Here is a 72,089-nt window from a genome sequence, read left to right as displayed (position 1 = left end):
GAAGCTCCCCATTGTTAGCAGCCGTGATTAGAAATCCACAATTCCATCTACGTGTAGACCTAGCCGTCGCCATCTTAGTGGAATCTAATATAAAAAGCTGAATATAAAAATGAAAGTAGAGGGGAAACACCTCTCAAGCTATAAATAAACATGAACTCACATATATCATGGTTATATGGTTGTTCGACACGAGCACAACATTATATTGATGCATCGCGTGTGAGGGATGTCAAGTCTTCAATTTAGTACTTAACCCAAAAATAATTGTGTAACAGTACATTAAATATGAGTTATAAGTCAGCTGCTGTTATACCTTGACTGTAGACAACTGCCTTGGCTGCTGAAATTGGCTAAAAGTTAAATATAAACCGCGACAGGATAACTGTTGGTCACCCACTGACTGACCAAAAAGACTGGTCAGAATTATCTGGTCAAAAGAAAAAACCTGGTCACACAACCCCTAAACATAATTGTTTGGGTCACTTGTATCTGTCACAATTTTTTTTCCAACACAAAAGTATTTCTGCATGAGGATGTACTCATATATACCACACCGACCAAGTTATTTCTTGTCAGGCCGACCTAGTTATTTGTGGTCAGTTCGACAAAAATATTTTTGGTCGAACACACCATAAATTAAAGTTAATCGATTTGAAAAGCTGCGGATGGTCGTTGGTTCCCCTTGGGACCTGTTCGATTTTTACCCTAAATAATGATGGCTGTCACTATTATAAGTATTTATGAGTATTACGTAAAACAATAACCAAATAAATAAAATGAACAGCAAGACAACGGATTGTGTAGTATTTGAATGTAACGAAGTAAGATTCTGTACATATGCATGTCACATAGGTCATTAGGTGTGTGTACATTGTGCCTTCTTGTTTTTCACTTTGCTCCCTTCACTGTGAGGTGAATTTGGTTACTGTGGCCAAAATAAATTTTCGTCGCTCACTGACTGGCCAAGAAAAGTTTGGTAAAAATCATATGCTCAAAAACGAAAAAGCTGGTCACTCAACCGTTGACCATAATTGTTTTGGTCACTAGTATTTGCGATCAAATATAATATAACCTCAAAATTCACCCTGTGAAACTTAATTATAATGGAATTAATTAATTATTATTAATTATAATAAATACAGTAAATTCAATATATATTTCTTTCCGTAATTTAGCGCGAAAAAAACCAAAATCGAAAAGTAAACCCTGGTGTGATAATGACTGTCGCAAAACCATAAAGGCCGAGCTCAGATTTAATCATTGTCCTACTGATAATAACTTAAATCAGGTTCGTGCATTTAGAGCTAAGGCTCGGCGATTACTCAAGTCCAAGAGATGATCTTGTTGGCGGACCTTTGTTTCGGGCATTACGTCAAAAACACCTATGCGTAAGGTCTGGAACATGGTTTAGAAACTTAAAGGCAAAAATAATAAAGCAAAAGTCCAGAATTCAAAAGATGGAGATAATATATTAACCTCTCCATCCGATATAGCCAATAAATTAGCTGAGACAATTTCCAAAAAAATCTTCTTCTGGGAACTATACTAAAGAATTCCAACATATTAAAAACCAGAAGGAGAAAATGAAATTGCCCTTTTCTTCTAAGAATTTAGAAGATTATAATCGTCCTTTTAATATCGAGGAACTTACAACTGCATTAAAAAAGGCCCACGATACTGCTTGTGGTCCTGATAACGTATATTAGAAGTTTCTGAACCATTTACCACCTGAGCCACTGGAGACTCCCTTGGACTTGCTTAATGATATTTAGATAATTGGTAATTTTCCACTATCATGGAGGAAGGCGTGTATTATCCCGGTCCCCAAACCGGGTAAGGATCATACTGATCCAAATAATTACCGTCCCATAGCTTTTACCAGCTGTGTTTGTAAGACTATGGAACGGATGATCAAAGATAGACTTGTTTGGTTTCTCGAAACCAACAAGCTTTTATCTAATATTCAGTGTGGTTTTTGTCAAGGCCCATCTACTTTAGATCACCTTGTTCGATTTGAAGCTTTTATTCGTGATGCTTTTGTTAATAAAAAACATATGGTGTCGATATTTTTCGACCTTGAAAAGGCCTTCGACATCACATGGAAATATGGTATTTTAAAAGACTTCGCGGATATGGATTTAAAAGGTTGCTTACCTTTATTTACATCTCAATTTTTATCTAATCGTCAGTTCAAGGTACGGGTTGGGTCCACTCCTTCTGACTCTTGGGAGCGGGAAATGGAACATCGAACGTCAGTTCCGGCTTTGTCTGATTAAATCGAGAAATGGGCAGCTGAAAACGGTTTTATATTTTCAACGTCTAAAACCGTCGGTATGCATTTTTGTAATAAACGGAAACTTCATCTTGATCCCGAGCTTAATTTTTGTGGTGAACAGGTTAAAACTGTTGGAGAAACAAAATTTTTAGGTATAATATTTGATAGTAAGCTATCTTTTATACATCATATTAAAATGCATAAACCTAAATGTACAAAGGCTCTCGATACACTTATGGTCGTGTCTAGCACCGATTGGGGTGCTGACCGATCAGTTTTACTTAATTGATATCGTTCTCTGGTGAGGTATACATTGGACTATGGGTCCATTATTAACGGTTCCGCTAGGAAGTCGTATATTAAAATGTTGGATCCTGTTCGTCACCAACGTTTGAGGCTCAGCCTTGGTGCTTTTGGAACCTCATCAGAAGAGAGTTTATACGTGGAGGCTGATGAGCCTTCTTTACATCAGAGACGTATCAAACTGAGCCTTCATTATGCTGCAAACCTTAAAGCGCATCCAACAAACCCTGCCTACGACTGTGTTTTCAATCCATTATACGTAGACAGATATAATAAATGTCCTTACAAGATCCCTTCGTTCCGGGTTCGTGTTATATTGTGGAAGCCAACATTAAACTTGGGAACATAGCTTCGGTGTCTTTTCCAGAGTCTCCTCCATGGCTTCTTCCACAAACTAAACTAATATTTGATCTACGAAAACATAATAAATCACATACAAATCCTCTTATAATTCAGGAAAGTTTTGCGGAAATCAAGGCTAATTATCCGGATTGCAAATTTATATATACTGATGGGTCATAGGATGGTGATAGGGCTGCGGCTGCGGCTGTCTTAGAGCAGCTGGTCACTTCCCTTCGTCTGCCACTTTCATCTTCTATCTTTTCTGCAGAGGCCAGGGCTATACCCCTGGCCGTATCATATGTTTCCTCTGGGCGTGCCCAGAGGGCAGTGATATGCAGCGACTCGCTGTCTTGTCTTTTGGCAATTGAGAATAATAAATTTAAAAATCCTTTAATTCTTGAGATTATAGCCTTGCATAGAAAACTGGTTAAAAGAGGTAAAGATATCATATTCTGTTGGATACCAAGTCATATTGATATTCGTGGAAACAAAGTCGTAGACAGGGAATCGAAGGCTGCCTTAAATAAACCTTTAAGTCCTGTGTTCTGACTTTCGCCCAAATATTATTAAATATATTTGTCGCCTTTGGCAGGGTGAATGGGACTTGCAGATCCATAACAAACTGTATGCCATTCATCCTGTCATTGGCAACAATTCTTATACTTGTGGAATAACTTGTGGGTTTCAACTCTTATTTTTCTTTTATATGATCTTAAACATGTCTGTACTTTTTGTTTTACTCTTGATGTTCACACTATCATACCAAAAACCTTAACCGTCTAGTGTTGTCACTTTGTTCTCGCCAAGATATGGCTGAAATATTGCCGATGTGGCGTTAAGCCATAATCATTCATTCTAGTCCTATGTGTTACTTTGAATCATAGTTGTGTTGTATATATATATATATATATATATATATATATATATATATATATATATATATATATAAGCCAATAAGTGGATGATAATAATATATGTGCACATTTATCCTTCCATATAACAGATGTGTAATGACGTGTACGTTACCATAACTGTAGCAATTCGTGAGGAATTGAACTTGAATTTTGAGTTTGCAGCTAGTTCGTTGTGATTGTTTGAGACGCATTAGCTGAAAATAAATAGCATTTATTTTATTTCATGATTCCTTGTGCTTTGCTCATTTGACAGTTTTGCAGGTTGTATTTGTTCAGTTTGTTTGAATATAAATCACTTGGCAGCATGAAGATCAACTGCAATGCATAATTAATTGAGTTAATTTGTTTTCATCTGACTTAAAACGTTGTCAAGAAAAATGCATTTCTGGATAATGTCTGCCGTGTTTCTACAAAACCAAAACGAACGATGGCAGAATTTAAATAAGCAAAGTCACCCAGTCATATGAAAATTTTTTTATTTCACCATTAGCAGCCTTTGCTGTAACCTATGTATCTTACATACGCAGAATGTCCTGCGGATTGATCACTCTGGAGCAGAATACAGGCAGTTCGCATTGCAACAGTTTTAAATCAACAAATACGTAAAATCGAAAGGCAATCCCCATATCACGTACATTGCAGCAGAACTATGGCGAAATATTTCGTTAATTTTGACTCTGATTGCTAATAATGTTGGTAAAAATTGTATGCTATAATTATTCTAGAAACAATTCCAGTGTCATTGTTAGCTGAAAACCACCGGATTTTGTCGTGTTACAATTTATCACGTTCGGCAAAATATTTTAAGATATATAATATTAAGCTCTCAGAGCTCACAGATGGGAATCACGTTGCTGTACGAGGGCATCTGGCAGTTTGCGGTATTTTTAACTTTTCTATTTTTTTGGCCATTTTACGACTTAGCATTTTAGCTTGATACAACTGACTGTCGAGTCATGAATTCTTGTCACAACTTAAAATCTAATTTTGAGCACTGAGCTGTCATAACCTATATTCAACACGTGTGTTAATCGGCATTTTGTGCTGATAACCAAATATTAGTGTATATGTTTAAAACATTTATTAGATGACAAAAACAGATTATTTAACACAATATACAACATTCATCGGGATGTGAGGTCAGGCTCCCTGGGGCTTGCGGCTACACTAACATGTAATGTTCTGTCGCTATTGTTCAGAAGCCTCGACGTTGAGGCTTTTGAAGCCAGACCGCAAATGGGTGGTACCTCTGAACTGTCACCTACGCTATCTACAATGTCGAGGGGCTGCAAGGGGCAAGCAACTGTTGTCCGAGAGTGAGAGCAGATAGGTGATGTCTCCAAGCTGTTACATAATTCGTCACTTGATTTTGGGGGGGAAGGAGAAACATATAAATATTTTTCCCCATAAGCGAAATCCCGTGGAGCTGACCCTCATAGTCTGAAACCACTTCGTGGGCTGATTGGAGCGATGGCTGTACGTGCTGTCTGGTATACCCACCTGCTGGGGCCGTTTCCATCACTGATGACTCAAGCACATGGGTGACACATGTGGCACGTTGAAACATTGATGGAGTATCCTTGACAAACTAGTTTTTGAACTAGCAACTTGTGACGCAGATTAAAATCATCACAATTAACGCAAGATCTGACAAATGCTTCAAGGCAAGATATGTATACGCCATATGCAGGACCCTTTGGTATATTGCTATCTAAATTGAAATTATCCCTTTTGTCGTAAAGGCGGCGTGAAAGGAGAACTTGTTCGTCTTTGTACAGATATAGATCCAAATAAGACGTACCATCAGGACTATCTGTTGTCTCCTTTAAATCCAATGAAGGCGGATAGATTTCCTTCACCGCTTCAGCAATATGGGGATTATTTAACACTAGTAGATCATCAATATACCGCTTGGTAAATGAAAAGGATCGAGCTTTAAAGATATTACTTTTAAGTAATTTCTGCATATAGTCGTATTCATATGAAAACAGGTATAGGTCTGTAAAAAAAAAGGGGGCGCACAACTGGTACCCATTGGAATACCTATGCACTGTTGGTAAATGGTATCTCCGAATTTCACATAGATGTTATTAATGAGAAATTCAAGTAATTCAATAAATAATGTAACATCCCATGAGTGGTAACCTTTATAAAGAGTAGAACTAAAGAAAACCTTATTGCTTCTGACGTTAATGTAACGGTGACCTGTTTTAGTAAAACCAAGGCGATTAACGACGATATTCTTTCAATAAGATCTTTGTGAGGAATCGTAGTATAGAGAGTAGGGAAATCCCATGTGGATACGTCTTTGTACGGTACATGCATATGAGCATCGAATTCTTCTGTAAGACGTTTGGAGTTGTTAAGAATCCACATGCAGTTGACACCTGAATTTTTTGTTATGGCACAACAATACTTATTCCAAAATGACTTTACTTCTTGTAACGCTCTCGTAAGTAGGGTTGACAAGAGTTTGGTGGTACAGCTTCTTTAACCTTCAATAAATCGAGCCTTGTATGGGGATTTATGCATTTTAGGAATCCAGTAAAGTTGTGGTATTTCTGTCTGACGGGTAGGTATATTTATGCGCCTTTCTTTAAGAAAGGTTTTGTGTTTGTTAAATAGTTCCTCCAGAGTACATGTAGTAGCAGAATACGTGGATGTCGTTGTAGATGCACATAGCTCTTGAACAAGAATTTGATAATAATAATTCTTGCAAATAAAGATGACATTATTAGGAGCCTTGTCTGCTACAGTGATGACAAATTTACTATGAATGTCAGCGAGTGTTTCTTTCACAGTGGGATCCTTCAGAACCTGTTTAACTTTAGGTAGACCATCAATGTCTAGACGGTGTATAGTTAAACTAACTTTCTTTTTGACAAGCTCATGTAAAATACATAGCCCTGACCTTGGAAATCAGTTATATGGAGATGCATATTATTTAATCGGAATTGAAAATACAACCATTTATGGTGATATTAGCTTCAGTATCCAGCTTATTATGAATTACCTCCTTTTCACCCTATTATGAACCGGAAGATTACAGAAGCTTACCCTGCCTACCTGGTACCTGGAAGATGATAGTAGCACCCAAGGGATACTTTAACTTTTCGTGAATCGTTTATTCCACTCGCGTGAACTCTTTGTTAATTTTATTGTGATAAAATGTTCATCTATAACTGCATTCCTAATCTCTGTTTTCTATGAGTCTGTTACTTCTTTAGATCATTATGTTGTCTTATATTTATAATAGCACCCAGGATCCCTATAGGTTATTAGAGTACCTAAAACTCTTATGTCAGTTCTTCCTCTGGGATCTTATGTTTGGAGATTTATTAGAGAATTTCCAACAATAACAATTATCCCGGGTGTAGGGCGCGACAATACTTCTGAGTGAGGACCCACACGCTTTGGTCCGCATGTCGGCCGGAGAGAGCCAGGGAACTGAGCATGTCCTTTTCCTTAGTCAACGCCTTCGGGGCGCTACAGTCATCAACGATGTACAGCATGGGTTCCCCTTAGAAAACCTTGTACAGCGCCCTCAAGTAGTCGTGAAGCCGTTCACCCGGGTTGAAACAGTAGACCTCCGTGTCCGACATACTACCCATCACCGCCGCTAATACGTCTTGTTAAATTGAAGCATGGAGCAGACGATCACAATGTGCTCGAAATAACCGCAGTAGGGGCCTTCCAGCAGATCGACGATGAAGACAGTTTTACCGCATTCCGCCTGCCCACAGATGACTGCACTGTGGGCCTCTTTGCGGCAATCATTACCGCGCGCTGACGAACCTGTCATTTCGATGTAAAGCTGAGTGCTCATGATCACATACAGATACACATCCAATACGACCGCCGTCTCGGCCTCTTTTGTGATCCCTTCGCCGCCGTCCTCCACGCGCCTCCCATTGCCATGCAGCTGGTCGTCATCGGTTGTCATCAAGTCAAGCCAGAAATCGTACTTTGACTCTAAGAAGTCATCCAGAGACACATATGTTAGGCTGTTACGACCCTAACCACCTCTGGGTCCCGTTTCTTAATGATTGAGCTGGCAAAGAACTTCCGGGCCTCTTTCCATTGCTGGTATTCCCGCAATGGACAGCTGTACAGCTGATTGGAGACACCCCCTATCGTAAGATACACTTTGGTGATCTTTGGTGATTCAGACCTCCTGTCCCTGCATGCTCATGCTGCTGGAGGTTCAAAACAGCATCAAGACACCCTTAAGCGATCTGGCTGGCACATTCAAGTTTATGTTCCATATCCCGTCGGACTTGTCTGCCGCCACTTTTCGGTGTCGGAGAACGCGATCATATAGTAGGGAGATGCGCCCGGCAAACTGTTTGCCGATCTGCCTGGCCAGCTCCGGTTCGGTGACCGTATCGAACTCCAGACTGATATTATCGACGGTGTGAGCGGCAGATTAAGCATCTGTCGTCTTCAGGACCCGACCGTTATCGTTATATACCAGTGCGTACTCAAGTCGGTCGGCCAAGACACTCTGATCGAAGGGCATATGGCTCTCGAGGAGTTCGAAATCCAGTGGGATGTGGAACATCGTTATAGAGCTAGTTTTAGGCGCGGCGGCAGATTGCACCGTCTTCGTGTTTCCCGGATTAGATGGCCGACAGAACACAATTATAAGGGCGTCTGTATAATCGTGAAAACTCCGCCGCAGGGAGAACCAGTCGTTGAGAACTCTCTGGAAAAAGTCAGAATCATCGCAGCTAACCCCACGGATGTCGGAACGATCTATCTCCAAAATTCTATCAGACAGCGGCGTTTGAGGGTAGCCGAGTATAAAGGTGATTTAAACATAATCGACGCCACTATGTAATGTGCACTATGGGCCTGTACCCAAGGGTTGTGGATGAGAACTCATTGACACCGACAGCTCCGAGAGAGAGTGTGGTTGCATCTTCGGCGCATGGTGGCAACGGCCATTGCCTGCAGTATATTAGATAGATCCAACTATCATAGCGTCGAAAGCGTCCGCGACATTCACACCGCGGCGGTACTTCTTATATAAAACCCGCCTGGCGTCTATCTGTCTCCAACTGCTTTTATATAAGAAGTACCGCCGCGGTGTGAATGTCGCGGACGCTTTCGACGCTATGATAGTTGGATCTTTTGGTCTGGGAGTGGCGGGCGTGGGTGTACTCTCTAGGGTGGTCGCGGCCCCTGTTGTCTTGGCAATGGAGGCGACCGACCTCGAATGCGGTTTGTGTAGCGCCGCTGTAAAATACGCTAGCCGTCGACACACAGAGAAGGCGAATAAGCATAACGTGATCCGGATATTGACAGATGCTAAACTGAATAGCATTCACGTGCATGTGTCCGCAGCAATAGTTGACGGTTCAGTTTCGGACACCGAGTACAAACAGATCGCTCCTGAGATGACCAACTATTGTAACCTCAAACAGGCGTTACACCGGCGCAGTAAGAAATCGTCCAACTCCGTACATTCTGCCTCAGCCATGTGCTACGAGTCACTTCACTTACGATGAAACCACACACTCTGAAATGGGTCATGCTGTCATCTGTAAACTTTATGGTCAGCTTGTAAACAAGCTGACAGAAGTTGGTGTCAAGGTCAGCTGAAGCAATATTCTGTAAGGGTTTGTTGTTTGGGGCGGTGGGGCGGGCCCTAGGCGGGAGTGGCCCAGATGACCACTCCCCGACGTTCATGCACAATTCCCCCAAAAACTTGTGTAGACAAACGCCCTGCATGAGTAAAAACAGTCAACTGCTTCTTTTTTCTGCCGGGGCGTGCGTGTGTTCGGGGAAGCCTGATAAACAATCATTGTAATTCATACAGCACAGCACTTTGAGTATCTCTAGACCAGTGGTCTCTAATAAATCGCAATTATCATCACTGCATTTTTCCCCAAGTCTGCTTAAGCTATGGTGCTGGTGGGCTTGTAAATTGCTACCATTTATATATTTACATTTAGTAGCTACTACACTGTAGTCGATACTCTCGTTTTACACTCTATGCTGTACGTCTTAAATTATATTTCATTATAAATTACATACACCTCATAATAGCGCAGGCAAAGTACATTTAAAAACAGTATTAATCACTTAAAAAAGTACATTACCTGGAGCTGAGGTCACGGGAATTAATTCCCTTATTTATTTGAATGGCGTTTAATGTCGAACTCTAGCATTCATCCCTCATGTGGTAGTCAGCTTAGTGGATAGAGGAAACTGTACTGCCTAGAATAACCCAACCAAGTTTAAAGTTTAATGCAAGATGGCGACAGGGCGACAGGAGTTGACAGGGAAATTTGGCTCCGATCAACCCCGGGTTTGTGATGATTTAACGTTACATATGATTTGACATGGCAAACTGGGCATATAGATAAGATATCACTTAGGTCTCCTGATCATTTAGTAATCTCCTTTTGCAAATGTAAATGGTCGATGTGGAGATTCTGTATTATCCGTATTGTGAAGCCATGGGACTAGGCATGTTTACACTATGGTAACAGCTACAGTATATAGCATATAGAGCCCGAGCAATAGCCAGTATATGTACACTGAAGCGTGAGTCCGGGGTCAGTATAACCCAGTCAAACCAGTTTCTCTGCGGCAAGTCCGCTTGCATGCGCACGGACTTTTAGTGTTCAACCACTGTGCCAGGTGCCTCTAAACAACACGTCTGTCACTCCTTAGTCAGATCCTGACTGAACACAACGTTGTGTCTGGACTGTTATATCCGAGTGAGTGGATTTATTACATCAAATGCCATCCTGTGGAAATCGTCAAAAAAAGAGACGTGCGATGTCTTCTCAAAGCAGCATGGATGAGTCCTCTACTACACCCCAGCCGACCAATGAAGTGGTAACTCGTCAGCTTGAAATAATGGATCAGCTACAGGTTATCATGGACAGGCTTGGTAAGATAGATTCTATGGTGACAAGTCAAACACTGGAAGAAAAACTACAAAATACTGAAGCAAAAATAGTTACAAAGTTGACAAACCTAATTGAGCAGCAGGTAACCAGAATCTTTACTTTAGAAAAAGAATATGACAACCTTCGAGCAGACATGCTTGAATTAAGCTTACAACACGAACAAGATCAAGAAGAACTGGCCACGGTAAACAGAGATATGCGAAATTTAGAAGACAGGCAGAACGATTTGGAACAAGACTCCCGTAAACAAAGTATACGGATTTACGGCGTAGATGGGGATACTGTCACAGAAACAACTGACGAATGTTCCGAGAAAGTCGTTGACATCTTAACATCCAAACTAAAGCCGTCACCAATAACCAACTCACCAGCCCCTACCAGCTAGATAACGATGACTGTAATGTAAAGGAAAAACTCTTAGAATTAATAGGACATTTTAAGTTAAAGAAATACACAGCTTTAATGTGTCGAAAAAGAAATGGTATACTATTCTGCACAATAATATCGGTGATAAATATGATGGGTGCGATCGACCATAGGATCTGTGAAAACCTATCAGCTTTCCTAATATGTATTTTATTCGCCTGAATCCACCTTGCCTTTATATTCCATTCTCGTGTATGATCTTCTATACTCATAAGCTATTCCCAAATCACAACAGAACACTATATTTAGGAATTATTCCATGTCAGCTACAATATGTAACACAAGTAAAGCAATGTATATACATATACAAGATCCACCAAAATGATGAGACTATACTTAAACATACCTTATTCCACTGTTCTTGGAATGGCATGTGTATCCTGAAAGAGAGGTTGAGTAGATGTGTACGCGTGTCTGTTTTGATAAAAGAAAGGTAATGTTGATTACCAAAGGCTATGAGTTTTTCCATATTGGCCAAGATACTGTGAAAACTAAAAAAGCTAAATCGAGTAATACACAGAAGCTTTTTCGCCCTTTTCCCGACTTTAACAGATTACAAACCAATCTATGACTGACACAGTGAATATAGCCTCGATGAACTGTCGAGGATTAGCAGACGTCAAAAAAAGAAGGGCTGTATTCCATTATTTCAAAAAAAAAAAGAATTTTTCAATTATATGTTTACAGGACACCCATAGGGATTCAAATTATGGCGACATTCTAAAAGGGGATGGGAATAGGATGCCTGGTTAAGCCCTCACAGCTCTCAATCAAGAAGTGTAATTATATTGTTCAATCGAAATTTTGACTACAAGATCAAAGACGTAGATATTGACCCAAATGGTAACTATATTCTAATGAACCTAGATATACATGACATACCTGTAAATCTCTGCAGTTTGTACAGACCAAATACTGACAAACCTTCTTTCTATAATCATATTAATAATAAAACAAAGCAAATTGGAAACCTGTCTGTTATAATCTGTGGGGACTGGAATTTAGTTATTGACCCTCAAAAAGACATATACAATTACCAGCATCTAAATAACCCTACGGCAAAAGCTAAAGTCTTGAATTTGATAAATGAGAATAAGTATATAGATGTTTGGAGGACAATGCATGAAAATGACAGACGATATACATGGAGACGCAAGAACCCCAAAAAACAAGCTAGACTAGATTTTTTCTTAATATCTAATGACATTTTTAATATATCTACACAAGCAGAAATTATTCCAGGATACAGGAGCGATCACTCCGCAATAACATTGAAATGTAAGTTCTTAAATTGTGAACGTGGAAAAGGCTACTGGAAATTAAACTGTTCACTGTTGAAGGACTCAGCATGTATCGATTTAGTCAAAAATATTATTGATGAAACATAAGATGAATACAGTCATATAATATACAACAGAGACAATTTAAAAAATATTCCTAAAGATCGAATACAGCTTTGTATCAGTGATCAATTATTTTTAGAATTATTTCTAATGAAAATAAGAGGAGAAACAATTAAATATTCGTCTAGAAAACGGAAAGAAGAAAAGATAAGAGAAACACAACTGGGAAACCTAATTGAAGAAATAGATAGGGAAATTCAAACAAATTTTATCAATGTAACAGATTCGAAGCTAGATGAACTCAATAACTTTAAAAGAGAATATCAAAAGCTGAGAGAAAAAGAAATGGATGGATTGCTTATTAGGTCGAAAGCAAGAAAGATCGAACAAGGAGAAAAACCGACAAAATATTTTTAGCTATGGAAAAAAGAAATTACACAAACAAACTTATCTCAAAACTAACACTTGACGATGGGAAAGAAATATACCAAACGGCAGATATTCTGGAGGCACAGATAAATTATTATTCCAGTCTGTATACAAAAACGGTAAGAGAAGAAAAAAACTTTAGGGAACGTCTTCTGGACATAAAACTAGATAGACTTAGATGGTGATGCAGTTAAATTAGCGGGGTTATTGACTTTGGAAGAGTTAACAAACTGTTTGAGAAATATGAAAAATGATAAAACTCCAGGAATAGACGGTTTCCCTGTAGAATTCTATAAGATGTTCTGGAAAGATGTAGGATATTTTGTTTTCAGGGCAGGAAATGAAAGTTTTTTAAAAGGCGAATTGCCACGATCTCAAAAGCAAGGGATTATAACATGTTTACCCAAACCGAATAAACCTGGAAATATTTTTAAAAAACTGGAAACCCATCACCTTATTAAATGTAAATAGGTTTTATTTCCGGAAGATGCATTGCAGAGAATGTACGTCTAATTTACGACATAATGTTTGAAACAAAGGAGAGACAAATACCCGGGTTACTGCTGTCAATAGATTTTGGAAAGGCATTCGACTCTATCTCTTGGGAATTCATAAAAGAAATACTGGAAACCTTTAATTTTGGACAAGATATAAGATCCTGGATAAAATTGTTTCAAACTGATATTTCTACGTGTATCCTCCAAAACGGCATTATATCCCCTCTGTTTAATATTAGTAGAGGATGTAGACAAGGAGATCCAATTTCTTCTTATATTTTTCTGTTATGTGCAGAAATTTTAGGTTCAATGATACGAAATAACCCAGTTATAAAGGGAATAAATATAAACGAAACAGAACATAAAATAAGCCAATATGCTGATGATACACAGTCAATCTTAGATGGGTCCGAAAAGTCTCTCTCTCAGAAGCACTGTCGTGTTTAGATATATATTACAAATATTCAGGATTAAAAATCAGTATAGAAAAAACAAAGGCAGCATGGATAGGTTCTCTACCCGGATCCAATCCAAAACTATGTCAGCAAGTGAAATTAGATTGGGTGGAAAAACTTAACATATTGGGCATAAATTTCTCAACGGTGGAATTTAATAACAAATGGAAAATAAATTATTTGGCTAGAATAGAGGAATTGAAAGCTGATCTTCAAAGATGGAAAATTAGGAACTTATCATTGTTAGGAAAAATAACAGTTATAAAATCTCTAGCTCTATCAAAACTAATTCATTTGTTCCTTTCCCTCCCAAACCCACCAGATACTACTATGAAAGAAATAAATGTATTACTTTAAAAATTCATATGGAATGATGGTCCAGATAGGATACAAAGATCCATTATCATAAAGGACTACTCAAAAGGTGGATTACGGATGGTAAACTTAATACCATTTCTGCAATCGTTAAAAATATCTTGGATGAGAAAATTGCTATTAGCGAAATATAAATGGCAAAATGTATGTATATGTCAAAATGATACAAAAAGTTTATGCACACTAGGGGGTAAGTATATACGGCTAATACTAAAAAGAGTAAACAACCCTTTCTGGGTAGATACTCTAAGGGCGTGGCAGGAAATAACACACAAAAAATATCAGACAAATATTGAGTATATTCTTGATGAACATTTATGGTATAACCCAAGAACCAATTTTTTTTATTAGCCACTGGTATCAAAATAATGTAAGGTTTATAAGGGATTTAAAGAATTCAGAAGGAAATGTGTTGACATTTAAATATTTCAAGCAAAAATTTAAAGGAAAAGGTACTTTCGCAGATTATAATAGGTTAATTCGAAATGTTCCAACCGAGTGGCCCACGATAAATGAGAAGCATGATGTCTATTGCTCCTCCTTTCCATCGAACATACGATTACTGACTAAACAAAAACGGGGAACAAAACGCTTTTACGATTTATTAAATAATGAGTTACAGCAAAATATAAAAATCCACGAAAAATGGAAGGATACTGTTAGGTTAGATAAAGAAACTGATTGGGAAAAGGTATTCGAATCTATTTATCAATGCACTCAATACACCAAGCTACGAGACTTTCAATACAAAATCTTACATAGGATAAACGCCAACAAAATCTTATCCGTTTAAAATAGGACAGATACACGACGATATTTGTAATTACTGCAGACTCGGTAAGGACACTATAGAACACTCTTTCAATGAATGTCCGGAAACACGTAAACTGTGGACAGAATACGAAAAGTGGCTATCACAAAAGTGGAAAACTGATATTAAAATAACTCCCAAAGTTATGGGATGGAGCGAGAAACACAATTCTTCACCTTTAAATTTACTGACAATTTTAGCAAAAAAGTACATCTTTGACATGAGACGAAATGACGCCAAATTAAACATAATTGCAGAAATTAACTTGCTGAAAACGGTAACTGACCATGATAAAATCGAAAAATATTACGGTGGAAAAATATTAATAGTTGAAAATAGTTAAAACAAAATTATGAATGTATGAGTACTTAGAGATGCATGAGATTGACTGATTACAGCATGAATGGAAAACAGAATCTGATTGGTGTAAGAAAAAAAAAATAACCCAACCATGGCCAGGTGCCTGAAAAATCCCCTGACGTGAAGCAGCAGTTGAAACAACAATTGTTGCATTCAAAGGGCCCTGAGCCTGATAGTCGCAACCAGTCAGCGCTTTAACCGTGTGAGGCATTGCGCTCTCCGAGCACAATAAAATCAAGTTTGTCATATTTTAACCAGAAATACAGGTTTATATAGGGCAGCTTCCATGTCTACGACTGTATTGTCATATTGCTTTCCAACAGAATACAATATCTTTACCTCTTTTAATTACTTTTCTGTGTTTGGCTATTCTCGAGAATAAATGGGTTTTTAAATTTATTATTCTCAATTGCCAGCGAGACAACGAGTCGCTGCATATCACTGCCTATCACATACGATAAGGCCTGGAGCATAGCCTTGGCCTCTACAGAAAAGATAGAAGATGAAGATGGAAGACGAAGAGAAGTGACCTGCAGTCCTAAGACAGCCGCAGCCGCAACTCTGTCTATATCCTTTTACCCAAGGGTATATATAAATTTGTAATCCGTATAATTAGCCTTGATTTCAGCAAAACTTTGCTGAATTATAACAGGATTTGTATCTGATGTTTGTATGTTTTGGTTGATCAAATATTAATTTGGGTTGTGGAAGAAGTCATGGAGGAGATTACGGAATACAGACCGGAGCTACTGCCTCTAGGTTGGTGTTGCCTTCCACATTGTGGTCCCGTATACAAAGACCGAACGAAGGGATCTTATTGGGACTTTTATTAAATTTATCTACATATGATGGATTGAAAACATTGTCATGGGCAGGGTTTGTTGAAAGAGCTTTAAACTTTGTAGCATACTGAAGGCTCAGTTTTATACGTCGATTACATAAATAAGGCTCATTTACCTCAACATATAATCGCTCTACTGGTCAGATTCTAAAAGCACCAAGGCTGAGCCCAAAACCTTGATGATGGACAGGATCCAATATATTAATATACGACTTCTTAGGTGAACCGTAAATGATAGACCCATAATCCAATTTAGACCTCACCAGAGAACGATATAGATTCAATAAAATAGATCGATCAGCACCCCATTCGGTGCTAGACACGACCTTGATTATATCAAGAGCCTTATATCGAGGGGATAGGGGCCGTAAAGGCAGCAATGCTCATTACATCTGCATGATGCCTTTATGAACAGTTGCAATCAAAGCGCGACTGAGATACCTTGTTTAATTGTTATTTGACGTGGAACTCATTCATAGACTACGAATTTGAACTGTGATTTGGAATTCATGCCTGGAACATCCACTGCCTGCCCGCCATCATTGAAAACTGATGACCGCTTCTCTCTTTTGTGTTACCGGCTTTATTTCCTATTTGTATAATTTTTTACCTTTGTCTTTGGGAGCTAGTGTTAAACGCTGTTTTGGGAATGGATCTTGCGATTATCAATTTTAATTTGTACAGTTAGCTTTAAGCATTTTTATATGGGATATAAAAGATAATTTATAATCAAATATGACACCGAAAAATTTGGCAGTTGTTCTTTTAAACTATGTAGTTAGAAAGCTGACAAAGAAATGTTCGGAGGAATGTACACTGAACATAATGTGATTGTTTAAGACAATGAAACACAGGCAGCCACAGCCTGAAGCTCTGTATCCAGAGAGACTGGACTGTGAATAATATTGTTATTGATGAAGATAGAAGAGCCGCCTACAGCTCGCCTTTGAACATTGAATAAGTACTATATCATGAACAATTTTTAAGAGTTATTTTGTCTTTGTCTGATGTCTTCAGGTGAGTTTCCTGAAGACACAGGGCAACAGGATTTAATGATTAAACTAGCTGGGTTATTTCAGACATTATGCAGCGAGGCGTATAGGAGATTAATCTTTATGTTTGGACCCAGAACGACTCTTCCTTGGAGATCGGCTGGAAGATCCCTGGTGCGGGTGATATATCCGTCACATCCGCATCTGATGTGGAAGGACCAACGTCCTCCAACGATCGAAACTGATTAAAAGTTTGGATAGGATCCCTAGTGGCCTTAGATGGACGCTCTGTGGGGCCTCTAGGTTTATTATTATTATTTTGAGATTTACTTTTGGACTTATTTTAGCATTATTGTGGGTAAAGGCCTTGGGTTCAGTTTGTTCAGTCCTATTTACTGGTTTTGTTTGTAGTACTGACGCAGTCTGGGTTGAGCAGGTATTTAACGCAGGTTGAGACGAAAGTTGCACAAAAGTAGAGCTAGGTTTGTCGTTTCCAATGGGCCGAGTCAGTGAAGATTGTGTAGCAGCAGATGCTACTCGCTTGACCACATTGGCAAACGATGGTTGCAGAGAAGTATTAGAAGGTGAGACAAATTTGCGGTCTTCCGGGAGCGAAATATTGTTTTTAACTTTATTATTGATTATTTGGTTTTTTGGTGTTTTTTTAACGAAAAGCGAACATTCCCTAGAGGAGGCCATGTAATCTCCACAACAATTGCCACACTTAACTGTACTGCTACTGTCGAATCCATCATGACCCTCACTGTCGCACCGGAAACAAACCTGTTTATTTTTACATTAGCCTAAACTTTTGAAAGTTGAAACAACGTGTCGGATTAGGAATATACTAACCCTATACGGGTCAATGTAGATATACAAAGGAGGAGATTTACTATTGAAGGTCAGAAGATATTATTTAGTTTAATGATGTTACCAGGTTTCTTCGTAGCGAAGCGTTTGGTAACCCCCTTTGATTGCAGTTCTGTGCAGATTTCGTCTTTTGATAATTCAATGATATCCTGATCCCTGTCACGTATAATTCCCTGACAGCTGTTCAGGGAATTATGAGGGGATGTATACACAGGAATATCAAGTATTTTGTCCAAAGGTAATACATTTTTGTTGTTTCCGGAAACATTCAATGAGAATGTCTCCGGATCGTAATTTTTTGACGTTTTTTAATGTACCTGCTGCACCCTGCAAGGCCCTTTTTTAGTACAAATGGGTGGATTTTCGAGGCCGGCTTCTCTTCACACATTAGTGAGAGAATGAAAGCTGGCCAACTGTCCTGTCCGAGTCAGCCAAAACCTTTAAATTCCTCTTATTATCAGCACTAGAAATCGGCTGAGACCTGGTAGTTATACTGGAGACATTAAATGAAAGTTTTGAGGAAGACATGGCATATAGATAATAAAAGCTCACCCCATGTGTTCCCCAGACTCCACGTAGTGCCAACAAGGGCGATGTCTAAACCTGGGAATACCCAGCAGGAAAGAGACCAAGGGCTCCTCATGAGATATACTCGAACAGATGGCTTTAATGAGCAAACCCCATCACGAGCTCCCACAAAAAGATAGAGCGTCGTGTAATGAAAAGATCTTCCCGCCTGAGTTTATTTATTTGATTCGTGTTTTACGGTGTTAAGAATATTTGGCTTATAAGATGGTGACAAATGTTGCGGGGGAAAGAAACCGGACAGAGGCTTTTAAAACTCACGAGCATCTGCAGGTTGCTGGCAAAACTTACCACGTATGAAGAGGAAGCTAGCATGAGCCGAACTTGAATTCACGGCCATGGTAATCTTCAGAGGGATTATGCTGTGTAAGCACACTACCACTCGGCCGCAAGACTCCTTTTTCCCATAAAGAAGTTCGAATCTAAGGTTTGTAGTCCATTGTTCATTCATACTTTGCGATGGAATTTAGGCAAACTGGTAAAATGTTATTCATACATGACAAGAAAAGTATGGTGCATTCAGCTTGGACCCTTAGGCCTATCTCCATTCCATGCGAAAAGGTAATCATCCCATACGTTGTCCAGCTTGTGGTGAAAGGTGCAACGAAGGTAGCAGGTCTCTTTTAGATAATATATCAATAGTAAGTTAGGATTTACAATATTCATGTATCTACATGTCTCTCACAAAAATATATGTTTGCTAGATCAGATGACATAACACAACTTTGATACCGTGAAACAATGAAAAATACTTTCATCGCAGATTTCAAGCGATAGAATTACAGAGGGGAAATACTCTTATATATTGTTTGCCTGTGTCTTAGAGCTGTGTCTCAGGTCGGTGGTTCCTAAGTCATTCCAGAAGCCCCTTTACAGACAATTCCAGGTTTTGAGGAACAATTTAGCAGGACATCATTGGACTATGTAGGGCCGTTGCCTAAGAATTATTCAGGAACTCACTATAACATGTGTAGCTACTCGTTTTCCAGAGGCTATTCCATTCAGGACTATCACTACTAAGTATGTTGTAAAAGCACTGGTAAAGTTCTTCACATTATTTTGCCGCTTTGGGAGTTGTAGATCTAGGGTCAATCCTGGATCGAGTCACACCTAAGGCCTTAAGAGAGGAAGTTGTAGCTACGCCACATGGCGTTCAGCATTAAAAAGATGGTGCAACAAATGGTTGAGCCGAATCAGTATAATGCCGCGGGTGGGCCGGCTTACTTGCCTTGAGTAAGTCGTCTTAGTAAAGCAGCCCTGGATGAAAGAACGGTGGAAATCCTTCCTGCAACAAGAAGGTACATTCTTGTACACTAAGCACTCACTAACTCATCAAATTTGATTTGTGTGGATATGTAAGCATCTCTCATGGGTAAAATCCAACTGATACCAAGGGTTAAAGTATCCATTCAGTGCCTGTTTCTGTGATTATTGGACCATGGGGTGCTCGTCCTTCACTACGTCTCTCGGGGGTGAAAATAATTGGACCTCAGCCCTCTAAGCAAGCCTGTCGTAAAAGGCGATCATGACTAACCTAGAGCTCTCCAATGTGGGCCTTGTGAATATAATAGCTTTTCGGTTGTGTGAGATGTAACCGGGGAACGACCTGTTACAACCCGTATTCTCAGAGGATCCTGGTGCCTGGTGGATCGTGTTGGTCTTACACGTCGAACACGTCACTTTGGCCTTTACTTGGGGAGAGACGGGAGGTCGGATGGGCCTGGTCCGATCAATCGGCTTGGTCAAGTCTTGCCTTGTGCGTGTTTTCTCGATAACACCACTCTTTAGAGAACAAATGTTATTTCTCAGATTTCGTTTGCGGGACTACGTGTGAGGCAGTGGCTCTTGGCTCATGGCTCGTGGCTCATTAATACCTGTCTGATGTGTATACATATTCATTGGGTAGGAGACGGAGGAGCTCGTGGCGGAGAGCCCCTTGGGATCTTCCAGGTAAAAAAAATAGAACCTCAGCCGATCAGGCCACAGACCCCCATTAGTTTTCCATAAGCGACAATGTTAACGTTTAGCGCTGTAGCTCAGTCCCAAACATTCCGAGGCCAATAAGCTTTGGTCCATACCTGGTCCAGCCTGTGAGAAAGAAGCCATAAAACTCTTGACATAGCTTGACCGTCAAAATCTGGACCTTTCCATGCCGGCAGCTGGGAGGGGTGCCTAACAACGCCAAGGGGACGTCACTCACAGCCTCATCACCACCTGTCTCCTTGTGTCCTCTCGCCCAGAATTTCAAACTTTCATCATTAAAACTCAAACCTGCCCAAAGCTTAGACAATTTCCATCATTTTGATACCAAGCATGCACCTGTACACCAAAAACGGCAGGCTGGCAGCAAAAAAGACTTTACACCCTAAAATACATAAAACTACAATCGGATAAAACGGAAGTTGCAATGGGGGTCTGTGTCCTTCTAGGCAAGCTTGTCGTAAAAACGGATTAACCTAGAGCTCTCCCTTGTGGGTCCAGTGCATATAATAGACTCACATCTTCTCGGTTGTGTGAGAGGCAACCGGAAGCCACCTGTTGGACGTGGGTCGCGACCCGTAATGGGGAAGGACGGGAACGTGGTGACTGAGAAGGTGTTAGTCTTGCGAGATCCTCACGCCCAACACCTCACTTTGGCCTTTACTTCTCTTCAAACGGGCAGTCGGAGGATCCGCTTCGATCAATCGGCTGGTCACGTCGGTCCAGTTGTCCGAGAGTCGGTTCTGCTATATCTAAACGTCATTTATCAGTACTTGTTTATATGTCAGCATGTTTTTAGTGTCTCTTGATATCTGGGCGGTGGCTTTAGTGTCAGTGGGGTTGGTTGTCTCTATTTTATGGATTTAATCTGCTCGAGTTTGAACGAAAAATCCACCTTATCGGGGGTGGCGTGGAATCCTCGTCTCACTCTCTGTTGGTTACTCGCGGAAAGGGTTTTGCCCAAGTTGGCACTCCGTAGTGAGGTACACGGCGCTATGAATCTCTAAAACTCTATGTTATGTCTTTCACAAAGAACATCTCCAATGCTCCAATAAATACTGCTAAAAAGCGTAAAAATTAAGATCTTCCTGAAATGGACAATGGGCCAGACAGTTGGCCGACTGTCATTGTTTTATCCCCCGTCGGCGTCTCCAGAGTGAAAAAAATAGGACCTCAGCCCTCTAGGCAAGCTTGTCAAGGAAAGCAACTAACTTAAGCGAACATCATAGGCTCACACCTTCTCAGTTGTGTGAGGCAACCGGAAAGCTACCTGTTTGCCGTGGGTCGGCAAGGTCACGTCTTGCCTCAACGTGGTCCCAACATTTTTCTTTAACGCCATTCCTTAGAAAATAAATGTTGTTTCTCAAATTTCGTTTGAGGGACTACGTGTGAGGTGGTGTCTCATGGGTCAATTGATTAGTACGTGACTTATTCTCGAATTTTCGAATTTTAACTGTTTGGGGTTTTTCTTATCCGATTTTAAACATGCCCAAACATTTTGGTTTCATGTTTTCACTACCATATCGAAAACCTGCACAGCGTCATGTTTTTAACTTGTTCTCGCCATGAGAAGTGGCGTCAAGCCATAATCATTCATTCATTCATCCATTGTTTTATCAACCAAACACGAACAAAATCCACTAGATTCCACTAAATTAACCCATTTGTTCTTAAGACAATTTACAAGGTTTAGCTGGATAAGTTAAAAATGTTTAAAAAAGTAAAAATCTGGCGATATCGTTACGAATGTCTTCCAAAACAGCAAGCATTAAAATTATTATCAATGACTTCCATTTTGGATATACCTGATTTTGCGTCGCCGCATGAGTCCCTGAACTGCCGTAAGAGATTGAAGATAAAGATAATATATTTACTTCTCCACGTGATTTAGCAGATAAACTAGCTGAAACAATTTCTAAGAAATGTTCTTCTGACAATTACTCTGCGGAATTTCAACACGTTAAAATCATAAGGAGAAAAGATCATTCTGATCCGCCTAATTGCTGTCCCATAGCTGTTACCAGCTGTGTCTGTAAGACTAAGGGACGGATGATAATTGATAGACTTGTTTGGTTTCTTGAAACCAACAAGTTACTATCTCATATACAACATGGTTTTCGACAAAATAGATCCATTATGGATCACTTTGTTAGATTTGAAACCGTTTTACGTTTTTTATAATAATGAACATGTGATGTCGATATTTTTTTTACCTTGATAGCCCCACGACACATGGAAATATGGTATTTTGAAAGACCTGTCAGATATGGGGCTTAAAGGTCGTTTACCACTATTTATACCGGAATATGTATGTGATCGTTTATTTACAATACGGGTTGGATCCACTCATTCTGACTCGTATGAGCAGGAAATGGGTGCACCCCAGGGCAGGGTTCTCTCGCCTACTTTGTTTAGCATAAAAATAGTTTGGTTCAAACCGTATCGTCTGCTACAGAGAGTTCTTTATTTGTTGGTGATTTCCTGATATCCTACCGTGCTAAAAACATGAATAACATCGATCGTCCGTTGCAGCTTTGTCTCAATAAGATCGACAAATGGACAATTGAAAACAGTTTTAGATTTTCAATGTCTTAAACCGTCGGTATGCAGATAAAATTGTTGGAGAATCACAATGTTTAGGTATAATATTTGATGACATAAAAATGCTTAAAGCTAAATGTACAAAGGCCTTAGATGTGGTTAAGGTCGTGTGTAGCACCGATTGGTGCTGACCGATCTGTGTTAATAAATCTGTATCGTTCTCTGCTGAGGCCTGACTTGGACTATGGGTCATATATTAAAATGTTGGATCCTGTCCATCACCAAGGTTTGAGGCTCAGCCCTGGCACTTTTAGAACCTCACCAGTAGAGCGTTTATACGTGGAGGCTAATGAGCCTTCTTTGCATAACGGACGTATTAGCCTGATCCTTCAATACGCTACAAAGCTTAAAGCTCACCCAACAAATCTGCCTACGACTGTGTTTTTAGTCCATTATATGGGCCTTGCAGGTCCATAATAAACTGCATGCTATTCATCCTGTCATTGGCTAAACTTCTTATACTTGTGGAATATGTCGTATAGACCAAGTCGTTTTAACGAGGTGTCGTGTCGACATTCTCGTCCAACACACAATTTTATCCTGGATGGGAGCTCTGTCCCAGAGTGTGTTGGATGTGATGCCCAATACAGCATCAAAGATATCCTCGTTGAGTGTATAGACTTTGCTCATGTTCGGCAAATATTCTTCACAGTCACCTCTGTATATGATTTGTTTGACAGCATCGCTAGAGATGTTGTTATAAACCATTCGAGGGCCATCGGCCTTTATCATAAGACGTAAATTTTAATTCTTATTAATATATTTATAGATAAAATACATATACAGTTTTTCTAGATACACTATTTTTATAAAGGCCATTGTTTTTAGAGTTTTAACTGTTTTGGTGTTATCTGATTTTAAACATGTCTAAACATTTTTGTTTTATGTTTTCACTACCATATTGAAAACCTGCACCGCCTCGTGTTTGTAACTTGTTCTCGCCACGATATGCCTGAGAAATGTGGCGTTAAGCCATAATCATTCATTCATTTTCGAATCCAACCAGTTACATTCTAATAAACAGTGTGTCAAGGTCAAGGTAAATCGACTATGGATCACCTTGTTCGATTCGTAATCTTTGTTCGTGATGGTTTCATTTATAATGAACATATGGTGTCGATATTTTTCGACCTTAAAAGAGGCCTACGACACTACATGGAAACATGGTATTTGAAAAGACCTAGCCGATATGGCCCTTAAAAGTCAGATTTCCAATATTCATATCAGACTTTATATCTGATCGTCTCGTGGGACTTTCCGGACTGGAAAAACAACAGAACAGGACAAGGTGATGTGGACTGACCGGCAATATTGCTTTTATTACGCTGTAAATGATTGAACGACCTGACGAGAAAAAAAATACCAAAGTTAGGAATACTAATGGCAGGTAGGTTTGGTAGAAGGTGCACCCTTTAACCGCCAGGCAAGTGCTTTAATCTCTAACTAAGCTCAAACTAAGTCCTAGTCCATTCAATCAGAAACAACCTTCTTGCATACAAATTGTCTACTGTCAGTGGTCATATAAGATTAAAGGAAAATCTCCAACTGGCTTATAAACAGGGGAACATGAATACCGACTCCATGCAACACGACACCAAAACAAACGTTAAACAAGATTTATTAGCATAATGTTTTGAAATAAAAAGATGAGGACAAATGCACAGTTGAAACAGGAATGAAAATGAGAAGTTACTGTGAAATAAGGTACGGATGGGGTCCACTCTGTCTGACTCTCATGAGCAGGAAATGGGTGTACCCCAGGGAAGCATTCTATTGCCTACTTTGTTCAGCATAAGAATAAATAGTTTGGCTAAAACAGTAACATCTGGTACAGAGGGATCTTTATTTGTTGATGATTTCCTGATATGCTACCGCGTTAAATATATGAATAACATCGAACGTCAGTTGCAGCTTTGTCTCAATAAGATTGAGACATGAGCAACTGAAAACAGTTTTAGATTTTCAACATATTAGACCGTAGGTATGCAGTTTTGTAATAAACAGAAACTTCATCTTTATCCCGAGCTTAATTTTTGTGGTGAACAGATTAAAATTGTTGGAGAACAAAAATTTTAGATATAATATTAGATAATAAGCTATCTTTTATACCTCATATAAAAATGCTTAAAGCTAAGTGTACAAAGGCTCTAGACGTTATTAAGATAGTGTCCAGCACCGACTGGGGTGCTGACCGATCTGTTTTAATTTTTATCGTTCTCTGGAGAGGTCTAACCCAAACCTAACCCTAACTGTTCAACTTATACATTTGGTATTTTAATAACCCCATTATGTACACCGCATATAAGTTGTAAAATACGACATGTGGGTTGTATAATACCACATATAACTTGGATCGTTAGAGTTGTTTGCCTTCTACTTTTCAACCTAGACATATGGTATTTTACAACTCCATTAAATACACAGCATATAAGGTGTAAAATACCACATGTGGTTTGTTTAATACCACATATGAGATCGAAATCCAGCCTCTTCGGTGTATACGTTTTACATATTTAGCGCGTGGGATTTAATTTCTATACATTTGCGTGTTAAATTTCGGTTTGATTCACAGATGATGTACAGGTTAACTAGTCCTGTGTTGTCGTTTTGGGGTCGTTAATGCCGTGGTGTCACGCACACAAAATACTCCGGAGGGGACAGCACAACAGAACACTGGTAGGTCCTTGGGTCAAGTGATGGCAAAGGTCTTGAGTCATCTCGTGAAAAATCAAATCTTTGTAACAGGTTTGCGATGATGACAAAAATGCGGGATCTTGAAAACATTTCACCAATGCATGATCTTCTTCCGGTTCCAAACGGGAGGAGACTAAAATAAAACAGCAACAAAAAAGATCAATTGGATACGCCAGATGTAATCTACAGAGAGAAAAGTGGACTTCATTTATTGGTGTTTTATACCCTGTTCAAGAATAGTTCACATATATGACGGCAGCCAGCGTTATTGTGGCTTCTGGGTCACTGCGCCGCACTGGCAAGCAAGCACCTCGGCGCTTTAATATAAAATTCGTAATCAGGGTGTGAACTGGTGATTTACATCCTATCTCTACAGCTTTTCCAACCCTTTTCTACACTTTGTTTTTCATCAGCTCCTCATGTCTACTTAATGACGAATGATGATGATTGGTATGGAAGCGTGTCATTAAGTCATCTGGTTCAATTTTGTTTACTCCATTGGCCTCAGAATCCTTAAGCTTTATAAGGCGTAGCACTTACTAGGTCTTAAGTCTTTGACGAACTTTTTGAATTCTTTTAATCTCAAATCTGTTGACCACATGCAGCTTAAGCTGTCTCTGGCTTAAGAGGTGAAATTGCTAGATTCGCTCGCTTTTACTCCTTGTAGGATCTTTATGAAAATTATTTTGTATGGCGTAAAGCAACAATCAGATCAAATTGTTCATTGGAGCTTAACTTGTGCAAGATCAACCCAAATATTTATCTATTTTGGTGCACGTGGGCCTAAGAGTAGTTTTAAACAAGCGTGACAAATGTAACAATACCTAACATCGAGTGAAGCCTCACACTTTATTATGTGACTTTATTATGGTAGTTTCTACACTGCAATTGCTGCTAACTTTTAAAATCTTCAGTGTGGGTTCAGTTTTTTAATAAACGCTTTTTGGGGGGGATTTGGATAGGTAACAGGATGATTTAAAAAGTTTTTAAATGTAAATGATTTACATAGAAAAGCGAATTTATTAGTAGTTGTTTGATAAACATATCTAAGTTTTTTGTACAATTAAACATTATACACGTTTGTTACATGCTGCGAAGAGATGTCTATCACGCGTTTAAGTGTTAAAGATATGTTTTTTTCATTGTAAGATTCATTTATCTCTTTGTTTTATTGCCTTGACTATGATAACGTTTTTGTACACACACTAAAGTCTGCTTTACATCTTGTAACATTTCTACGACTCACACTGGCGATGTATACTTGCTGGTATTAACGTTTCGCCCAATCAATTTACATTCTTCATTCTACTTGCAGCATGGAAATCGGATGTCATCGACAGTAGATCTTTATCACGTATAAAAGGAATCAGACTCACTTCTTCCTGTTCGGGTGATCTGTTGGTAGCAGGTTCTGTTGTTCGTCCAGAAAACGCTCAGGTTTGAATTCCCAAGGATTGGGCCAGAAGTCCTCGTCGTGATGAGCAGACCACGCGTTGGCAAACAACTGAAATAAAAGGTAAAGCTACAATTTAGAGTTCAATATCACATACGATATTTAAACACTGCTACGAAGCCAGGGTGATCACATATACTGACTAGGTGCAGGTACATAAAAGTATGCTATCTTTTCTTACTTTATCCTTTTAGTTAAGCTTAATTCTGTTTAAGCAATAGAGTCCAGGACGGGTAAGAGGTATATTTAACTGATGTGGTGGGATTTTCGTAGTGCTACATCTAGAACAATTAGGTAAGAGGCAACGATAGCTACCTCAGAAAGGAGAATAGTATGTACCAGACTATTTGAAATTGAAATTCAAACGATGCAGAAATCTGTCTTGCGTGAAATGAATTCGCTAAACGACCCTTGGGAAACGTTGCGCATCTCTGCTTTTGCAAACCAGTTTACTATACTAGTCACAAGAAAAAGGAGTAAATTACTCGTTACATGAATTGTCACTGTGATTGATTGATGTTTTACGCCGAGAATCTCATCTATACTATGGTGGTCAGCATTATGGTAGGAGGAAACCCTCGCCCATCGGCTTCTAGGTCATTGTGCCACGCTAGCATGCTACCCACTAGGCCGCGGAGGTCTGCATGAATTGTCAGAAGACACTATTTCAGATGTAGTATACAGAAGGGTGATCACTCACGGTGGTACCCTTTGGAATCGAATAGTCACCGAAAGTCGCATCCTCAGTTGTCACGTGGGGAAGTAAAAGCGGTGCGTGAGAAATGTATCTCAATAATTCAAACAGGGAGGCCATTGTGTAAGGCAAGTTGTTCCGATCTCCGATTCTGACCAATCGGCTCCGACCAATAACAACGTCTATCTCCTGCTGGATACGTCTGGTCACTTCCGGTTTATGTAGTATAATGAGGAAGAACGCCGTTAAGGCTCCCCTTGTCGTGACAGTTCCTGAAACATTGTGAAAAAACATCAGTCTCTTTATTCACTCTACCAGATGCCATATATCTTGTCTCCGTACACTGCTTTTGTTAAAAGCAAGGTGTTTTCATTCGTTTAATTTATTTTAATTTTTGATAACTGTGTCTTATTTCCTCCAAATCAGTGTACGGTTCAGCATTTTAAGCACTACTTTAAAAGGGAAAAGACAAACCTGAGTTAGGGGAAAATTCTAAATGGCCGTATCACCCTCCTATGTGTGATCCAGTACCAACCTGTTGCCGCTACTTTAGGTTAACCTATTTTATCGCCGGCTTGTGCCTATATTTCCACAACAACATGATAGTTTAATGATGGGCAACGAATCTTATTCGCGTATTCTTAATCGTTTATATTTTAAATCACGTTGTCTTCAGTTTTTCCAAATTCCGTTATCTACGACATATGAAGCCCGATATTTAATCGTTAACTCAACTTTGCAGAATGCATCCATTTTTGTAGACTGGTCAGTGTTTTGTTCTGAACACTTACAGTGCACACTGCCTGGTAAACAAAGGAGCTATTCGTGTTTTCCCTTCGAACTTGATACATCGAAGAGGTCCCAAGTATCCACCATACAAAACTTATTTTCAGGTGTCTTTTTTGTCTAAAGAAAAATCGAAAACATGTTGGAGACCACATTTACAATAAACTTTCCTACACTTTCATCTGAACTGTATGCATTTTTTATGTTTTCTCCACCTTTAAGTGAAAAGCTTGACATAATAGGCTTATTTACCTGCGACAACCATTTCGTGAGAGATTGCTTTGATTAAGTGGTCGCCCGGCCAGGGCTGTCCGTCCTGCAGCCGTGTCTCCTCTTGGCGATGAAATAAGTGGTCAATCATACCGCGTGTCAACTCGGGATCATAAGTCGCCTGTAATTTACATGAAACCAACTTTGGAAGGCTTGGTCTATCTCAAATATGGCAACAGTGTTAATACCACTGACATTAGTATGAGTGTGGAGTTTATTCTTCCTATGTGTTTGTCTTCCGACAATTTCTGATTCATTAAAAAGACGATTGAAAGTATTCATTAAATGGTGTATAAAACATTTGAGATTTTGGTTAACATTTTTGTTGCTTTATGGTGAAATACTACAGAGTGTTGGAGGACACGAACAAAGTTTATTATGAGCCCGTGAAACCTCATGACAAAAGCCATTCAACTAAAACCGACACCGCACGGGTCAATGTAAAGTGGCTGTAAAGTGAAGAAAGAATGTTTTTGTTTTTCGCTCGGTTGGTTAATTGCAGACTAAATTTGACTATTGAGAAATTCTTTATAATATGTAGGATTTACCTTGCACTCGTCGAAGAAATCCCGGTGAAACTGTTCCAGGCCTCGTCGGTTGGCCAGGATGTGTTTACCCGGTCCTATTGGAAGTTGTTTGATGAAAGGCAGCAGTGAAATCAGGAGGGTGTTTGTCGGAGATAAAGCTTTGGCCGCCTCTTCGTCAAATTCTTCCATGTTGGTTAAAACCGGGGAGCCATATTCATACCTCTTTCCCTTTAGCTGAGAGAAAAGCAGTGCATTAGAAAAAAAAATTAGCCTGGCAATAACTTTGGCCTGGGCTAAAAGCTTCGCGATGTGTAGAAATCACGTTACGACAAACTGACCCAGGCAGAGCTATAACGAAGAATTCAATAGATATTCGACATAGTGTGTATGTGTAGATAGTGTGTGTTCGAAAAGGGATGACGTATAATTTTATGTCATGTGCATCTGTGATTAATGCATTTCCAATTCATACTGCCCCTCCTTATTTCTGAGGTGAAAAACAACAGATTTTCAAGAGGTGTTTTTCAAAGTTTCAAGGAATCCCTGCGAAACTTTTTCCACGGTTGGCCAAAGGATACTGATGAGAAAGATTTTTGAAGCCATTAAAATATCCACTATTTATTTTGTTGATGTTTAATATCAGGCTAAACAATCTGGTGTTCAAAGGACTGTGGTGATTTATGTGGGCAGATGTGACGCTGAAGAACTTTGCCCACGTGTTTGGTACAGACTTGCGATTCAAACTGCTGAAACGCAAATGGTCTGTAAGGCCAGTGTCGATGGTTTATTGTCAGAGAAGCTCAACGAACAAACAGGAACGTGTAAACTGGCGATTTCCTTTCTACAAGGCCCGGTAGAATCTGCATTTTGTGTGCCTCATGGTTTGAGGCACGGCACATACCCTTGAAAAAAATTTTAATGGCATATAAAATGCTTTTCACTTAAAGGTGGAGAAAACAGAAAAAAATGCATAAAGTTCAGATGAAAGTGTAGGAAAGTTTATTGTAAATGTGGTCGATTTTTCTTTAAAGAGAAAAAGACACCGGCAAAAATGTTTGTATGGTAGACATTTGTGACCTCTTCGTACATGCTATCGTCTCCACGTAACAATGCTATAAATGAGGATGTAACGCATGTTTTAATTAGTATATTTTCACCAGAATTTGGTCTTTTCAGCTAACAAATAGGTCCAACGTAAGCTTTGATCATTCTTTACAACCAATTTACATCCAAATCAATTGGTTAAACATGCATCACTTTCTTATTTAGAACATTATAATGCATAGACGATATGTACAAAGAGGTGAATAATGATGTGAACACTTAATTGTTAACTACTATTATTTAACTAGGAGCGAATTGTTTATATACATATGCCGTTAACTGTTAAGACTGTTAAGAGTTATCTTTACTGTACTGTCAGCGGCAGTAATGTGCATTCTCGTCCGGAAAGTGGTAATTTGAATTAAGGTTAAAGCTAAGCGCTGTTTCGGTATCCTAGAGACCATGCTGTGTAGCATTATTTTCATTACTTATTTCTTGCTTTGTCACCCCGTGTTTTTACATTCGGAGGTGAACAGACCAAACAAGCTGTAATTTTAATTGTGAATTTGCGTCGAGGTTTTATTTTAAGTCATAACTGGGTACAATTAGAGTAGTGCAATTTGGGTTTGTTTTCTACTACTGGATTGGAAGTTTCCACTTGGGGATTGGAGTGCACAGGCGTTGGTGCGTTAAGTTTGGCACCGGAGTCATGCCTGATTCAAGGAATGCCGTTTCTAAGGGACTATGCGAAAAAGCGTGGTTCTCGTTGCCAAAAAAGCTGTCCCCTGGAATCATACAAAAAGGAGAAAAACTGTACCAAAGACACCTATGAAACAGCGACTGCGGCATCAAGTCAAGCCATAGAGGTCGTGGATGACCCTGGGCTTAGGCGGCTTACAGGAACATCTTCATTTAACGCAGGTAATCCATTATCTGTTTTATTTGATCTCATGGTTCAAAGTCAGAATTCAGGGAATCGTCTTTCTCATGTCACATTCTCATGTGAGTGACTGAGTGAGAGAGTGAGAGAGTGAGTGAGTGAGTGAATGAGAATGAGAGAGTGAGTGAGTGAGTGAATGAGAGTGAGAGAATGAGTGAGTGAGTGAGTGAGAGAGTTAGAGAGTGAGTGAGTGAGTGAGAGTGAGTGAGTGAGTTAGAGAGTGAGTGAGTGAGTGAGTGAGTTAGTGAGTGAGAGATTGAGAGAGTAAGTGAGTGAGTGAGTGAGTGAGTTAGAGAGTGAGTGAGAGGGTGGGTGAAAGAGTGAGTGAGTGAGAGAGTTAGAGAGTGAGTGAGAGAGTGAGTGAGTGAGTGAGTGAGAGTGAGTGAGTGAGAGAGTGAGAGAGCGAGAGAGTGAGTGAGTGAGAGTTAGTGAGTGAGTGAGTGAGTGACAGAGTGAGTGAGTGAGTTATCATTGTTGTTAAAAATAACTTAAGAGCTTAAAGAGCAGGTTTGTTTGTAGCTTTTGATGGCCAACCGGGTGATTCGATAACGCTAAAGCCAAAAGGGAACAAAAGGAAAATCGACTCGATTGAAGCATGGGCAAACACATTTCTGCTTTTTTCAAGTATTTATTTAGAACGGCATTGAGCCAAAGCTAGACAGCTGCTTAAGTACGTTAGCGTCATTCGCACATCAGCCGCTCGCCAAGGTGGTTTACGACAAGCAGTTCCGCTTAAAATATCGAGGAATCCAAAGTTCCCCTGGGTACTGATAGGCGCCAAAATAGCAAAGTTTGGGACAGCAAAATCTCGTTGAGCATCTGCCTATTGTTGTGATTACAATCCCGGCGTTTGCACTCGTTGTCTTAGTGAATTTATGCACGCTTGTAACAAATGTGGGAAAGGCCTTCCTGGTAAGATTTACCTGGGCCTAAAATAGTGGTACCGGGGCTTTCGCCCGAACGAGGCGAAAACCCAAGCGTAGGTCTCCCAACAAAACAACAGAAATCGGTTAATATTAACTCTCAGTGTCATTTATCCATCAAAAAAGCACCATTTGAGAATAGCCCCAACTCCTATTCGTTTGGACAGGCTTCGCATGTGATTAACACACCATAGTAATGTCGAATATAAAACAGGTTTGTTGAACATGGCATTATCTTGCAATATACAGGGCTCGAGTCGCACGAAAAGCAGATAATCTATCGGAGTCATAAAATTACTCCTGATATTAGTCCTGTCTTGCCTCGGAAACAATATCATGTTTAAAGCTAAACATATTCCTGGGGTTGATAATGATATAGCTGACGCTATTTGCTGGTTTCAGTCGGACCGATTTCGGCTTCTGGCCCAACAATTATGGGCGATTTAATCAGTGGGAAATCCTCTATTACAAGTTTCTTTCTCAGATAGTACGTGGCAAGCCTGAGGAACAGGTCGTACATCCTTCGATAATTTTAGGATGTGAACTGCTCTTGAGTTATTGTGGCCAAATCGTGCTATACGTGGCATATTTGTCTAGATAAACGGTGTGTGTTTCCACGGTGAATACTTCTCTGGCGAGGATATGTTAGTATCATGTGTTCCGGATGCAAACCCAAACTTCTTGGTTAGGAAGTTAGTACAAGGATTGAAAGGTACCAGATCCGGTAAAGTGGACAATCGTCGGCCGATTACTGCAGATTTTCTCAGGTTGATGTTGCCAGCTCTCGACAGCTTGTGCCGGTCTAGCTATGAATCAAAAATGTTCAAGGTCACATAATTACTAGCTTTTTGTGGTTTCATGGAGATAAACGAGTTCACATCCGACATTAAATCAGCGGAAAACGGCAGCAGAATACGTATATTAGATGTGATGGTGTCTGACAACGTATTCACACTACATATCCGTTTCCCATATTTCATAACCGATCAGTTAGGGTTAGGATCCTCTCTGATAATAGCGAATAATTCTCACGCTCTGTGCCCGGTGAAATTTATGTTGGAATATTTAGCCAATGGACAGCATATTCCAACACGGCAATTATTCTGTCATTTTGATGTAACTCCTTTGGCCAGGTATCAGTGTTTTGCAGTCATTCGTGAAGTGATGTGTTTTATTGGGATGCTGGGAGGTAGATTTACAACCAATTCGTTTAGGAATGGAACTGCCACAGCATCGGCTGCTTCAGGTTTAGATGTTGAAGTGATTAAACAGCTGTGTTGGTGGTCTTCAAATAGTTATAAACGTTACATAAGGTTACGTAGTATAATTATTCAGATTTACGTGTGCTGTTACAATTATGCTTTCCCCATTTCTGCCAAGAGTGTTTCCCACTATTGTGTTGTACAGAGACGATGGTGTGCATTTATTTCAACTCGGTTGTGACTTTTTTCTGAACATTTTTGAGTGGGCCTTTGAGGAGTTGTTAAGAAATGACACTCGTTCATTCCCGAACAACTGAATTTAATTAGCGTATCTCTGTCATTACTGGCCGGAGTAGTTTTATTACATCGCTGTTTAGTGTTTATGGCCATGATATTTATCAGTGTGAATGGCGATGTGTGTTCATGGGTTCCGTGGGTATTGGGGTGAAAACCGGCACTGATAGGTTATACGTCATAACTTGCCTGTCTTACATCATAGGGAGTCCAGGACATCTGCTCGTGTATTACCCAGGCGATGTATGTGGGATCCTATAGGATTACTCGGTGTGAACCCAGAAGAGATTGCGTAATACACATGGATTTTTCCAGTTTGGTCTGTCTTTAAAAGATGCCAGTTGGGACCAGGTTAGGGGGGATCTGCCAGAGTGTGTCACAAGGACAGATTTTTATGTTTTTATCTCCTTTCAGTTCAACACATCCACTACATCTACGGTTATCTTACGAACATGGCGATATACCTTGTCAAGGTAAGAGGTGAAAAAGAGTTTAGAAGAGATATCAAATTTGTACCACAAATTATTCCGTTATAACCGCCAAACCTGTATAGCTCAGTTGTGCAGAGTTGGTTGTGTTTTATTATCTGTCGGAAGGCGAATTTTCTAGTACCTGTCACAGGTAGTAGCAGCCCGTGTCTATAGCCGTAAAAGCATTAGCATATAAATTGAGGACAGATTTGTTTACTAAATCTGTAAATCTGTGCGCTTTGATTGCAACTATCCATATATCCAAAGTGGCGATCTAATTCAACATGATGAATACATCCCCTAGCCGTTGTTAAGCGGAAATAAACACAAACATGAGGCGGAGTGTTACAGATTCTGCACGCTCTGTCCATTTTTACTAACAAGAGAATTGTACACATTATAAAACTTTCGAAACTTGTAGTGAAGGCATTTGATGGAATAAGCTTGACACACTAGTTTTTGCAGTAATAGCTTGTGACGTTGATTGAAATCGCCACACAACACACAGGATCTATCAAAATCCTACAAGGCAAGATATGTACACACCATATGCAGGACACTTCAGTATATTGCTATCCAATTAAGGATAATTTACAATGTCAAAATCGAAACTATCTCTTTTGTCGTAAAGTCTGCGAGAAAGGAAACCGCTTTGGTCTTTGTACAAATGTAGATGCGCCATCTGGAGAGTCTGGGGTTTCCTTTAAATTCAGCGGGGGTGGATAAATGTCTTTCACACTCTTTGCTTTATACGATTGTTTAAAGTCAGGAGGTAATCAGTTTACCGTTTGGTGAATGAGAAAGATCGGGCCTGATGAGAAGTAATCCTTAATGGTTTCTTCATATAGTCGTATTCACATGAGAACAGGTATAGTTGGGGCAAAAGGGGGGAGGGCACACTTTGTACCAATCGGAATACCTATACGCTGACATATGGTTTCCGCGAATTTCACATAGATGTTGTTAATGAGAAATTCAAGCAACTAATTAACATGGAAACATCCCATGAATGGTAAGCCTTTTATGCGGTGGAACTGAAGAAAGCTAGTCGTCTCTAACGTTAATATAGCGGTGACCTGTTTTATTAAACACAGAAATAAGAAGTGATGAAATTCTATCTGTTAAATCCTTGTGAGAAATTGTATAATAGAGAGTGGAGAAATTCCAAGTAGATATACCCTTATATGTGTATTAGAACGTCTAGTTCCTCAGTGAGATGTTGAGTTTTAAAATATCGACATACAACTGACACATGATTTTTTTTACAATTACACAGGAGTACATGTTCCAAAACGACTGTACTTCTTGCAGTTTGGTTGTACAGTTTTCTGACCCCGCAATGAAGATGAAGCTATGCATGAAGATTTATACATCTTTGAAATCCAGTGGAGTTGTGGTGTTACGGTAAGGTACGGATATACTCCTCTGTTTGAGAAAGGACCGAGGTTATACAAATTGTCGATATAGTTGAGTATAGGTCGTTCTAGAATATGCTGATGTTGCCGCAGTGTTTTAGTGATATTAAGCTTCTCCACAAGAACCTCTAATCATTCTTGCAGACAAATATAATATTATTAGGGGCTTTGTCCGCGGGAACAATAATGTATTTTCTCTGAAGGTCATCTAGTGGAGCATAGCATGTTAGCAATAGAGATGAGATAAGATGTAGCTACAGAAAGTTAAGGTAGAGGAAAGACAAAACGACAGGGAAATTGAGAGACAGAAGATATTTTTGGAAATAAAGAGATTAGAGTCAGGTTTTGGTAACAGGTCTGATTCGTATACTAGGTTTGATGTTACAAAGCACGTTCGTTTAGATCCTCTTTTCAAGAGTGATGTTGACAAATTTTTCCTTCATTTTGAGAAGGTTGCTAATAATTTGAATTGGCCGAAAGAGGTTTGGACTGTGTTATTGCAGAATGTTCTAGTTGACAGAGCCAGCGAGATTTACACGGAGTTGTCCGTACAACAGTCTTTGTACAACAATTTTGTTAATTTTAAAGGGTCACGACCTAGTTTCCGACGCTTATCGTCAAAAAGTTTCGTAACTGCGAGAGGGTAAAGATCAGACTTATGTGGGGTGTCCTAGAGTGAAGGAATAGTTGTTTGACCGGTGCTGTTCGTCAGAAAGTAGAGAGCAATTATGAGCGGCTTCGACAGCTGATTTTGCTTGAGGAGTTTAAGCGTTGTGTTCAAAGATATATTTGTCTGTATTCATGAACAGAAAGCGGACACCTAGAGTTGGCTGCTGAACACACTGACGATTATTTGTTGACACATAAGAGTGTCATATCAAAGTCCCCAGCACTCAAAACACCCAGAGTAGTGTAAAGACGTCTCTAACTACTGGTAAGCAGGTGCGCAAAGATTAACAGTTCAATAATTTTGTTGCAATGCCGGAGGTCAGGTGGTACCAGCTCTACAGATATAGAGCTGGGTGACACTTTTTTAAAAGAAGTGTTTGATATAGACGAGACTGTTCCTGTTTGTGGGTCTGCTTCCAGTCCAGGCGTGTTTAACGATAATAAACCGGTTTCTAGGTCACAGCTCAATATGCAGTAACACAGAGACGATGTATCGCGTATTTTTGACAGGATTGGTCACGAAACTGAGCTTTCCAATGAGCCTGCTTTTTCACATTGAGTCACATGTTTTGATGAGAAAGTAGAGACCACCTGATGTTTGAGCAGACGATGAATGGGCAGTTATCCCAAAATCAGATTGTTGTTCCAAAGCCGTATTGTAATGAAACACTTGGGGTTGCTCGTGAAACACCTTTGGCCGGTCATTTAGGTGTTGGTAAGACACATCATAGGATACTGAATCATTTGTATTGACCATGGCTTGGAAAGGATGTTTTAGAACACTGTAAGTCTTGCCATACTTTTCAGGTGGTAGCGAAATCTTTTCATTTTGCCATACTTTTCAAGTGGTAGGGAAGTCCGTTCAAGTCATTCCAGAAGCCCCTTTACAGACAATTCCAGGTTTTGAGGAACAATTTAGCAAGACATCATTGGACTATGTGGGTCCGTTGCCTAAGAATAATTCAGGAAATCAATATATGCTCACTATAATATGTGTAGCTACTCGTTTTCCAGAGGCTATTCCATTCAGGACTATCACTACTAAGTATGTTGTAAAAGCACTAGTAAAGTTCTTCACATTTTGCCGCTTCGGGACCGGTAGATTCAGGGGTCAGTCAGGAGTCACACCTAAGACCTTAAAAGAGGGAGTTGTAACTTCCACGCTTGGTGTTCAGCATGAAGGGGATACTGCAATGACTGGTTGACCCGAATCAGTATAATGTCTCAGGCGAGGCGACTTACTTGCCTTCAATGAGGCGTCTCAGTTAAGTAGCACTAGATTAAAGAGCGGTGGAAATCCGTCCTGCAACAAGTAGGCACATTACATGCACTCTAAGGATTCCTCCATTGTCATATGACTGAAAAATTGTTAAGTACTACGTTAAACCCCAGGCGCTCACTCACTCACATTATTTTATTGTCTATTTAGCCCGATCAAGGGTCTAATTCTATGTGTGGTGTTTTTCAGCAAGTAGTGCATGCATTGGGCACTAAGCAGTTTAAGTCTTCTGCTAATCGCCCAGAAAGCCAGGAAGCCTTAGAGAGGTTTCACCAGACACTAAATAACATCATTAGAACATGGACACCGGGAAAGATTGGGATGGGGGTTCCCTTTTGTCATGTTTTCTGTTCCAGACGCAGTGCAAGATGTATTAGACCTTAGCCCACTTAAGCTAGTGTTTGGGCACACAGTGCGCGCGTGATTACAATTGTTTGAAGAAATTCCTAGCCAATGATACAAGTGGTTTGAATCTCCTAAACTATGTTTCTGACTTCCGTACTAAACTGACTAGGATATCCGATTTAATAAGGGAAAAACTCAAGCTTACTGCTGTTGAATGTAGTTTTGTGCCTGGTCAGAAAGCATTGGTTCTACTATCAGCCCCTGGTAGGCCACTTGTGGCTCGGTCTTCCTGGACCATGTGGTAATGACAAAATGCTAAGTCATCTTAATTATCTTGTCAATACTCCTGATCGGCGAAAATCACAGCGATTATGTCATGTAAGCCTGTTAAAACCCTACATCGACCCAAATGGCGCTGATCCAAGGGGTTTGCACCCTGTGAGTGTCGCTGCATCTGATCCGGAGAAGTTTGACTTGCTCAAGGGGCATTTGGCAGGTGCATCTCACAAAGCAAGATTCAAGCCTTCGTGACACCTGAAGGGCTATTTCAGTACAAAGTTATGCCATATGAATGAAAACTTGTCCGACCACCGTTCAGCGTCTCGTCAACAATGTAACTTCCGGCAGTCAAAGTAGCCGGGATTTTATAGATGACATCATAACATATAGCGAATGGTGAAGCGAAGCGCCATGGCTTCAATTTTTACAGTATCAGTATTTAGTTGGTCGTTGGAATGCCTGAAGGCGTTTGATGAGCTACAGGCCTTATTTAAAATTGCTTAGGTGCTCTGAGCCCTGGATTTTGACTTACCCTTTAAGATGGCTGTTGACGTTAGTGACGCATAAGGCAGTGCTGTTTTGTTACAGGAAGACAAAGTTGGAAATGACTACCCTGCTTCTTTCTTTTCACATAAATTTGACAAATGTGAAAGAAATTATTTCACGATTGAAAGGGAATGTTTGATTTTGACTTTAGCATTTTGAGATTTATGTTAAATTTTCCGGTTATCCCACGGTTGTCCTCAGTGATCATAATCCCTTAGTATTCCAGCAGAAGTTAAAGACTAAAACCCAAAGGCTGGTAAGTTGAGTTTGAGCTTGTTGTTGCAAGAGTACAGTTTTGAAATTAAACACAGAGACAATGTAATTGCGGATTGTTTATTTGCGGATTGTTTATCTAGTGTGTAGGTTTAACCATTTCGTACTGATGTTTGCTTTCTGTATATATGTTGCATAAAATATTTTGTACAATGTCTTGATTACTGTCAAAAGAACGTTTCGCAGAAAAACTTTATTTTTCCTTAAGGGGAAGTATGTTATAACCGGCTGACCTAAACACCTCACTTGTGCACAGTTGGCTGTGTTTTGTTATCTGTGCGGTGTTGGGGGGGGGGGGGGGGGGGTAGGAATTTTCTGCTACCTACCACAGGTAGTAGCAGCCCAAGTTAATAGCCGTAAAGGCATTAGCGTATAAGTTGAAGACAGGCCCTTGACCAAAGGCTTTGTTACAAGAAGGAAGTGTTTACCAGTCTTTTCGTATGAAGACATAGTAGGGACAGTGGCCTGTAGGGAGTCCGGAGTGTACTTTAATCCGATGTGGAGCTGAACTTTCTCTGTACCTAAATCGGAAGTTTTGGGTGTCTTTGACACACTTTCTAAAGTTTTGGACGTGTTCAGACTTTTGTTTCTGGAAAGTGGGTACTTCCAGGTTTTGTGCTGAACAGTTGCATGACGGATTTCGTGGATATCTGAGGGTTTGTGCTTGCAGGCGATAAATTCAACACAATTGGCCATTGGAATCTTGTACACGGATACATGCCTTTGTTACCCCATCATTTATAACGCTACGTAGAATGCTTACTGCACTATCACACAGGAGGTAGGTTAAGTTATACAGACTGGCATACAGATGGGTAATGCGTTGTAATCATTGGCATTCAGGAGTGATCAGATACGATCTGGAACTCTCAGGTACACTTACTTACGATTAGGAACGCTTATGTTCAAGCTGTATTAAAAAACAAAAGCTCGAATTACCTTACTATTAACGATGTATCAAATAGAACGACACTTAATTTACCTGCAACAAGGATTCAGGCCGGGACGCACTTTTCGGTGTAATTTTCAATATATGTGCTAAAACGTTACGCCTATCTCTTAACCAATACACTATACACCTTGTTCAAAACAAATATCCCAAATATTCAACTTAAACGTCTGTAAATTGGACAAAACATTAACATAATCTGCGTTGCATTCCGTCGATCTTTCCTGAAGCTTTGTTGGTCCTCCAAAAACCTTAACTGTCCATTACGCAAAAAATGCGGAGCGGGTCTATCCGTCATCATTGCAGTGATTACGTATAGGTCAGAAATAACTATTCTCACATGACCGTTATATGACTTATTTACAAAATGTCAAAATCCATGCTAATAGTAACAACCTATAGGTCATTCACCATATGTTATTTATAGACCATCTGGTTCAAGATGGCGGTGACCTTTTAATCAATGTAGTTCATGGCTGACAACATGATTTGGTCACACGTACTCAAATGAAATAAATCAGCCTAAAATATAAGGATTTGTGGGCTTTCTGCCAATTGGGCTACAAGCTGGTTTAATTTGCCAAGTGTTACGAGTTTAAAAGCATGATCTGTGGCACTTCATGAGAATGTCTTGTTCCGCTTAATCCGGGTCTAAGGCGCTCTATTCATCGTGTTGAATTAAATCTTCGCGTTGGATACATATTTTATTATCGACAACTGGTATTTTAGCATAGTACAAGATTTGAAATACTGATTTCATTCAGTCCCCAAGAACATACCTTAAGTCTTTCCAACATCAGTGAAAACTGATTACATGATTCTCAGCATGATTCCGTCCTATTATTGTACTTTTCGACGTTTCGACTTTTTCTGTTTCGACGTATAGATTCAAACCATTACTCTTCTTGACCATCAGAGCCCCGCCCGTCAATGATGTAACTTATCGTAAAAAGCGTCTCAGCAAGTTTCAAGCCATTGCAGTAATGCGGTAATAGGGTGTTAAAATAATGGCAACCTCCCGCTGCAGCAGGACCTTGACGTCATTCTGTTGACGTGAAATGTTCCTTTCCCAGCCCATCATGATGAAGTCACATTAAAGACAATACGACGTTACAATAGAAACAAGTATTTTGTAACGGTGTAGACGTTACGCTACAATGCATTCATAAGAGTGGCTTGAGGTTCTGCTTCACACTAGCGTCACCCCACGGGATTAAATATATGACGCCTCCCCATTATGATTCATGAAGCCGTATTCAAAAATGGTTCACTTATAGTACGAATGTCTCATTTACGCGAGGAGCGTGCAGAAATCTGAGAAATCACATCCTTTTGCCGGATACGTCGTTAGCTCCATTCGAACACAGTGGATTTTTGAAGTTTTAATGCTCAGTTTGTTTAAATAACGTTTAAGAAAGCTTTGTTCAGTAAGTGATGAACTTGTGGGTGAAACTGTCTTCCATTGCACGGCTAGATGGGGTCATAGTTTTCTTGTAGGAAGTTATGTTTTATTTCTTTTTGTGGCGATTGTCCGCCGTACTCAAGAATATTTCACATACCTCGGCGGCCATTTATGGTAAGCGGAAGCTGTGCAGAAACTGAGCCCACGACAATCGACAGATTTCTGACAGCCCTTCAAACGTCCGACCTGAGAGGAGGCCAGCATGAGATAGGTAAGTTATGAAACATGCTCCTTTTTATTCTATTACAAATGTAATCTTGTGGAGATGGTTTAATTTGCAACTAACATTCAAATACGAAGCTGAAATAAGTCAAAACTATGTTGAGGATAATATTTACGTATAATGATCTCTGGCATCAAACAGTATATGAAACTGTAAAAAAATAATTAGACGTCCAGCAAATGGTCGCACACAATCGGTGAAATAAGGTGAACAACACAACCGGTGAAATAAGGCCTCCTGTCAATTTACTTCAGTCAGGGTTTTACTCTAACTGTTGATGACCTTAAAGCCATACATTGTAAACATACACCCTGTTCTAACACTAAAGCCATACATCCTAAAGAAATTGCTCATCGACAACCAATTAATATGGCTCTTCACATTGTGGACAATAGTGAGGCAAATGGTGTAATATTTTGTGTCCAATTAAGTCTCCGAATCTAAGCTGTATTTACTTATTTATTTGATTGATGTTTTACGCAAGACTATTTCACTTATACGACGGCGGCCAGCACTATGATGAAAAGAAACCGGGCAGAGCCAAGGGGAAACCCACGTCTATCGCCAGATTACTGGAAGACCTTCCCAGGCACGGCCCGAGAGGATCCCAGAATAATCTGGATTTGAACTCACAGTAAATGCATTAGTGGGAGGCTTCTGGGTGATTGCACCGTGCTAGCGTGCAAACCCACGAGGCCGCGGAGGTCCCGAAAATAATGTGTATGAGTGGGGCATATTATTGTGACGAAAAGGGATATCCACATAATGCTGTGTAATTGTGTAGCGCCTTCGCAATGACATGTTAGTGTGGATGTGTCAATTTTAACCCACACAGTCGTTATTGAGAGTACGTAGTGACGTTCTACTTTTAATCTTCTGGAGTTTTAACTGGAGTAGAGGGACAATCATTTCTTAGTGATGGCACAAACATGGCAGTCGAAATATAGATTGATTGATATGGAAATTCAGGATTCTGAGGTATTCTACACCAGTGACGTCTAAACAACTTATGATTCAAGATAGGCAAAACGTCTCTTTTAATCCTCTTGAGCATTGTGGGGTGTGGGGAGTGAAAGAAGTGGGTGGAAATTACGTAAACTGTGTGAAAGATGGATAGGGATCAGTACGTAACTGTTTAAACGTCAGAGACTGCCGTTTGAATCTAATAAAGGTGTTGTCCTAATAATGATTAACAGAAACGATATATCTGGCTTTTGTTATACATCCGTTCCAAAAATAATGTAATTCTTCAGAGAATTAAAAGAATACAAAAAGAATAGAACTCGTTCAAACCACTAACAGGTATTGTGAAATGTTTAAACACCTAAGATATACAGCATGATAGTGCAATGCCAGATCAGCGACGACAGTAAGTTGTACAGCATATTAGTGCAACACCAGAGCAGCGACGACATTAAGATGCATGGCATATTAGTGCAACACCAGTGCAGCGACGACAGTGTGATATATAGCATTGTAGTGCAACACCAGAGCAGCGACGACATTAAGATGCATGGCATATTAGTGCATTACCAGAGCAGCGACAACAGTATGATGTACAGCATATCAGTGCAACACCAGAGCAGCGACGACAGTATGATGGACAGCGTATTAGTGCAACACCAGAGCAGCGACGACAGTATGATGTACAGCATATTAGTGCAACACCAGAGCAGCGACGACATTAAGATGCATGGCATATTAGTGCATTACCAGAGCAGCGAAGACAGTATGATGTACAGCATATTAGTGCAACACCAGAGCAGCGACGACATTAAAATGCATGGCATATTAGTGCATTACCAGAGCAGCGAAGACAGTATGATGGACAGCGTATTAGTGCAACACCAGAGCAGCGACGACAGTATGATGTACAGCATATTAGTGCAACACCAGAGCAGCGACGACAGTGTGATGTATAGCATTGTAGTGCAACACCAGAGCAGCGACGACATTAAGATGCATGGCATATTAGTGCATTACCAGAGCAGCGAAGACAGTATGATGGACAGCGTATTAGTGCAACACCAGAGCAGCGACGACAGTATGATGCACAGCATATTAGTGCAACACCAGAGCAGCGACGACAGTATGATGTATAGCATTGTAGTGCAACACCAGAGCAGCGACGACAGTGTGATGTACAGCATATTAGTGCAACACCAGAGCAGCGACGACAGTGTGATGTATAGCATATTAGTGCAACACCAGAGCAGCGACGACAGTGTGATGTATAGCATATTAGTGCAACACCAGAGCAGCGACGACAGTGTGATGTATAGCATATTAGTGCAACACCAGAGCAGCGACGACAGTGTGATGTATAGCATATTAGTGCAACACCAGAGCAGCGAACACAGTATAATGTACAGCATATTAGTGCAACACCAGAGCAGCGACGACAGTGTGATGTATAGCATTTTAGTGCAACACCAGAGCAGCGAAGACAGTATGATGGACAGCGTATTAGTGCAACACCAGAGCAGCGAAGACAGTATGATGGACAGCGTATTAGTGCAACACCAGAGCAGCGACGACAGTATGATGGACAGCATATTAGTGCAACACCAGAGCAGCGACGACAGTATGATGTATAGCATTGTAGTGCAACACCAGAGCAGCGACGACAGTGTGATGTATAGCATATTAGTGCAACACCAGAGCAGCGACGACAGTGTGATGTATAGCATATTAGTGCAACACCAGAGCAGCGACGACAGTGTGATGTATAGCATATTAGTGCAACACCAGAGCAGCGACGACAGTGTGATGTATAGCATATTAGTGCAACACCAGAGCAGCGACGACAGTGTGATGTATAGCATATTAGTGCAACACCAGAGCAGCGAAGAGAGTATAATGTACAGCATATTAGTGCAACACCAGAGCAGCGACGACAGTGTGATGTATAGCATTTTAGTGCAACACCAGAGCAGCGAAGACAGTATGATGGACAGCGTTTTAGTGCAACACCAGAGCAGCGAAGACAGTATGATGGACAGCGTATTAGTGCAACACCAGAGCAGCGAAGACAGTATGATGTACAATATATTAGTGCAACACCAGAGCAGCGAAGACAGTATGGTGGACAGCGTATTAGTGCAACACCAGAGCAGCGACGACATTAAGATGCATGGCATATTAGTGCATTACCAGAGCAGCGACAACAGTATGATGTACAGTGTATTAGTGCAACACTAGAACAGCGAAGACATTAAGATTTACAGCATATTATTGCAACACCAGAGCAGCGACGACATTAAGATACACAACATATTAGTGCAACACCAGAGCAGCGACGACAGTATGATGTACAATATATTAGTGCAACACCAGAGCAGCGACGACATTAAGATGCATGGTATATTAGTGCATTACCAGAGCAGCGACGACAGTATGATGTACAGCATATTAGTGCAACACCAGAGCAGGGACGACAGTATGATGTACAGCATATTAGTGCAACACCAGAGCAGCGACGACAGTATGATGTACAGCATATTAGTGCAACACCAGAGCAGCGACGACAGTATGATGTACAGCATATTAGTGCAACACCAGAGCAGCGACGACAGTATGATGTACAGCATATTAGTGCAACACCAGAGCAGCGACGACAGTATGATGTACAGCATATTAGTGCAACACCAGAGCAGCGACTACAGTATGATGTACAACATATTAGTGCAACACCAGAGCAGCGACAACAGTATGATGGACAGCGTATTAGCGCAACACCAGAGCAGCGACTACAGTATGATGTACAGCAAATTAGTGCAACACCAGAGCAGCGACGACATTAATTAATTAATTTATTTATTTGATTGGTGTTTTACGCCGTATTCAAGAACATTTCGCTTATACGACGGCGGTCAGCATTATGGTGGGTGGAAACCAAGCAGAGCCTTCTTTTAAGTGTTCCCCGGCTGTTTTTTAGATTTAGTTTTAATTTTCACGTTCAAAGTCATAAGTGTGTCCGAGTTTCCTGTCACGCCGACTTCACTTTTCATTTGATTTGTTTATGTGGTTTTGTACGCTATACTCAAGAACATTTCACTTATACGCCGGCGACCAGCACTACGGTGGGAGGAAACGGGACAGAGCCCGGTGGAAACACATGACCATTCGCGGGTTGATGCAGACCTTCCCACGTACGGTCATAGAGGAAGCCAGCATGAGCTTAACTTGATCTCACAGTGACTGCATGGGTGAGAGGCTCGTGGGTCATTGCGCGGTGCTGGCGTGCTACCCTTCGGCCACGGACGCCCCCACGACAAGAGGGATAGTTTCAGCCTTGATATCTTAAATTATCCTTAATTTAATAGCAATATATATCAAATATATAGCTATGCTGGATGTATGAACACTTGTAATTGAAGCTCAGCCGAGATACGTATTTTGATTAACGATAATTTATGAAAAGGATGGTGCACACGTTTTTCCATCATCACTGGAAGCTGTTGGCTGCTTCTCTTTACAGGATTCCGTCTTATTCGTTACTTTATATGGAATTTTTTTTCTTTGGTGACTTTTGGTGAACGTTGTTTGGTAATTTGGGAGTTACGGAGAGGGCTACTTCGAATGTGTCGGATCGACGGCTGTAAGCATTTAGCACATCTTCACATTAAAACTCGCATTTAAACTTCCCGGGTGTAAATAAATGTCATCCGAGTGGTCCTCATAATTAATTGTTCTTTTCTGAGTCTCGCCGAACCAAACGCGAACCAGGACAACCGCACAAATTCACGAAAAAACAGCACATTTTCAGACAGCACATCTACTTTACCGCTATCTCGTTCTGATAGTCGCGTGATCGATGTAAATGCAGAAAAGATATGGTCGTTGAAGGGAGATAATACCTAGGACAGTCATTATAATAACACTAGTCAAGTCTAGTCGCCCATTTGACTGGTTCCCTCAACCTGACGTCAGATCGCGCTTTTCGCTTCAATCTCGAACGTTCTTGCAAGTGGTTAAAACGATGACAGACGGTTTTACGGCCACAGTGTGTGTAGTGTCTGAAAATGTATTTATTTTGTGATTTTGTGCGGTTGTCATGGATCGCTTGTGGTTCGGCGAGCCTCCGAACAGGTTAGTTGATTATGGGGCCCTCTCGGTTGACATCGATTTACGTCCATGAAGTTTCAATGCACGTGTGAAGATGCGTTAAATGTTCCTTGCCGACGATCCGCCACATTAGAAGCAGTTTCTCTCCGTAACTCTCCCAACCCTTGGTGTTGATCGAGTTAAGAGCTACGTTCCTTAAGTGGAAAGCCTTAGTGGAATGGCCCATATGGCCCACATACTATGTTTTCGGCACGATATTGCTGAAATACTGCCAATGTGGCGTTAAAAACTCAGTCATTTATTGATCAAAAACACTCACCAGTATGGAGATGCCATTGATGAGACTGGGGTATATCACGTGATCTAAATTGACTGCCCCCTCTTTCTTCTCTAGCCACTCAATCATGTGCGACAACTCGTCCGCGATCGCCTCGTCGATCGCCTGACCACCTTCTCCATGTAAATTGAGAACGTTGTGGATAAGTTTCCGTTGTTTTGACCACTGTACGGTTGGTGCGATAAAAGCTGTGGCCTCGGCCATGTATTCGTTGATATCGGGGACTGGAGGACGTCCAGAGAAAAGCTGACCAGTGTCCGGAGAACCAAAAGCCTTTCTGATACTATCTCCCGTACTAAAGACCACCATCCTCTCACCCAGTATGTTGACGGACAACACATCTCCGTAGATCTTCGATAGCTCCGTAAAGAGAACGTGCATTTCACGACCAAGGTACCACGGGCTGCCGATGAAAGGCAGCCCCCACGGTCCCGGAGGTAGTTTACCCGTTGGTGATGAGAGCCATTTTCTGGCAAGAAGAAGACACACTATAGTGATAAGTCCACATAGAGCCCAGCTGATGAAATCCATCTTGGGGCAAAGGTTTTGCAGTTTCTGGTGTGTGCTGGTATTTGTGTACCGCTCTTCAGCAGCTGTGCTGCGCTTATAACTGACTGCTCCGTTAATACATTCGCATATTGATATTTAGTGTTTGCTATTTGTGGTCGCTGACCTACTTCTCTGCGTACCTAATTATAGCGTTTACACGCCAGTTGTCCATCCCATCACAGTGTAAATATAGTCAACAGCAGAGTCTGCTCTTCTCATAGATTTTAGAGCTGCGATTATCGTTCCATAAACTACCAGCATATGAAACTTATGATGATTGTAGTATACTATGTATTTCGGAACTGGAAAAGGTTTCACTTATGGTAGATCTATGGCTGTCACGAAAGAAGGGGTGAGAGTTGATATGAGCTTTGCTGTGAAAACCACTGTGTGGAACGTGATCTTATTTTCAAGATGCAGGTATTATCTGTAGACATAGTTCTCCGGCGTTGAAAACAAAATGACCTTATACATGAACATGGCGTAAAATGCTACCCACTCAGGGCCCAGAACAGATTGGAACCTTCTAGTTATAATGTGAACAATTTTGTACGTGATTGAGAGCACAGCTTTCCAGTGTGTTGATAGCGTTGCTGGATATAAAAAATATCATACTGCCAGTAGTTTTGCGCTAAACTTAATCATTTATTTACCTAGGTGTGCTTCAAGTAATATGAGAAAGTATTACAGCCTTAGTGTCAAGCTGTGGATCCTTTTAGGGACCAGAGCAGCGAGAAAGGTGTGATAGTCGGTAAGTGGTTACACATAACCGGTGAAAAACTGCTTCTTATCATTACCCTTCAATTAGGGTTTCATTCCAACTGTTTGTATATGTAGCAGCATGGATTAAGCCGACATAGGTAAGATGTATGCAGCAATGTTAGTTGTAATTCGTTAAACGCAGCAGTTGAAGAATGACTCAACACACAATGTTGTCATCACATTTAACATACAATAAAACTAAAACAATGCAACGGGGCCAGGCTTGTGGGACGCTTAGTTGAAAAGGCAGAATTTTGGTTTGTGCAGAAATATGGTATAACAGCTTACAACGTAGATGTGTAAAAGCGCAGCAGTGATATCAGTGTGATGGCTGGAATATTTATCACACGTTGATAACACGTTGATCACACGTTGATCACACGTAGTACCGGTGAAGCACGACCTCTTGTCAATTTGTCTCACAGGGTACATTACAGGTCCAAAGTTACCACAGCATCGGATAGAAACACTTAGAACATTACATCGGATAAAAATTGGAACATTACCGGTCCAAAGTTACCACAGCATCGGATAGAAACACTTAGAACATTACATCGGATAAAAATTGGAACATTGCAGGTCCAAAGTTACCACAGCATCGGATAGAAAAACTCAGAACATTACATCGGATAAAAACTTGGAACATTACAGGTTTAAAGTTACCACAGCATTGGATAGAAAACCTTGGAACATTACAGGTTCAAAGCTACCTCAGCACCGGATAGAAAAATCGAATAAAAACTTGGAACATTACAGGTTCAAGGTTACCACAGCATGGGATAGAAAAACTTAAAACATTACATCGGATAAAAATTGGAACATTACAGGTCCAAAGTTACCACAGCATCGGATAGAAAAATTGGATAAAAACTTGGAACATTACAGGTTCAAAGCTGCCTCAGCATCGGATAGAAACATGTAGAACATTACATCAGATAAAAATTGGAACATTACAGGTCCAAAGTTACCACAGCATCGGATAGAAAACCTTGGAACATTACAAGTTCAAAGTTGCCTCAGCATTGGACAGAAACACTTAGAATATACAGGTCCAAAGTTATCACAGCATCGTATAGAAAAATGTGACGTTTTCGCGTGTAAGAGAATCAACTGTCAAGGAGTATTTGACTTTTAAGCTTATAATAGTATACATGCGAACATATAACTAACTTAAAACGAACTAATAACCGTCTCATAGGCCTTGGTATCCTGACCAAATTTCCCCATGTACAAAAAGGGACGCCATGTTTGGTGTTCGCGTGAAGGAATAAGAAACAAGAATAATTTATCTCCCTTTACCAATTACAAAGATACACCATCAGTATAGTACCACATAACTTTACAGAAGCAGACGTTTGACCGGCAATTTTGGTCGCGCGCATGATTGATTTTACAGGCAGATGAACAACGGCGAGTGGCTAAAAGAAATAAACTACAGTACGTATACGTTGTTGATGGGTATTGCTTTCGACCGGAACAAGCGTCCGTGACTCCGTAGATACAAAAACAATATCCACCGCGCGAGGCTGCATGTATTTTTAGCATGCTTGATGAATGCGGTAGCTTGTCTCAGGCTGATTGATCATTCAAAAGGCTAAAATTTTATCTGTATTCTGACAGACGAATATATCCAATATCCAACTAACATCCCGACTTCTTTATAACCTCTGTCTTGATCTTGAATCTTCTAGGTCTTGAATCTTCTCAGCACGCATCTGACCTTTCGGAGAACCTGGACGAATAGGTATTAGTTCTCACCTCTTCGCAATGGAGTTTGTTCTAACCCTTCTTGGACGTTCGGTATGCATCCTGTCTTTTCATGTTAACCCACACCTTTTATTATGTTTGAACTGATTCGTCGAAACAGACAATTGTATTCCAGCTGTCACCCAATAAGGTCATATGGAATAACGTTCTGGGTCAATAATCACAAGGCCAATTCCCCAAAACGGCGTATAAGACAAACCACCAAAGAGCCAAGAATGTGTGTAAAGTACGAAAATAGGACGGAATCAGGCACACTGAAGCGGTCAACAGTTTTCAGTGATGTTGTTCCAGACGACTGACTCAAATCAGTGTTCAAATCGTGTACCATGCTACAATATAAGTTGTCGATAAGAAAATATGTATCTCAGTTGCGTTTGATTGCAACTGTTCATATATCCGACGTGATGAATTCACACCGTGCCCGAAGATGTAAATGTAATACAGGTACTGTGTGGGTCCTGTCACAAGCTATTTACACCTAATGTGCGCATCCTGGGACAAGCCATTTAAACCTACTGTGCGAATCCGGGTACAAGACAATTACACCTACTGTGTGCGCACTGAGACAACTCATTACACCTATTGTGTGCTTCCTGGGACAAGCCATTTACATATATTATGGGTATATATACTGACACCAGATTTTGCTTTTCGGAAACGTTGTCCGCTTTTTTAAAAAATCTTTCCAGAACTGTTTCCTTGTTTAAAACAGCATGAACACGTTCCTGTATTTAGCTATTAGATTGATTTACAGTCTACTCAAATATAGTTTTCTGGTGCTGTTAAGGGTTATGGGTGGGTTAAAAAACTGTTGCAGCGGTATAGAGAGGAGCATATACTAATATGCGATAAAGAATTGAGGTGGTTTGATTCTCAAATCAAAGGTCACAAACTTGCGTTGTTGCAGAGAACGGCTTTACACAAAATGTTTGGTCACTGACTGCAATTCTTATATACGCATGATATGTCTCGAAGAGACCAAGTCGTTTCAACTAGGGGACGTATCGTTTAACACACATTTTGCTACCGTAAGCATACAGAATGCATTGAAATGTTACACTGTACGTAATCAACCGCTTTTATTTGATGTAGATCTCATCAAGCATTCGCTCAGTCATTTGGGACTTCCCCTTTGCTTAATTAAAGTACATCAGCGCCTGTAAGCAAGCCGTGAATTTATGTAAGGTCACAATGAATTCCACATTCCTTACGTGCGGTCAGTAAGTCTAAACCATCCCCAATATACTTACTTCGCTCTTTATTCCAAACAGTGTATTTGCTGATGTAAATTGTTTGTCCGCTGGGTAACCAAGTCAAAATTCCAGCAAGTCTGAAATCGTGACTTTAGAGATCGTCGTTGCCTAGACGTTCTTATAAAAGGCGAGTTTATGAGGTAAAGAGAAACATTGTAAGTGGGTTTGTACAGAGAGAGGATGAAGAATAGCGCGTTAGTTGTAATCTTCGTTTGGCAAGTCTTTATCCAGACAAAGGCCAGTGGTAAGTTTCTTACCTTTCTGTACCATTGCGTTATGTTCCCTCGCCTTTAACTCGTCTGATAATTATTGAACTCATTCAAAAGGTATCGCTTTTCGGCAATACGTATCGAGTTGAATAAACCACGCATAATTAACTAATGGGACTGACTCAATATGACAGTCTGCGAAGCATGAACACGTCAACAAATACACACTTTTAAAGCTAATGACTTTGTCTCATAAAGAATAAGTTTACCAGATTTGTTTTATTTGTTACGGGTGACCATTTGTCAACTATTACCCTATTGTCGCTACTCTGAATGAATGAATGAATGAATGATTATGGCTTAACGCTACTTCGGCAATATTTCAGCCTCATCGCGGCGAGAACAAGGTGAAAAGACGAGGAGGTTCAGGTCTTTGATATAGTAGTGAGAACATCAAAAATGAAACAAAACTGTTCGGACAGATAAGAAAAAAAAAACAAAACAGTTATTACTCGAAATCCACCATGTTTTAAAAATAGTCGGTACTCTGGTTTTACAGCCTACAATGTAGCTTTTTATTTGCTTTGGTTTGGGACAGACAGTTTGTGTGTATGTTTAAATGAAAAATACACGATTTCTTGGGCAGTTTATGTCAGCTCCTGGTATATATACCTGAACACCGTAATATATATGTGAAATATTCTGAACTAGGGCGTAAAATGAAATAAGTAAACAACGAGAAGAAAATACATGGACTGCCATCTGGGGATGTACACGTATACATAAGTCTCTGGTTAAAATTTCCTCTCTTCTCTTCATGTTTCAGACTTGGCCTTGTGTAATGGTGAGAGCTACAACATCTGGTCGCACTCCTGCTGCTTGGGAATGCTCCTGAAGAAACCCTTCAGCACAATGGACACCCTCTGCTGTGGTTCCCTCATGTACCATCCAGCACGGGAGTTCTGTTGCGGAAACCAAGTTCTGAAGAAGGAGAAGCCGTTCATGGAGTGTTGTGACGGCCAGCCGTATAACTCCGCAGCCCAAGTCTGTTGTGGTGGAAAAATCGAAGTCAAGTCTGAGCGCGGGAACGCCTGTTGTGGAAACAGCCTGTACAACCCACAAAGCCAGCTGTGCTGTGAGGGGCGGATTTGGCAGAAGACAGTGGGAGGCTATGAGGAACGGTGCTGTGGCGCCCAGGTCTATGTGGCTAACTATCAGAGCTGTTGTAGTGGCAACGTTCACAACGCCTCTTATACGGACTACCGATGCTGTGGCGACCATCCTGTCCACCGGGTCAACGAAGTATGCTGCACCGCCTACGGTCGGACGGTGATATATCCGAGAGTGATGTCGGACAATATTCACTCCAGTTGTTGTGGTATACAGCCGATGAACCGTAAAGATGATGTGTGCTGTTACACAAAGGAGGGAGGCATGTACCAGATGACGCTTTGGGCGGGCAAAGCAGGGCAGCCATGTTGTGGAAACCAGACTCTAGACTATCGGACTGAGCTTTGCTACGAAGGGTCTGTTCGAAAGACGCCTTCTGTATTCCTTCCCTGTGGAGAGGTCACATTCAACTCCCACACGCAGCTGTGCTGCTCTGGGGTTGTTCAAAACCATGGCCCCGACACCCACGGCTGCTGCGCTAGCGGTACATTTGATCTGAACAACCAGGTGTGTTGTGGTAACCAATTGTACGACTTGGATCCAAAACATCATCTGTGTTGTGACTCTCAAATATACAACAAGAACGAGAAAATCTGCTGTGGTGGAACTCTCTTCAGCAGTACTGGTCAGATGAGTTGTTGCGGTGGTACGGCATACAACATAGCTTCGCAGCGCTGCTGTGATGACACTGTTTACAATGTTTCCACGCCATCGGCCGGCTGTTGCGGCAGAGGGACATACGACCGTAAAACCACCGGTTGCTGCCATGGAAAGCCATTCAAATTGGGACAGGAGTTCTGCTGCGGTGATTCCGTTCGTGCACTTGAGTTCGGTATGTTTTCCGGCTGTTGCCATCAGAATGTCTATGACAGCAGGGTGTTTTCCTGCTGCAGCAGTGTGCTACTGCCGTTGTACAGTGACGAGAGCACAGGATGCTGCGGTCACAAGCCATACGACCCGCAGAAGGAGAGATGTTGTACACTGTTGTTTTCACCAAAGCCCTATTCAGAGCTCGAGGCAGGATACTGGGTCCGGTGCTAACTTTTACTCACCATTTGATCCTGTTTGTGCGGCGTACTTACTTATGTGGCGTCTGTATAAATGAAAAAAATCCCGGCAAAATAAAAAACAATTAGCATGGGGTTTTGTTTTATCCAGAAATATAAACATTGTTCCAGATATTATATATATATATGTCATCAATGACAAATCAAGCACAGGTGATCGTGCTGTGTGTTTTTGTTGGGGTTTTTAATTTTGGACGACATGCACTATTTGTCGAAGCCAGACAGCATTAGTTCGACAAGAAAGCAACGCCAAACATAACAATGCTTCAGTTGTGTGAAGATGCTGTGTCATTAGATGTGCATACGTATACTGTGGCTTCTTGTGGCAGAGCAAGTCCGTGCGGCCATTGAAGTCTCATGCTGAAGACACTAGATATGACTCATCACCCAGTCACAATATACTAAAACCGGGACAATCAAGCCAGTTTCGTCACTCTAATCTCTCGGTACTGAGAGAGGCAGCAACAAGTATCAATCAAAGCATTTACATGAACGGCCCGGATAGCACAATTGGTAGAGCGTCCGCTTCGGGACCGGTAGATCCAGGATCAAACCTTGATCGAGTCACACCTAAGACTTTAAAAGAGGAAGTTGTAACTTCCTCGCTTGGTGTTCAGCGTGAAGGCCATAGTGCAATGACTGGTTGACCCGTATCACTATAATGGCTCGGGCGGGTCGGCTTACTTGCCTTCGGCAAGTCGTCTCAGTGAAGCAGCACTAAATCAAAGAGCGATGGAAATCCTGCAACAGGGAGGCACATTACACGTACATGCACCCTAAGGATTCCTTCGTCGTCATATAACTGAAAAATTGTTGAGCACGACGTTAAACCCCAAGCACTCACTCACTCACTCAATTCAATTAATAAACACTAAACTAACAAGTTTCTGCAGAATATAAACTACCGGGCAAAAGAAACGTATAACTTTTAAATGCAGTTTTTTCTATGGAAAAATAAGTTGAATAAGTTTGAACGTTGTGCGAATACGTTTGCACATAAGCACCCTGTGTACACGTCACTTTTTAACGAGATTCATTGAAATTGGTGTAAGACATCATGAAAAATCGGAAAAACAGGTTTTCGGGCCCTGTTGAAAATTCTCGATAATGACCGCCGTATAAATACCGATGTAGCACATGGTAAGGGTGCAATACCATAAAAACATCGAAGAGATGCCGAGACTCACACAAGCAGAACGTGATAGAGCCACTGGTATGGCCGACATGGGGGCCAGCCAACACCACATTGCCAGAACGTTCAGTTGCAGCCAAGCCACCATCAGCAGACTGTTGGGTCGTTACCGCCTAACAGGCAGGACACAAGATCGTCCAAGATCGGGCAGGCCAAGTGTTAGAACGCCTGGCGAAGACCGGTACATCCGCACAATCCACCTGCGTAACCGGTTTGTGACGGCGACGTCAACGGCGGAAACGGCGGAAACGGCACTGGGACACTCCATCAGCAGACGCACAGTCTTACGACGACTCCGCGTGAGTGGTATCAGAGCCTATCGCCCCTTCCGTGGAATGGCATTGACTCCCCTACACCGTCAAAGCAGGTTGCGTTGGGCAAGAGTTGTACGTCGATGACAGCGACGAGACTGGGAAAGGGTGCTGTTCACTGATGAAAGCCGATATAACCTCTTCAGAAATGATGGTCGAATTCGTGTGTATCGACGCAGGGGAGAGCGATTGGCACAAAACTGCATTCAGAATGTCCACCCTTTTGGTGCTGGTGGGGTGCTTGTATGGGGCGGAATTTGTGGACAGGTGAGAACGAGATTGGTCATCATCCAGGGAAATCTGACTGGCCAAAGATACCGAGATGAAATATTGGAACCTGTTGTGGTGCCATTCGTGCATCAATAGCAAAGGGGTATCCTTTTGAAGCAGGACATTGCACGACCTCATACCGCCAGAGTTGTACTAAATTATCTGGACACCGTTGATGTCAACGCACTGCCTTGGCCAGCACGATCGCCAGACATGAATCCCTTAGAGCATCTGTGGGATCATCTTGATCGACGTCTGAGACAACGCGTCCCTCCTCCACAAAACAGGCAACAGCTCAAACAGGCTTTATTTGAGGAGTGGGACAGAATTCCTGATGACGTCATCCGGCGACTAACGACTTCCATGAGAGGACGTATTTTGGCTTTAATTGATGCAATGGGTGCTCACACACGCTACTAACGATCTGTCTTATGACAGGATAGGACATTAGGTACACCTTTTTAAGGGAGTCCCTTTACTTGCATTTGTGTAATTTTTCAGATTTACCCCATGCCTTCTTTACTCTGCCTGACAGCAAGTGTAATATCCATATGGCTTTGAATTTTTGAACAGAACTTGGAAAATGGTTTATTGCAATATAATGCTTATCATGTTGATACTGTCTGTCTGTCTTTCTTTCTCTTTCTTGTGGTGCTGAACAAGGTTATACGTTTCTTTTGCCCGGTAGTTTATATTTTATACGTACACACTGCAGAATATATACTGAATTCCAAAGGAGACGGGAATTTTTCCATTGTCAAGTCGGAAGTACATGCTGAGTAATCAAAAGTGAGTAGATATGTAATGGACGTTCCAGGGAGTGTTTTTCAATTTTAAAGATGGGTATCTTCCGCAAACGCAGCAACAGTGGTGCCAGGCGGCACCAAATTGTACCGATTTTAATTTTTTGCGTTGCCGTCGACCTTATGTTGAGTCACGTTTGACTCCACGTCACAGACGCGTTCGACTTAACTGGGCCGCGGGTCATCGGAACTAGCGCAATGGGCAATGGCAGAATACGGTCTTTTCCGATGAAAGTCGATTTTGCATCGATGCAGTGAACGGCCGAGTCAGGGTATGGTGACTTACAAGTGATTGGTTCAGTGATCCATGTGTTGAGGGTGGGGGGTGGGGGTGGCGGGTGTACTCAGCTGGGGACGCCAGGTTTCGCCCGTTTCAAAACAATGGACAAGGACGTGGTAGAGGCGTCACGGCGGATCGCTACGTCGATGAAGTGTTGAGGCCTGTAGTTGTTCCATTTTTTTACAATCTTGTTCTACAGCAAGATAATGAAAGAGGACATACCGAAAGATTGACACAGACATTTCTGGATGAACGACGGCATCCAGACGATGGATTGGCCTGGTATAAGTCCCGATTTAAATTTTATCAAGCACCGCATTCGCCATCAACCAGTTACCTTGCAACAACTGCAACAAAGCGCCGTTGACACTTACAATAACATTCCTCGGAGGTTCATCCGAAGTCTCTTCAACAACATGGGTAGATGTGCTGCTGTTACTGACACTAAAAATGGAGGTCAAACTCGCTATTGACGTTAATTTTTATTCCAGCAGAAAAATAATTCCAAAAGGCTCTTGAGACAAATAAAATGAGTTCTCCTATTTCCATTCATTCAGAAGAATCAGCACGATATGAGCTTTTAATTGAGTTATTGTCTTGTGTAAGAGAAATATGTTCTTCATAAGTTAACTGGCTCTTACTCATTTGCAGTTTATACTATTTCTCCCAGTCGCTTTTGGAATTCAGTACATATTATATACGTACATACTGCAAAACACATGTTATATATCTACACACTGCAAAATACATATTATATATGTACATTCCGCAAAATATATAATATATATGTACCCAGTACAGAATATACATTATATACTTACACAGTGCAGAATATATATCATATGTGCACACTCTGCGAAATATATATTATAAATGTACACTCTGAAGAATATATATTATATGTGTACAAACTACTAAATACATATTATATGTGTTGTCTCTGTAGAATATATATTATATATTTACACTCTGCAAAATATATTTTATATATGTACTCTGTGTAGAATATATATTATAAATGTACACACTGCAGAATATAGATTATATATATGTACACTGTGCAGAGTATATATTATATATGTTCACTGTGCAGAGTATATATTATATATGTACACTGTGCAGAGTATATAGCATATATGTACACTGTGCAGAGTATATATTATATATGTACACTGTGCAGAGTATATATTATATATGTACACTGTGCAGAGTATATAGTATATATGTACACTCTGCAGAATATGTGTTATATTTGTACACTTTTCAGAATGTATATTATATGTATACACACTGCAAAATATATATATATATATATATATATATATATATATATATACTCCCTGCAGAATGTATATTATATATGTACACTCTGCAAACTATATTTTATATATGTACACTCTGCAGAATGTATTTTATATATGTATAATCTGCCGAATGTCTGGGCATGGTACCGTTTTTTTGAAATGTTGTTTGTCTTTGTGGTTAACGTGGTGTAACGTATTGAGCACACCACAACTGTGCAGTGACATGTGCTCTCAGCGCTGACACAGCACTCAATGGCCGATATTCCGCACTGTTACGTAACGCACACAAAGGGTGCGTCGGAATAACACACGGTCGTGCACTACCTGCAACGCAACGTTCACAAACGATGAACCACGCACAGTCACTGAACAATCGACTTTTGTGGCGCACGGATACAATTTCAAACGTGCGTTTTTAATGGCGCCAAGTTTATATTATATATGTACGCTTTGCAGAGTATATATTTTATATGTACACTGTGCATATATTGTATTTCTACTCTCTACAGAATGTATATTATATATGTAGACTCAGTAGAATGTATCTTATACATGTACACTCTGAAAAATGTATCTTATTTATGTCCATCCCGCAAAATATATAAACTGACGGCCAAAGAAACTTTACGACTCCGTGAGTTAAATTTAACCAGCCTTTTCAGCAAATTAATATCAAATTATTGTAGGAAAACTACGCCCAGAGAAGACAGGCACCTGTGTACCAAACTTGAGGAACCGCTTCCTGACAATGACGTCATCGCCAATCCATGCCTTAGGTCACTGGGTCAGTCAGCAGACCGTGTCCAGGAGACTCATGGCTCACGGAATTAGGTTCTATCGACCCTTTAGAGGGCAGTTGTTGACAGCCGAACATCGTCGCCAGAGGTTGCGATGGGCTCGAATTCTACGCCGTACGCAGCGATGTGATTGCCAACGTGTTTTTTCACGTATGAAAGCCGTTTCTGCCTGTTTCTGGCCGATGGCAGACAGCGATATTACCGTCGAAGAGGTGAACAAATGGCTACATCATGGTGTGGAGTGGGATTTGTGGAGAGGAACGGGCACCACTGGTCATCATCTATGGGAACATAACTGCTCAAAGTTACGCGGATGATATTCTACGTCCTTTTGTCCTGCCATTCCTTCAAGAGCAACCACTTGGTGTCCTGTACCAGCATCACAACGCCAGACCCATACAGCTCGACGTCAACGTCTTGCCGCGGCATGCACTTTCCCCAAATATGTCCCCCATAGAACACCTTTGGAGTATCATGGGTTGTGGAGTAAGACAACGGCCACACCTGACATTAGCTCTCCAAAATGAATGGCAACGAATCCAACGTCATCTCATCAGACGACTGACTTTTTCACATTCGATACTGATTGGTTTTGATATTGACTGATTTAAAAAATATTCAACTTTTTGTTTACTCTGCCCATTGTTAACCAAGATGGAATAGCTATTTTTCTACCCCTGCTCTGTTTGTTCACTTGTAAAATGATTTGAGGGCTAGTTTGTCCGTTCTTACTGAAGACTTTCAATATCTAAATGCATTCGTCTTTTCAATATATTAAACATCAGTTATCTTGTTTTTTGCTTTGGCAAAATAAATTGATTTGAACTTTTTGTGAAGCTTCTTTTGGCCGTCAGTTTATTATATATGTATTCTCTGCAGAATGTATATTATATATGTAAACTCTGTAGGGTGTATATTATATATGTACACTCAGCAGAGTGTATATAACATATATACCCTCTGCATATACATTATATATGTACACTCTGCAGCATGTATATTATACACGTACACTCTGCAGATTGTATATTACATATGTACCCTTTTAGAAAGTATATTGTATATGTACACTCTGCAGAATGTATATTATATATGCACTGTCTGCAGAATGTATGTTATATATGTACACTCTTCAGGATGTATATTAAATATGTACACTCTGCAGGATGTATGTTATATATGTACACTCTGCAGAGTATATATTATATATGTACACTCTGCAGAGTATATATTATATATGTACACTCTGCAGGATGTATGTTATATATGTACACTCTGCAGAGTATATATTATATATGTACACTCTGCGGAGTATATGTTTCATATGTACACTCTGCGGAATATATATTATATAATATGTACACTGCAGAATGTTTGTATACTCTGCAGGATAAATGTTATATATGTACACACTGCAGAAAATATATTATACATGTACACACTCAAAACACTATGAAGGCCAGTTTTATTGATGAAGCAAAACGGAATGACTGAGGTAAAGCACTGTTATTTGGATTACAGATAAAAATACCATATTGGTGGAAGACAAGCTGTTTTGTAACGAACATCAGTCTGTGCAAAGAGCCATTAGAGAGCTATTTGCCATTAACGCACCACGGCGCCACGAGCGGTGAAAGCGGGTCCAAACCCTTGACACCGCGTTAGTATTGAAACAACCGTATGTGCTCTGAAAACTGAAAATCAAGCACTTAAAGCGCTCAAACACGACCAGCTCCCTCAAGAAATAAAAAAATACCTGCTCCTTATTTGTATATGTGCATATAATTAAAAAATGAAACAAAACTTGATTTATCCTACATTGCAATTTACATATAGAAATGAAGAAATAAATGAAACAGAAACGTAAAAAAATGGTTAAAATGAAGGTAAAAGGAAGTTTCCACATTTTCCTATCATCTATGTTGATACCCACTCATTGACCAATGAAAGACATTTGGTCAAATTCTTTGGTCAACACGACCTTGGACTATAATTATTTTGGATATTTTAATACCTTTCCATAGTTTCTATGGTACAGGTGCCTACATATATATAGTAAATGTAAATACCTTTCTAAATATGGCTTCCTATTATGCATATTTAGCATGTATTATATTTGACCGTACTCAAAAATAGTTCACTTATGCGTCGGTTACCAGCAATAGGGTGTTCGGAAACCGCAGATAGCCCTTGGCAGTGGTTAATGAAGCTTGCTTTTCAATGGCTCTTACACACGAGCTGAGGGTTCAGGCAAGGACAAAGAATTAGCACCCCCCCCCCCCCCCGCCCCCCTCACTTCATACTTACAGATTGCCTTTAGGTCTGTAGGAGGACCGTTATGATTCATTTTCATGAGTCGGTATGGCTACTGTCGACCTCTAGAACTGCTTGACCGATGCACGTTCTCTTTAAGAAGCTGGCACATACTGAGATGACGCTTACCTGGTAATAGGGGGCGTGTAAATTGATACTATTTATGCATTTACACGAAAGCCTGACTGAGGTCAATTGACAAGAGGCCGTATTTCACCGGTTACGTGTGACCATTTACAAGCTATCACACTTTCGTCGCTGGTCTGGTCTTACTCACTGCTGTACGTCTTTTAATTATATTGTATTCATGCATAAACCGGGATTCTGCTGGTGGATAAAGCATCCCCGAGGCCTAATGTGATTGTATGTTGAAGTGAAAGACAGCACCTGACCAATGTTTATGTTCGCTGAAAGACTGCCTTTCAAGGTACCTGAATTTTCAGCGCGTCACCATTTTCCGACAGCAAGGTGACGTCACGTTTACTCTAGCTCTCTAGTGTCGAAGTTTTTTTCCGTTTGTATCGTAGGTTAGGTAAAAGCTGTGAACTTCGGCGATGAAGGTTGAAGTGATAAATAGCTTTCTCGATAACTAGACATACTAAGAGGGTATTTCTTCCACTGCTTGAACTGTTGATACAGAAAGCCTGCTACATCATTTACAGTTTACGCCTGCAGATACACGGACGGATTATTCCTGTTTCAGGTCGTAGCTTCCGGAGGGGATGTGCTGTTGATCTTGATCACTAAATATTTACAAATTAAACAAATTATTTCACTAAATAAATTTGTACGAAATAGTATTAAAATAACAATGGGATTGTTGTGCAGCTACATTCATGCTCAGTTCTGAAACATATGGAAGTAAATAAAAGTACCACCGAGGCTGATCTAAGCATTCAACTGTCCCTGAATTTTATGCTTCAGTTTTGTGGTGGTGGCTTCAAAGATGAGAGAAGTACTGACCCAGTTATCGTGGAAGTCAGAAAAATCACCTGGGTTTGAACACGGGGTTTAAAGAATTTTACTGTATTTCATTAAAGAAAACAAAAAAATTGTCCCTGGTATGCAAGAAAGAAGCAATTCTCATAAGATCAGAGAAAAAGACACAGAAAAATATCACACGATATAACTAATTTTAAGCATTGTTCGGTGACATGCCGTCTTCTCATTCCTACAAACTTTGGGCATCCTTGATAATTTTTTCACTCAAATATTTGTTATTTAAAAACTTCAAATTAAACGATGACATGAACGACAAAAAATATATTTGTATAATTTGAACAGCGTGTCTAAGTAGACCTTGGATCTACAGATCTACAACGGATCTACTACGGTTTAGGCCGAGACTGTATGCTACTGTCTGACACCGTCGTTGAATGTTACATGGCATGTAAATCATCTAATTTTACGTCTGTGGTGGCCTGCAAATGATACAAACCTTTCCCACAACACAATGCGAAATGGCCTCTCGGTTACACGTAACTAAATCGTTGTAAACGATCTTAAAATGATGTCTTATGCAGTATTTCTGTGTTTTCATATGTCACTTCATGGAGTGAATGGGTAAAGGCTGCGTCACACATTAAACCGCGCAATCTGATAGCAACGTGTCTGGTTGGATAAAATTCTCAAGATGTCTGCCGCAATTCACACCAGCCATTTGTGCAGTATTGACATTTTGTTCTACATGTTATTCGGTGAAATCTCATTAAAATGACAAAATATGTTCCTTTATGGAAAACTTCAAAATCCTGTTTTCGATTGCAATATGTTTTGGCCAGATGATGTCTTGTACTTTAAATGTGATGACAACACAGCACTTAGTAATTCTGGACCTGTGACGTTTAATAAATTGCAATTAATATCACTGCATATTTGTTTTACCTAATTCTATTAAGCCAATCGCTACTATTTATGCAATTACATGAGCAGCTATAATAAAACCCTGACCTAGGTAAATTGGCAAGAGGCCGTATTTCATCGGTTACGTGTGAACATTTGCCAATTTCTACTCTGTCGTTGTTCTGGCCTTACTCTCATTGCTGTACGTCTTTCAATTATATCGTAACGAAAGGCAATAACTTGTCTATCAACTTTGCTGAAAATACTGAACAAGCCGTAAGTTTTCAGATCTGTTAAAAAGGGGGCACAAACTTCGAAGTAATCTTCAACTCCTGGTGCATGATTAAGGTATGTCCCTCAGTCTGGGTTGATTCCGTCAAATACAGAAAAAGACGTTCCGCGATCGAGGTCGAGTTGAGTACAAGGAAAGCCCCGTTTTCCTGAACTGTTCAGGACAAAGCTTTGTCTTAACATTAAAAACTGTCTAGGCCAGTTACATCTAATAAATAGCTATTAACATCACTGCACTGTATTTATCTGAGATTTTTTGTGTCACCCATGGTGGCAGAGGGCGTGTAAGTGGCTGTTTTTAAGCATTTACACAAACAGTTAAAATCCAACCGTAATTCAGCGAGACAGTATGATAGTTGGCAAATAGTCACATGTATTAGCGATGAAATCCGGCTTCTTGTCAATTTACTAGAAAAGGGGTTTGTTTCTACTGGGGCAGAGGTATAAACCAGGAGCCCCTCACCAATGGGGTCGCTCCGAGTTCAAGTCCAAGGGATGGCCATGGGTTTTCCCCGGACTTTTTTTCCACTTTCCGCTCACCATATATAACGTTTTGACAGCCGTCGTATAAGAGATATATTCTTGAGTACACCAATCAAATAAACAAATAATTATATTACGACTATTAATTCATATGCTTAAAAATTAGTACCTTATACACTCCTCTAGTACATATGGTCATTTGCCAGCGACATATACAGCACTGTCTTCGCTGTCCATGCCTTAGTCTTTTATATTAGCACGAAAGTGGAAAGCATTTTGTGGACAGCACCGAAAGATACATGAATACACATCATCTAATCTTGGGGGATAGGAACGCTAGCAACATCTGCCTGTTCTGATCGTGCATCTTTGAGGGCAAACTGTCCGCGTTTGACAAACTTCGTGCTGTACAAACCGAGTAACACCATCCATTGGAACACAGAGCTGCCGAAGGTGAGATAAACGTACCACATCGGAGAGTCGTTCTGGAAGAGGTAGCCCAGAAGAAGGTTGTTTGTCACGTCCCCTAAAGACATGGTCACGACGAAGAGGCTACAGATTTTGCCATTTACTCGGATCAGTCTCTGATCCACCCAGGAAACAGCGGCCGGATGCAGCGATCCCGCTCCGGCGAAGATAAAGATATAAGCGATCCAAACGACCTGTCCCGAACTGCGAGCAGCCAGGAGGAGAGCGAGAAGGCCTAACGTAATTGGGGTCAGAGTGACAAGAATCATGTAGGATGGCCGGAGACAGCGAGCCACGAAGATACCAACGAAACAACCAGCAGCCAGAGCGCTCCATGTGACTGAGTTAAGCTGCGTTCCCTCTTTCTTGCTCCAGCCCAGATAGTCCACGGTAAATGGCATAGAATATTCACCAAGACCCCATAGGTATCCGTAAGCCATGAAAAATGCACCGATCAGGATCAGTGTAAAGACGACTAGCTTCCCGGAAATGCCTGACGACCGTGACTTGCTTCCTGGAGACCCCGTAGATATATCGCGTTTGCATACGACCTTCTCACAGAAGACCTTCAGGACGAAAGGCATTGATGTTAACACGCTAAAGGTACCAAAAATAATGAAAGGTAGGAATAAATTGGAGTTTGATTGGATTGCAAGACTTTGGCTGGACTTTCCGATCGCACTGTCGTTCCTGTCGCTCCAGCCCATGACAAAAGTACCCAAGGCGATGTGTCCGGATCGATTTGCTTCTAACTGGGGTTCTTTTGATACAAACAAGAACGGCTCCATCGCGAAAGGCGTAATAATTCCTCCCAGTGCGTAGAAGAACGTTACAGCTTGCTGGTAAGGATTCGCCGCATTACCCCATATTCTTGCGCACAACAAAGTACTACCTGAAACCAAAAAGGATGGGATGTTGACAGATGCATGAACATTGCAAATGGTATGTGTCATTACATGTTCTTAACATCTGGCGGAAGGAGAAGAATTCAGACAAATTCTTATTTACTGGTTTGTATAACGGAGTGGCTAATACCACGTGACTTATGCGAGGATCTAGCCGTGGTTCCGGAGAATGCTTTCCAGATATAAACGGACTTTGTATTCTGACTTCTGTGTAATGCTATGTGCGGTTGGCTACACAAAGAGAAGAGTGAGTCATAACATAATGATTTCACTGTCGTAATCCGCAGTGCATTTAGGTAATTACTGTGTGTGACATTTTGTCGGGTTGAAGCAATTACTCACACTGAAGATGAACATTCTTAACACATTCTTTATCTCGGATTGACATCCAGCGTTTATGACATACTATTTTGAGCCAGTTTTACAGACCCTAAAGACAACTATTTTGATACCATAGCTTGGTCCACATATGGCAATTAGTTTCATAACAGCTTACTAGCGCTCGCCTCCCAGAAGCTCTTGCTAGGCAGATATGAAAACATGTCATCGTGTAATGGTAAAAGCCATTCTAAGTTTTTAGACTGGCTTGATTCCACTCTTTGATAAAAGAATCTTTCTCTTAAACGGAAAGAGAGGCTGGTAAGGTTTGCCACATAAGCAAACTCGGGTCGAGTCACACCAAGGACTATAATATGGTTGCCGCCTCGCTTTGTGTTCAGCACTGAGAGGTTACTGCAAGAAAACACTAGTGATTGGCCCGACGTAATACAATGTGATTGGTTGGGGTATCATGTCAGCTGTTTTCGGCAAAATACTGCAGTGGCGAGAGCACTTTGTTGGCCCTGTCACATGAGGACGCAGTATATGTACACACACCTAATGACTCCTCGTCGACTCATGACTGAAAAATTGTAAAGTACGGGGTAAAACTCCAAGCATAAATACATACATAAATACGTACATACACATATATATTTTTAACAATGGTAATCTTGGTGATGTTTACTTTGGGGCTTCTCCTGAGTAGATATCAGGAATACCGAGGGGCACCATGTCTAGCATCTTCGGTGCTCTACAATGAGACATCATGAGGTGTCTGACTACAACGTGATGCGGAAAGATACGTTAAATCCCACAGAAAACCATATACGCAATGTCTTCAGGAGGTGAAGCAGCAGATACCTGAATCAAGACTTCCTTGGAAGACCTTGCTGAGACAGAGAAGGGAGATAACCACGGCCAAGCTGCTAGACATCGGTATGAAGATGATGAAGAATCCGGCCAGTATGGCGCTAATGCTGAAGATAACATTGACGTTGAGTTTGTCGTATAGGTGACCACTGACGAGTGAGCCAAGCGTGTATCCTAGCGAACCAATGATAAACATAAGAGAACCTTGCTGAACGTTCGACTCGGTCTGCTGTAAGAGGTCCAGGAAAGCTGTGGGTGTCAAGGTGAAGAGTCCTCCCTGTAATAGACATACAAGGGACATGAATTCAGAAATTTGGTGCGGAATTTAATCGTTTTGATATGGGCCAAGCCGGTTATGACCATCTTCGTACTATCCATTCATCCCAGTGTCGCACGACGGTGCCACGAAACGACGGCAGTGAATGTTACTGGCGCAATATGGTAATTTAAAACGTCTCTATTTGGAGAAAGCACGTGTACTATAAGGAAGAAATAAAAGTCATTATGCACAGCTTCGTTCACGAAAGATTTTTTTAATGCGCACTACGCAAAGCGTGAATGGTACGAAACGATGGCACAAGAGTTCGGAACGATAACACGATGTGCCACCGTACCATCGTACCATCAATAATTATACTGGTGCCATCACTTCAGTTCACCTTCGTGCTACTTTGCCCTTGCTTCCTTATATCAACTTATCGTTTCGTATACCATTTTCTCATTTCCTTTCTGGCATTGTCGAGCCTAATCACGATGCTACGATGGCTTCCAATAGTAGAACGTATTTGACAAATTCTGCAGTTGACTCCATACTCCAGGTTGTTTATCGTGTTTGCTGGAAATATTGTTCTACACTACCTCTGACGTCAACTGCCTGTATTACTATATGAGCTGGAGTCTGTATTACTCTATAGGCTGAAGTCAGTATTGCTCTATAGGGTGGAGTCTTTCTTTATTACTCTATAGGGTGGAGTCTTTCTTTATTACTCTATGTGCTGGAGTCTGTCTTTATTATTCTATAGGCTTGAGTCGTTAATACTCTATAGGCTGGAGTCTTTATTACTCAATTGGCTGGAGTCTGTATTACCCTATAGGCTAGAGCGTTTCTTTATTACTCTATACGCTGAAGTCTTTTACAGTCAGTTTGATATTCAGATATTATCTTACGTGTCAGGATGACCTTGGTGTGTTGTTAGTACTTTTGTTGTTCGGCTGACAGTATACTGAATTATGTCACTAAAATCTAATAGCTGCGGTAACGCTTAGGTAACCATAATTAACTTATAATTATACAACAGTTCAGGTTTTATAAGGCAGTCAAAACTCATTCTCGGTTGCGATTTGTCGTATCAACTCTTCGAAATCAACTACTGAAATGAAATACGACAAACGCTATTTCACACAATTTGTACCCTTTACGCAAACCGATTGGAAACAAACGACTCTCTGCATAACATTTAGACGAGAATTCAGGTTATGTATATAGTATAAATATATGCTCATGTTGGCTACCACACAGGGTGTCGTACTGTGCCCCAGGCCTGAGACGGCAGTTAAGAGGCCGTTGTGGGTGTGGTAGTTTAACCTACCCGGAACGTTTAGCTGTGACAACCGGAACCAAAAAGTAGATACTATTGTGATACAGGATTACAAACATAACAGTAAACCCAGAACTGCGCGTGATGAATGAGTCTCGACGAATTGGACGAGTGCTTGCGGCACATTGGCGGTGTCTCTGCCAGATCGGGCACCCTGTCACATACGGCTTTAAGCAGAAGTCACTGAGAACACGTGGGGCAGTTCAGTACATTTCATACACCAAACGTACTTAAAGGCCGGGTACGGCAATAATTGTGCTTAAGAATATTGCAGACAGGTTAAAGGACCTTTCATTTTATGAAATCGAATACAATGTACATATACTATTGACCTTTGTGTGCTGATAAACAAGAGGTGTGTTAATCTGTTAATTATTCTTGGCATACCAGTGAGCTAATATTGTTAATTGTGGTTGTATATATCATTAAATTATGTAGACAAAGTATCAAAGATGTTTTACCTCATGCAATGCATAGTAACCTTAATTGCTTTGTTATATACACATGTATACCGGTAGTTGTAATGGCAACGCGTCCTTGTAAACTTCTAAACCATCATAAACCTCCTATGTCAGTGAATAAACGGAGCGGGAGTAGAACGATCTGTATCCGAACCTGAGTCATCATCAGGCTATACTATGGTGGAACGTTGATGGTCATAGCTGGCTTTCATACAACACGTTACACACATCTCCAGGTGTCACAAGTTTAAGATTTGCGGGGAAAATAGAAATGAAATATAGATTCCTATCGCATGGAGATGAGGTTTTAAGGAAAATCGAAATCTTTGATCTAAAGTATAAACGATTTTTGTCGTAGGTAAATCGTGTGTGTAACATGGATTTGAATTATTTACTTATTTATTTGATTGGTGTTTTAAGCCGTGCGAAAAATATTTCACTCCCGTACATTGGCGGCCTGAATTATGGTGGACAGAAACAAAGCAAAGCCCGGAGGAGCTCACACTCATTCGCAGGTTAATGTAAGACTTTCCGACGTATGGCATTGAACTCCCAGCGATCGAATTGGTGGTGATGGATCGTGCTGCGCTTGTACGCTTACTACCACGCCCCAACATAGATTTGAAGAGAGCGAGGGAAGTATTTATTTAGCTCATTGCTGATTACCGATAATCTCCAGAATTTCCATTGGTGATTATCATTGGTGAAGGAAACCGGAGTACAACGAGTGAAAGGCAGGCCCTTAGCAAATTACTAACAAACATTTTCACGAATGTGTAGCCAATGCGCAGCTCTCCACGTTCGCTTTACATCACTGCCGCCACTAACAAGTTTTTTTCAAGGTCACGGTGATAAGGGAGGAATTCATGTCAGAGAAAAGAAAATCTCCGTCTCATCTTTTGTTTTAATAATACTTTATACACGTGTATTCTCACCATCAAAATGGTCTTGAGACAATTTATTCATTTAATACTGATTAAATAGTTCCGCGCGAGGACACCAGTCATGAGGCAAAGCCTAAACAAGCCTGCAGGAGGCGCACAGGTTGCAAAGGTCAAGTTTGTCTTGTGGTGGCAGTAATGTAAAACGAGCGCAGAGAGCGACACCTCTAAGAAGTGTGTACGAAAGCCATTTTGGAAAAAAAGTGGTTTCCATCGAAAGTGAGACTGCGTAACTGCTTCAAAGAGCGTTTTATATCACCCAGGTAAAGACGATTGAGAACCAGAACAATAAATAAGTAAGTTAATTATACAAAGAGGTAAGTGTCCATGTAGTTGACTCAGTGATATAGCCCATGACTCAGTGACATAACCCATGACTCAGTGATATAGCCCATGACTCAGGGACATAACCCATAACTCAGTGATATAACCTATAACTCAGTGATATAGCCCATGACTCAGTGACATAACCCATAACTCAGTGATATAACCCATGACAGTGATATAACCCATGACTCATCATGGGAAATTTCTTCCCATTTAAAACATTTGCTCACTCCGCTTTTTTGCAACCAAATGGTTTTACAGTGACATTCTGCTTACCAAGGCAATGTTGACCACAAAAACAAAGGCTGTGTATTTGATCTTCTCAAAATGTTCTTGGTCGCAACCCATCACGTGACAACACTTCTTTCCTTCGAGATCTTCAGCAATCCGTGACACATGGGGTACCTCGTTAGGACGGGAACACGGGTGAGTTCCAGCAGCGCTACAAGCGCTGTCGCACAGTTCAGTTGTCATGCCTGTCACACCTGTCACACCTGTCACGACCAGTACAAGCTCTGTTCCCTTCTTTTCAATGACGCTGTCACTTGGGTCATTCGGTATCGGTGAATGCACTCCGGAATCAGAAGCTCCGGCTGAACCGGCACATGACATCGGTGTTCCATCATTAGCCGCCTTAAGTGCAGATCCTTTTCTCGCGCAATCTGTCATAGGAATGGCAGATTGCTCAGTTTCTGATACTCTGTTCCGAATCAGAGTCAAACTTATGGTATTTGATGCCATCATGTGTGAATCAGACTTACCGCTTACTTCGTGGGTTTTTTTCTTGGTTTGTCATCAGATTACTACACGTGCAACACCACACAAGCAAGTACGAAGAACCGTCCACTTGTGCATATGTATATAAATAAGCATGTATATACCTCAGGGTTAGTCTTCGCTGGGCTATCTTTTAAACTACAGCGCACTACAGGTGCACTACAGGCACACGGTTCAAATCGTACAACTTTTGCTAACTTCGTGTTCCCAGTTGCTCAGCATTTGGTTCTGTCCTACATGCGTAACAAGCCGTACATAAATGCCTTAAGCCCGCTGTTTACCTCCACTTCAGCGACCAGCTAGCGTCTTACAGGCACATGCCGTAACGCCCTACATGTTCATATCCACTAACTCGATTAGTATTCTTGCGAAAGTACATGCCACTTTCTTTTTAAATTTCACAGGGAGTTGCATCAGCCTTTTTATGTCTTGGTCAGCAAGTACGCTGGGGCTACACTACATTCCTCCGTAACAAACAGCCAGTGTATCGCTAAGCCAATGGTTGTTTACATCCAGATATAAGTAGGACACGCTCTTTTGTGCTATGTGACTCACATAGCATGTAGAACATGGAACAAACTTGGAGGCATTTGCGCGTGTATAACCGTTGTATTTTCAATATTACTCCGCGAGCACAGCTTTCGGCAAGCATTCTCACACTAACAATTGTGTGCGCTGTTTTGTTTTTGGTTTTGTAATTTTTTTTTTTTGGTGATTTTTACCTTTCGTGGGAGTAAGTCTAACATGGGTTAAAGTCTGTGTTGAAACTGTTTTCACTGTCGCAGCTCCCTCAATATAGCACACCACGCTTTGTTAAAACTAGTTTGCATGCACGCTGCTTTCGTGCTTGCTCTGCAAGTTCTTACTGAAAGACTCTGTACAGTGAAAACCGGACTGAACGTTTATGAATTGTCATGACACTTCTCGTGACCCCAGTGTCGTAGCCACAGTGCGTGCACGCTTTTCACCTCACAACAGCTTATCATTATATCCACCCACACGGCAAGAACTATGTGCCTTCGTCTCTGTTTTGACACCTCATGTTAAGTACATCCATTTACCTTGTCCTACGTCTTTTAGAAAATCCTACACAACCGCATGGTTAATTTTAGCTTTGGGTGTAAATATTGTTGCTCTTTTACAAATCGGCCTTTCACTTTCTTTGTATTCGTTAGGTAATTTTCAGATATATTACTTCTTTATGTGTACCTAACACTTATAATTAACACTCATCCTGGCTTTTTACGTGGACTGATTGTACAGAATCATTCACATATTACTCAGCTAAATATGGA

At 40.7% G+C, this 72,089-nt stretch overlaps 4 protein-coding genes across 4 annotated transcripts in view; 1 reads left to right on the top strand and 3 right to left on the bottom strand.

The window, feature by feature from the left end:
- LOC135478327 (serine/threonine-protein phosphatase 6 regulatory ankyrin repeat subunit A-like) overlaps positions 1-73 on the bottom strand; it is a gene marked incomplete at its 3' end in the record, with an annotated part of 202,200 nt that extends 202,127 nt beyond the window's left edge. The window contains exon 1 of the mRNA XM_064758602.1: positions 1-73. This exon is cut by the window's left edge and continues 53 nt beyond it. Within this exon, the coding sequence (XP_064614672.1) occupies positions 1-73 (73 nt within the window).
- A 24,538-nt stretch (positions 74-24,611) lies between these two features.
- On the bottom strand, positions 24,612-48,042 carry LOC135477652 (cytochrome P450 2C42-like). Its single transcript, XM_064757825.1, has 6 exons — positions 47,446-48,042; positions 29,768-29,980; positions 29,202-29,340; positions 28,170-28,435; positions 27,393-27,520; positions 24,612-26,149 (listed from the first exon to the last, which is right to left on the bottom strand). Exons 1-6 carry the CDS (start codon positions 47,992-47,994, stop codon positions 25,939-25,941), a joined length of 1,506 nt encoding a protein of 501 aa, XP_064613895.1. The 5' UTR covers positions 47,995-48,042; the 3' UTR covers positions 24,612-25,938.
- A 3,925-nt stretch (positions 48,043-51,967) lies between these two features.
- On the top strand, positions 51,968-56,918 carry LOC135477436 (galaxin-like). The gene is made up of 2 exons (XM_064757537.1): positions 51,968-52,038; positions 52,830-56,918. Exons 1-2 carry the CDS (start codon positions 51,975-51,977, stop codon positions 54,212-54,214), a joined length of 1,449 nt encoding a protein of 482 aa, XP_064613607.1. The 5' UTR covers positions 51,968-51,974; the 3' UTR covers positions 54,215-56,918.
- Positions 56,919-61,492: 4,574 nt separating this feature from the next.
- Positions 61,493-71,073, bottom strand: LOC135477580 (sodium-dependent glucose transporter 1C-like). Its single transcript, XM_064757734.1, has 3 exons — positions 70,294-71,073; positions 66,682-66,967; positions 61,493-65,486 (listed from the first exon to the last, which is right to left on the bottom strand). The coding sequence occupies exons 1-3, from the start codon at positions 70,759-70,761 to the stop codon at positions 64,441-64,443; spliced, it is 1,800 nt and encodes a 599-aa protein (XP_064613804.1). The 5' UTR covers positions 70,762-71,073; the 3' UTR covers positions 61,493-64,440.
- Between the last annotated feature and the right edge of the window lie 1,016 nt (positions 71,074-72,089).

This window comes from Liolophura sinensis, chromosome 11 (assembly GCF_032854445.1).
Source record: "Liolophura sinensis isolate JHLJ2023 chromosome 11, CUHK_Ljap_v2, whole genome shotgun sequence".
Classification (NCBI taxonomy): domain Eukaryota; kingdom Metazoa; phylum Mollusca; class Polyplacophora; order Chitonida; family Chitonidae; genus Liolophura; species Liolophura sinensis.
Note: the sequence above shows the minus strand (reverse complement) of the source record. Positions and strands in the feature narration are given on the sequence as shown.

Coding starts and splice junctions, on each gene's coding strand:
- LOC135477580 (XM_064757734.1), bottom strand. CDS start 70,761: ATGATGGCATCAAATACCATAAGTTTGACTCTGATTCGGAACAGAGTA. Junction 66,968..70,293: donor TTGTGGTCAACATTGCCTTG/GTAAGCAGAATG, acceptor TGTCTATTACAG/GGAGGACTCTTCACCTTGAC. Junction 65,487..66,681: donor CCAAGGAAGTCTTGATTCAG/GTATCTGCTGCT, acceptor TTTTGGTTTCAG/GTAGTACTTTGTTGTGCGCA.
- LOC135477652 (XM_064757825.1), bottom strand. CDS start 47,994: ATGGATTTCATCAGCTGGGCTCTATGTGGACTTATCACTATAGTGTGT. Junction 29,981..47,445: donor TCAATGGCATCTCCATACTG/GTGAGTGTTTTT, acceptor CTTTTCTCTCAG/CTAAAGGGAAAGAGGTATGA. Junction 27,521..28,169: donor CGATTCCAAAGGGTACCACC/GTGAGTGATCAC, acceptor CTTTTATTTCAG/TTGTTTGCCAACGCGTGGTC.
- LOC135477436 (XM_064757537.1), top strand. CDS start 51,975: ATGAAGAATAGCGCGTTAGTTGTAATCTTCGTTTGGCAAGTCTTTATC. Junction 52,039..52,829: donor TATCCAGACAAAGGCCAGTG/GTAAGTTTCTTA, acceptor TTCATGTTTCAG/ACTTGGCCTTGTGTAATGGT.